General features: G+C 46.3%; 1 long non-coding RNA gene across 1 annotated transcript; it reads right to left on the bottom strand.

Moving 5' to 3' along the window:
- Positions 1-15611: 15611 nt before the first annotated feature.
- Positions 15612-33313, bottom strand: LOC309674533. Its single transcript, XR_014269403.1, has 3 exons — positions 33295-33313; positions 16059-16160; positions 15612-15695 (listed from the first exon to the last, which is right to left on the bottom strand). It is a non-coding gene; the product is annotated as an uncharacterized lncRNA (long non-coding RNA).
- Positions 33314-72089: the final 38776 nt, after the last annotated feature.

Raw genomic sequence — 72089 nt, forward strand, 5'->3', positions numbered from 1 at the left:
TTTGTCTTTGTTTCTCCTGCAATTGGGCCGGGTGCGGGGAGGAGCAGAGGAGGGTACTCGCCGCACGGCGGTGTGGGTGCCACCAGGCTGAGCTGGCGGGGCAGGAGCAGCCGCAGCACCTTGTCCATCACGCCAGGAAGCTCCAGCTGCAGGAGCCTTCAACTGCTCAGGGTCCTCAGCTCCAGTTTCATTTCCTGGGAACGCATTTTCTAGATGAACAAAAATACTGGCATTTGCTCCTTTCCCGCCTTAGGGAGACACCAAAGCCGAACGTGGATCTGCATGGGGAATTATAGCAGGGAGGGAATAGTATAAATGCACATTTTGCCACCCAAATCCTAAAGAGAACCTCCTTTTCATTTCAGTTTTCTCGCTGCACAAACACGTTCCCCCTCAATCCCTTATTCCCAGTCACTGGAGCTGTGTCCCAGTTTTCACTCAAATCCCTGCAGTGGGGGCTCCAGACCCAGCTTCAAGCACAACCCGGATTCCTGGTAAAAATGACCAAAAAAATCCCCGGCAGCTGATAAAACAGCACAGCAGTCCCTCTTGGGGAAGCCATAGGAATATAGAAAATTTGTTTTATACTTAAGAGGTCTGAACACCTGGGATGGATTTCTGTAGCAGAACAGGGGGTCAAGAGAAAGCAGCAAAAGATCTTGTACGGTTATTTTGTAAATGTATTTGGACGGTTGGATGGCACTTTCCGCTTTCACTGCTTAATTGCTGTGGTGACCTCTTGAATAAATATGAGCTATATATGAGAGCAGTGCATTTTTCCTGGAACGGTTTCTGAAATCAAACCGAACTCTTTGAATACGAGCAGCCCACCTACAAACGAACAAGCAGCTCCCGAGACTTTACCCTGGCTCGTGGCATCGCAGGTTATGAACCGGCATTTTATAGAGACACAGCCACAAACCTGGTGTGAACTCCTTAAACTCTTTGGCTAAAACTCCTGTAATCCAGAGGAGAGGAATAAATTGCAATTCTTTTCTGGTTCAAAGGGTCCTGCTCAAAGCTCAGGATGCCCAAAGAAAGCCATTCCCCAGAGAGCCGAGATTACCTAAATACTACCCTGACATCTTCCCTATTTACTTCACAAGGTTTTACACTATATATGAATATGTATATGAAGTATTAAATTGCTCTCTCTGGACAGAAAAGAAAGTTCAAATAATTATTGTGATCACTCTCCGATTAATTTAAAGGGTTTATAGATAACCCTCAGCGACCTATTGACTAGGATTAGTAGAAAGTACAGTGCAAAACGGGAGTGAACACCTGCATGAGAATGATCTAGTTGAGTTTTGGAAAGGGAAAAAATCTCCTTTACAAACCTGTAGCTGTCCACAGGCACGTGGGAAGGGCTGATCCAGGTAACGGACTCTGCCTACACGACCAGGAGAACTTTTCCTGAAGGTCCTTCAAAGGGGGGGGGTTCAAGAAACCAAGCAGGGGTGGTTCGACACAGTGACAGCAGGAACAACCTGCCCATGCCGGCACTCGAAGCTCACCATGGAAGGGATCTGCACATCCACGGCCACCTGAAAGAGGGATAAAGTCATGTCTTGCTGTCATGCCAAAGTCATTCCAGATGTACAACAACATGTACAGCAGCTTCTCTGCCAGGATGAACGGTGCAAACAAGGGGTGTTCAGCCGGGAAATGAGGCGACGGATGAAGAACATGACAGAGGTCTACAGTGTCACAGGTGCCTTACCTCCATGGAGGCACCAAACCCAAGGGAGACCTTCGCGGCGCTTTTGGACTTAGCAGGTAGCGCCCAGCTCCAGTCCTGTCTCCAGGCACAGAAACTCAGCTCCATCGTGGCCATCGGGTGCCACCGGAGAGCTGTGGTGCTCTGTGCTCAGCATTCCTAACGAATCGTGGAAAACTAAGACAAAACTGCTGCAAAGTTGTGGATCCTACCACTTCTACTGCTGGGAAGCAGATGTTATGCTTTTATTCTTCTCTCTTTTTATCACCAGTTTTTATTACTGATGGGGCGTCAGTGGCAGCTCTGATCACAAATTAATAAGCATTAACCAAAATAAGCAATTTTTAGAAAGTTTTTTTTAACATGGACATCCCCTTTCGTCTTACCTTCATTCATCCTTCGTGTAAGGAGAAAAAAAATAGCGACTCAGTATAGCATGTACATACCCGTTTCTAAGTGCGTGTTGCTTGCAAGACCAATCGTGTAATCTTCATGCAAAATCCTTCCTTGACAAGTTTCTAATTTACCCCACACCGCACCGTTTAGCTTGTGCTGGCGTGACAGGAGGTTGGTTGTTTTGCAGACGGGACTGTTTTTCACAGGAAAGTTGTTGAACTCATTTATTTTTTTTAGTTTCTTTCCCTTTTCCTTTTCTGAATTTTATTCTCCCAAGATAACGTTACCGGCGACCTGGAAAGCTCTGTCTGAATTATGACAGTCACAAAACACACCCTCTCCGCCACTCTGCAGAGTTGGTAATAAATTAGGTGGTCAGTGTACAGCTTAAGCGTAGAGTTTGGAAACCATGCAGAAATACCCGCAAACGAAGTGACTTCTTATCAAATACCACCAAGTCTGGGTCTGTTGATAGCACTGTAGAAATATTACTCTCTGCATTCTCTTACTGTATATACATTTCTTACTCGTATCACTCCAAACATAGATGGTATTATCTCAGAAAATGTAAGCATCTGCCTAATTTGATTTGGCTCCAGCTCTGCTACAACACTGACGTGACCTGTTTCTAGGGAAAACATTGGATTATTCTGCTCAGGAGTGAGTCAGGCAAAGTACAAGGCTGCGATCGCAGCAGCCTGAGGAGACCCTGTCTAGCAGAAAGCCCTCCGTGAAGTGAACGACACTAAATGACATTACACACTAAATCCCCCTTAGCAGACAGCAGGCCTGGTGGTGGCTTCTTTTTAAATGTTTCGGGTTGGTGGATTTAGGCAGTCTATTGTAATTCCTGTGTGTCTTATAGATGTGTCACCGACTCCGTCTGTGCTGCATCGGCTGTTGTTATCATTATCTCTCTCTTCTCCAATTCACCTTCTCTAAACAAACCAAATTCTTTCCTCACCGCCCAAAAGGAAGGCTAGCTCGAAGGTTTCTCGAACCCAACATTGTGTCTCAAGATGGGCAATGACTGGTGAGTCAGGAAACCACCGTCCAGCGCAGGAAACCTTCCCTCAGACCACCCTGCTGTCTCGCTGCAACTTGCAGGTTCAGAGTTTGATGGAGATTATGATACCAGCATCCTCGTGTGCTTTAATAGCCATTGATGAGCTTATTTTCCACAGCTTTTACTAATTACCTCTTTACTCCTTTCCGCTTCGGGATCCTTCAGCAGTTTCGCAATTTAGTTAAGCTCTCTAATTGCTTTTCTTCTTGCGAGGTGGTGGGTTGGGTTTTTCCTTCTTTTTTTCTCAGGAATGTCACTGTGCAAAACGTAGCAATCCTGTAAGATTTCTGCTATGAGACACAGCCAATTGTCATCCCCAATCCACCTTCTTACAGCCGTCAATGACGTTATTTATCTGCATTACCACCCTCCTTGAGCCCTCTCTTTCCCAGCCTGGGCCCAAGCCCCTTCCTTCCTTGAGTCGGTGATGCACGGAGCTGTTGTATCCAACCCCAAGATCTCTCTCCTGAGCAGTAGTTTGGAGTTTACCTGACATAGGCAGATCTAGAAAGATATAATCCCCTTTGCGTTATCCCAGAGTTTCCCCTTTTTATGTCATGATGCATCCATCACCTCGTCACTGAGGTCCTTTTGCAATAACTCTTTCTCCACTAATAACTTCTCTCCTTTGTGAAATCTGTTTTAAATAGATGGGTGGAAATGTAGTAAACAACCCCTAATCTCAGTTCATAGCGATCAATAATAACATTTTTGATGGATTGTGGTAGCAGAAGAATAGACAGTCCTGCACTCCATTGTCCCAACCTGCAGAGAGCTGAGATACAAAATACGGTACACAAAACGCAGGTTAATAGAAAAATAAATGGAACAGTTTAATAGAACAATGAAGAGACATGTGCTAAATACTCTTAAGTGTCATTACACAATTATTCGGCTATATTACCGTAAGTATATAAACAATATATCAACAGAGACCCGACGTTTATTGCCTTCTTCTTAGGCTCACCTAACAACTTTTCCAAGAAAAATGAGTCCGTTCCAAAAGCAACTGCACACCGCTAATGCAAAACCACAACCGTACACTGCGTTTACCTTCACAAGGCTGAGAACGGGCTCTGAGCTGCAGGGCAGCGATGTGCAGCTCAGGTCTGGATTCAGAGTCTTCGTACTGGATCACAGAGATTTATTCAAAGCCCCAAGCAAGGCTACGGACGAACGGTTTAAGATCTCCCTCATTACGACTTCCTGGGAGCACCAAGCTGGGTTATCCCCTATCATCATGCTATTTTCCCTGACTTTGAAACCTTTAGCGATTTTATGGGATCTAACAGGCATTACGGGAGGAGGCAGGCTGCACAAGTTACGTCCACATGCAGATAATTCCCATTTTAGTACGCAGCCCAGGTAAAGCGACACCTGTAACCGCGGAGAAATTTGAGTAATATCTCTAACTCCAAGCTGAACCATTCTAACTCAAAAAGCTTAATTTTAGCAAGAATTTGCAGTTCATCCTTGTTTGTAGGTTGAGAGCTTAAGTAGATAGCAAATAACTTAATTCATTTAAGAATTTAGTTGAATATGGGATTGAATAAATTGCTTAGAGATAACCAGGATCCATGGGTAGAAGCATCAAGGAAGATCTTAACAGGCAGAATTCCCTAAACCCATACTTGTGTGTATAGATCAAGTGCAGTTAGGAGAATTTCTCCTCCAGAATTGAATTCTTTCTCTTATAGAACAATATCTGGATATTGCAAAGACACATCTCAGTAAAAAACAAAACAAAACCAAACCACACATTGGAATTCAGTTTTTATTAGGCAGGGAAGAAATGTGCTAAGACTCCTAAATAAAACTACTGCAGTTTCTGAAAAGGGAGATTTAAAAAAAAAAAAAAAAGTCTTTTTTTTTTTTTTTTTAAGTTAAAAATAGCTTAGCCAATATGGATGCCAAAGATGTATATTTCAAATACCTATTTAAAGACAAAAACATTCTCAGCTGAGCAGGCTATGTACAGTGCTTAGTTTATGGTCTAAAATACAAAAAGATAAGAATCATCCAAGGTCAGTTGAGCTCGCGAATCCCCTACCCCACCAGTGAGCGGCCAGCAATCCCTCCCAGGCTAACAAATACAAATCTGATCGAGTGGGAGGAAATCCCGGGGGCAAAGCACAGCACCTCGGCCGCAGAAACACCCTCTCTTTCCCACAAAAAAAAAAAAACCAGAAGCTCCCAGAACCCCTCCCGAGACCAGAGATGCTTCCCATAACTGCACCCCAGAGTGGACCAAGACCCCTCCGGGCAAAGTTCTGAAACTTCCATCCATATTTCCAAAAGAAAAGGTTCAGCTGAATCAGCTGTTTACCGCAGTCAGCGCCATCCCATACACGTCTTCTAACCTGATAGCTTCAGAAAGGCAGTGGAAGCAGAAGGCCACCATAATCCTTCAGCGATGGCAACCGTGGCGCAGCCTCCCCCCATGGCTCCCCATGCGGAGTCCTCAGGCGTACACCAGAAAAGCTGAACCTCTTTGATTTCGGTGCGCTGATGGACCTCCAATCTTACCTCTGGGTTATGGAACTGTATCTTAACACTTTCCTGATTTGTTTTGGGGGTAATTTTTTTTTCTCTTTTACTGTCTAGCTCTAGACATAAACACCTGGACTTCATTTTCCTCTTTATACAGCTTCCCACCGTTGACCTTTTGTTTCTTCTAACTAGAGAAAACTCCAGTTGCAGTTATCTATGGGAACAAACCAGGTTATTTCAGAGCTGCTTCTGGATACTATAAGACAGAGTTCAGAAGAGTTAAGAATCTGCCACTTCCACAACTCAAACCCAATACCAGAAAAATAGAAAACAGGAGTGACAAACGCTCTCTCCAAAAGCTACTGCAGTTTTCAGAGGGTTTCCAAGACCCCGTGTAGCCCTATGAGCATTCAGAGCATTCCTGGTATTTACCATAACATCTCAGACTGGTAATTGATCTCACCCAATTTTGTGCCTGCAACTTGGCAGAAAGGGGCACGAAAGCCCTCACTAAACTGCCTTAGAGAATATGGGCTCAGAAACGTCAATCAGAAGAGTTCATACCTATTTGCGACAGATGTTTTGAATCACCTCGTGTAAAAAAACTGTTTTAGCTTGACTGACCTTACATGTCTTCAGCCGATGTCTCATGTAAATAGTTTCAACACAAACTGGAATATGCAAAATTCACGTTCTCTTCCATCAGTTCCTTCATCCAGCATCCGGTTCCCAGAATTCAAATCTCATTTGCTGCGGATATTTTATGCCAGCAAGGACGAGCAAAACAGTGCAATTAGGTCCGAGCCTCGGAGTGCAGCATGGAAAAGACAATGGCATCTGCTTTACAAACACAGCCTCATAAATGCTTTTCGCTGCAACCTTGGCAGACAAACCAAGAACTCAACCCAAGATCTCCAGCAGAGCTGTAGGAATAACTGGTTTTTCACTTCAGTAGCCAAATTGGAAAAGAAAATAGTTTGAAATTACCCCAAATGGTTTATGTTGTTTTTCCTCATTAAAGTGAAACATTAGGTGCGGCTATGTCGCTTCTCCTTCACCCCACAGTCTGGCCGGAAGGGTTTTTTCAGCCAGCACACAGGTGACCTGGATTGATCCCCCTCATTCCTCTGCCCCTCTGAAAGAAGGGCTCTTATCATCGCCTTACAACGTATTTGGAAGGAAGTTGCCCTTGTTCTCTCGCTCCTCTTGTTTCCATGGGTTATTTCACAACCCATTAGAAGAGAAAAACAGGTGTCCTCCCACCAACGCAAGAGATGGGTCCCAAAAACCAGATGATGGAATCACTCTTGGCACCCAAGTGCTTTGCATCAAGCGAAGCGTGACAGACAGGAGAGCTGTCTGCTGCAGAGGAGCACGTGCACAATGGTGGGGACGCTCCCCTGAGAGTGGAGGAACAGTTTCAAATCCCCTAACGCTGAACCTCTCTTTCCCAAAGGAAAATCCGGGCTTCTCTCGCCTGGGGCCGAGGCCAGCAACGGATGCCTACAGGAAAGAGAAAGAAGAGGGAAAGCACAGACTTGTATCTCTCTAGAACACCCTCCCACACTCCAGCAACTGCCAGTCGGGTTTATTGCTTATTCAGTAGCCTCTGACGGGTACTTTTTCCAGTGTTTTGACTCTTTCGGAATACCTTACCCATTTGCCAATTTGCTATTAGCCATCAGCTAGGAGGGCATCCTCCCCGCCTGAACTTTGAGTCTCGCCATGGGGAAAAAAAAAAGCAACAAAAAAACCCCAACAAAATAAAATAAAATAAAAACAAACCCAAATCAAAACATTTTAAAATTTGCCCAAGATTTCTGATTAGTTCCAGGTCACCAACACCCCCGTTATTCAGGTTTTGGAAACCCAGCCAACATACTAGAGCTTAAATTGTACCTCTGCAGCTGGAGCTGCAACGAACCCAAATCTTTGGGGGTTTGGTCCAGAAGGGAACTCTGTTTCCACAGCCGCCAGCCCGTCCCTGGCAGGGGGGCGGGCATCAGCCTCCCAGGAACGGCGGCACCGGCGCAGAGCGCGTGCGCCCGGTGGGCAGCAGAGTGGTAAAAAGCAGCGTGAAGGCACCGTTAAAAGGCGGATGGCTTTTCCTTGCTGAAGTGAGATCGAGAGGCAGCTGACGTGACTGCTTGTAGCCGGAAGCGAGTCACGCTGTTTAACTGTAAATAGTAAAAGATTACTGAAACTGAAAAAAAAAAAAAAAAAAAGAAAAAAAAAAATCGCTCTTTTGAATTAGAAATGCAAGGGATGTAAATTCTTCTCTATAATATATTTAATTAGAAAGATAATTATCTAATAAATAGCAAGGCTTTAGAAAATGCTTGAATATGTTCACTTGAGTATTTTCTTAAAAGCAATCGAGTTAGAAATCCCTAGTTTTCTTTTACAAACAAGGTCATAAAATGCCTTAAAAATCTCGCAGGAAATTCATGAAAATTTATTCAGTATGGTATGAAAGAGCAAATCTCTGTTATGCTTATGGATACATCCCAAATACATGTACATTTTAATTAATCCCATTAATTTTACAGGATCGCTTGCTTGTTTAACCTCTAAAGAAAGCAGCTTTCTTGAAGGAAATTAAATTTCGAGCTTCAAAGTATGGTTTTGTTTTTTTTTTTTTTACAATAACCAACACTGAAAAACACAAAACATTTCTTGCTGCATGGAAAGCTTGATTTGTTTTCCTCATATATATTTTCACAGTGGTGACAGCAACCGATAGCGTAGTCCTTGCCTGCTGTATATAATGCTATGCAGGACATGAAATAATTACTCATTTTATTATAGGTCTACTGAGGGAGCTACATTTGAGTTTGAGGTTAGTATGACAATCAGATGAACACTATTTTCAGCTTCTTATAACTTCAGAATAATAGTTCATTCCAGCTGGCATTTGTATCTCTAGTCTAAGCTCACAGGCTCCAAAAAGTCAAAAAATAGTCACTTCGGGCACCGTGTTATACTCAGGAGGAAAAAAAAAAACAATACGGATTCCTTAATTTTTCTTATAAATGGCTTTATTTACTTTAAAAGCTGAGCTTAAGCATAAGATTTATTAGTCCTTTAACATTAATCACTTTTGCTATCTGAAAACATCCACCATCCTCTCGGTGGCTGTTATCTTACGTGGACACATTCAGCTCAAAAACAAAAATATTGTCTCCAACGTGGCCAATCACTAAATCAGAGTCCTCCTCTGAAAATCTGTGTGCTTCCTCAAGCTCAATGTCATTCCAAAGGCACATCAACTTTTAGAAAGTAACATCTGAAGTGTACCCATAGGCAATCCATGTGTTACTGTACCTTGCGGGTCAAGTTTTCTAAACCTCTTATCCTGACCTGGTTTGATATTTTGCAGCAACTACTTTAACTTGGACATCATATTTTATCTCAATCTTTATCAGCACTCAAGAATTCAAGACCAATTAAAACATCCCAAAGGAAAAACGGGTATTTAGTTTCATGATTTCTCCTCATTTTTCATTGCCTGACAGATTTCCTAGGCTCAGTGCACTCATTAGTGCCCATTTCAACTTGATAAGCAAATAATCCAGAATTTTTTGCTCAATTAAATAATCACTTGTAATTCATAAATATGTTTCAACACATGCAGAAGTCACAGCGAGTGGTACTATGGTATAAGCAGAAAGGTGCGAGGGCCTTATCTAATTCCATGCAAGGTATTTGTGCGCTTGAAAAATATTTCTTTCCGTTCATCAGACACCGTAAAAACACTCAGGACTAAAACTGAACGCATAGCTTTTCCTTGGATAGCTTTTTAACTATTTTCACAAAAATCCATGCAAAAAAAAAAAAATAAAAAAAAAAAATCACCCGATACACTTTAGTTAGCCAGATGTTAAAATCTTAGTATTTTGTGCATACTGTAATATGTGTGCTATATTACTGACAGCCAAAAAAAAAGAAAAAACAACAAAACCTTACTTCAGTGTGGAGATTTAAACTGCCAAAAGAATTCCTTCTGTCTTTGTAAAGACGGCATAAATCATGGCAAAAAAAAAACCATTATGTGCCCACCAGAACAAACCCGTTCCCCAGGCTGTCTTTTTCCAGGCTGCCTCCAGAACCTCTCTACGAGCAGCTGAAGAAAATCACAATACACAATACGCTGTGAAACCAAATTTCCTTTACAACAACTGTTAGTTGATTGTATATATTTGCAAAAAGAGAAAAAAAAAAAAAAAGCTAACAAGAAAAAAAATGCAAATGCGCTGCGTTTGTTTTTTCCTGCTAAATATGCTGGAAGCGTATGACAAATACCGATAATAAAGTGACATCTCCAGGTGTAATGAAAGGGAAACTTGTTCAAGGCTGCGGGAAAGTGGCAGCATCATGTATCAGGAAAAACACCTAATAGCACAGGCACCAGCAACACCACCACGGCCTGTCAGCTGTAATTAGGTGCTATGAATCATCATGGGATGTGTTTTTCTTTGAACCGATGTGTATACGCTGATTTTTGTTGTTGTTGTTGTACAGGAAAAAAAAAAAAATAAAAAAAGATTATAGGGAACTGTTAATTCTCATGGCTTGTGAAGTTTATGCCTTTAAAGTTTACTTTGTAAACTTTAGTTTTAGTAAACTTAGTAAACTTTAGTAAACTTAGTAAACTAAGTAAACTTTAGTAAACTAAGTAAACTAAGTAAACTTTAGTAAACTTAGTTTACTTAGTAAAAAACTTTAGTAAACTTAGTTTACTTAGTAAAAAACTTTAGTAAACTTAGTTTACTTTGTAAACTTTAAACCTTAGCAATCTCTGTGGACTGTTGAGATCCTGTAGGATTATTTAATGATCCTTCAGTGTTTTTTTTACTTCCGTAACCTCAGCATCGCGAGGAGGTGGGTAGGAAGGATGGGAGGACTCAGCGAGACCCGAGCGTGCCCGCAGGCAGCCCGCGCACATCCACGCAGAGGCTCCAGCACTGAAGTCCACTGGGAGTCCACCACTGAACTCCCAGCGGTGCAAAAATACGTATCAGAAACGTACCGGAGAAGCCACGTACGTCTTCACATACAGGCTGACTGACAGACATCAGCTCTCGGAAGGACCCGAACCCCCCCAGCGCCCGCGGCCGCCCCCGCAGCTCCAACCCAGCAGGTACCACCCAGCCGGGAGCGTCTCCATCCTCCGCCTTGCTCAGCTGCGCACGGGGCGCGAGCGTCACCCTAGGGGGGAAGAAGGACACTTCTGCAAATAGTAAAGTAAAAAAAACCAAAAAACAAACAAAAAAAAAACACCAACAAAACCCACTCCTATAGCTTGTAAGGGAATCTGCATTTCCAATACACAATGTACATTTTTTCTTAAAGTTGAAATTATTTGATAGCGGGTGGATCCTGCAGCCTTCCAGTGCCTAAAGGGGCTCCAGGAGAGCTGGGGAGGGACTCTGGATCAGGGATGCAACAGGATGAGGGGGAATGGCTTCAAACTGGAAGAGGGGAGATTTAGATCAGATATCAGGAAGAAATTGTTGACTGTGGGGGCGGTGAGCCCCTGGCACAGGGTGACCCGAGGAGCTGTGGCTGCCCCATCCCTGGAGGGGTTCAAGGCCGGGTTGGACGGGGCTGGGAGCAACCTGGGCTGGGGGGAGGTGGCCCTGCCCAGGGCAGGGGGTGGGAACTCGATCATCTTCAAGGTCCCTTCCAACCCAAACCATTCCATGGTTCTGTGGTGGCTGTGTTACAGTGGCAAAGAGAGAGACGAATTTTGGGGCAGCTCAAGAAAACAGAAGCACATTTTAATGAAGAAACCTGTCTCTTTCCCTTCGGTGCACGACTTGGCACAGACCAACAACCCATGGGTAACAGATGGTCAGCAATTCCGTAACAACCTGGCAGGAATGACGCGCGACCGACCGGGAGAGGATCTGTGGCAAAAAGATAAAAATGGCACTGCACAACGGATAGGAGAGGTCTGAGCATTCAAACAGATTTGCAGAGCAGCTAATTAGATCTTAAATTATCAAAATCCTTGAAAGTGAAGCCTTTTTGGACCCTAGGCACGCAGGCAAAATTTCACAAGCAAATAATGTGATTTAAGCATGTACCAGGAACCGCTCAGACCTCAGAGTTTTGACAGCAGTGGGGCAACGCGAACAAAGGCAGCACACGTAATATTCACATAAAGCTCGTTACAAAGCCAAGCGTTCCCAGTAACCCAGTTTTTAACGGAACGCATCCAGGTTCGTGGCCATTTAAGTGAAGCAGTCAGAAATAACCACCCTGGACAGAAATGGTTAAAGGGCGGAAAGATGGAAGGGCAAAAGGAGCACAGCAGAAAGCACACGGAGTAGGAGGAAATCGGACAAAGCGGCTACTCTGGAGATAAAATAATGTCAACAGTGGAACAGTAATAAGTGTCAGCAGCTTTACAGAAGACAAAATACATTCCCTTGCCTTTGCTGCTTAATTTTCTGTACAAGCCTAACGGAGAGCGGAGCGGAGAGCTGGCTGGGGAGAGACCCACCGCAGCGCGGCCACCGCTCTCGTCCCTGCCGGCACTCACACAACGGGTTATTATATTTTTTCCCCCTTAAACCTGAGACTTTCTCTTGCGTTCTGCATGGCGTCAACGCTTCTTATCTTTGATCCTGGGCAATCCTGGCCTTTGAGGTTTTTTTATTCTTTTGCTGTGTGGTATGGTGAGGTGAGACCGCCGGCGTTCTGGTTTCAGCCCGGGAATGCGGGAGCTGCGTGCGGGTATTACGTCTTCAGAAAGCAGCTCCAGCCTCACCCGGGCTCCGTGCCCGGGCACACGTGGAGTTTTTAGCTGAGTAGCAGTTAACGAGACGTTTCAAGACTACAAATCAATAGCTTTTGCCTAATCCGCCTTCCCGGGCTGCTGCGGGTGCCAAACCCTGCGGCAGATGTTGGCAGCAGCCGTGCGCCGCGCCAGACCCTCAGCTTTACCGCCCCCGGCGGACGGGATGGCACACCAGCGAGCGATGCTCGGGGAGATGCTGAGGAGCTACTCCCACCCCTCTGTGCCCCCGGTGAGCCAACGCACCAGGGCTTCATCTCTGGTCCCTCCAGAGGAGCACTGCTGAAGAACCACACCATCCTGGATAAACTCATGCCGTAATACCAGTGCAACCATTCAGCACCTGTAACACACGGTGGGGGGCAGGGTTAGGGACCCCGACATCTCCGCCAGGAGAGGAGTTACGCCTTTCGCTGAGTCTTGGGGAACACAGGATTCATGCCATGAAGGGCTGAGGGCCGTGGGGCTGTTCAGTCTGGAGAAGAGAAGGCTGAGGGGGGGTCTCATCAACGCTTATCAATACTGACAGGGCGGGTGCCGGGGGGGGAACAGTCTGTGTGCAGTGGTGCCCCGTGACAGGACAAGAGGGAACGGGCACAAACGTGACCGTGGGCAGTTCCATCTCACCCCGAGGAGGGACTTCTCTCCTGTGCGGGCGGCAGAGCACTGGCACAGCTGCCCAGAGAGGGGGGGAGTCTCCCCCTCTGGAGCCATTCCAAACCTGCCTGGAGGTGTCCTGTGCCACTGCTGGAGGTGCCCCTGCTCTGGCGGGGGGTGGCACTGGGGGGGCTCCAGAGGGCCCTTCCAGCCCTCACCAGTCTGGGGTTCTGTGGGTGACCTGGAGCAAGTGAGAGAGATCTGGGAAAAAGACGTTATTGGCAGACGTGGATTAAACACCTGTTCGATACAGCCGGAGAGTCTGAAACCACTCTGTGCAAAGAGGTGCTTAAATCACAGCCCCGCGTGCCAGCGGCGCGGCTCTCCTCTCCGGGGGGAGACACCTCTTCTGCCGCGCAGCGTGACGGGCTGAGGGGGAGAGCAGCTGCCGGGGAAGAGAGACCATAAAAAAAAGAAGCTGAGACAATGCTGAAGGAGAAATGTAATATTTATGGGGCTGAAGAGGCGGAAGAAGGCAGCCTGGCTCCGCAGCCATGGCCTCGGGGATGGGGACGCGGCTGGAGCGCTCCCCTCGAGGTGGGGGAAAGGCTGATACCACCGTCCGGGGACGGCACTGAGCCCACATCTCCTGTTTCCATGGTAGGTGCTCTCACCCTTAGGCTGTTGAAGAATAACTGCCCGTGAACATATATTTTTATATATTATACATGTACCTAAATTATATATGAGTATAATTCTAAACAAATTAATATATTCATATAGAAATTAAACTTTGCTTGGAATGAAGACTCGTGCAGTCCTCAAAGCTGCTGGGGCACAGCCGATTCACCGCACCGGCACCTCAGGGCTCAACCTCAGGGACAAAAACTTCCACAAGTCCTACACCCCGATGCAGGTGCGATATTTGCTCAAGCACACAGCAGGAGCCGGACACTAAACCCTCGAGAGCTGAGAAACGGCGCAGCCCCTCGGAGTCTCCATCCTCCCCCGGGCGCCGAGGGAGAGCAACCCCGTGTAGGTCCAGGCTGGATCTGCGGAGCAATACTCCCCCCTACCCCAGACGGTGTCAGCTCTCACCGCTTACACACCACTCACGTGGCTGTTGACTGCTCCATCCCACTTCCAAAGAGCATTTTTCATAGAATCATAGCGTGGTTTGGGTTGGAAGGGACCTTGAAGATCATCTAGCTCAACCCCCCGCCCTGGGCAGGGCCACCTCCCCCCAGCCCAGGGTGCTCCCAGCCCCGTCCAACCCGGCCTTGAGCACCTCAGGGATGAGGATTTTTGTAGCACTGAGGTGTCCAAGGTCCCTTTTCTTGGCTCTCGCCTTTCCTTCACCATGAAACCGTTGTTTCTCCCAATCTGCCTCAGAACAAAGAAAACACCACGGCTAAACTGAAACTTGGGGACATTTTGCTCCACCCCAGTGAATTAATGTAATGTTTGGAAAACAAATTCTCAGTCCTACTCAATTTCAGTATTTGAGGGTTAGTCTGCCCCGCTGCAAGGCCAGGCCTCGGGAATTGGGCTGAAACTCTCAATTCCTACTTTCAGCCTCACTCTAAACCCTAAAAACAATCGCTCCTCTCCATTTTCGGTTCTTTGCCCAAAGGCTCCTAAAACATCATATGGGGATTTGGGAGCCCCATTTGAAACAAATTGTTTTAATTAAAATAGTAATTTTCAGCCCCAAGAGATGTAAACTATTAAAGAGTTGCCAGGAGGGAGATCCGCTAATGGAGAGCAATGAGCAATTATAGCCAATCTGCTGCAGGTTCTCCGAGAAAAAACACACTGGAAAAGCCGAGCAGCCACTTGCCAACGGACTATTTATCACTACAGACAGCATTTAACGGTATACGGGTTTTTCCTCCCATAAAGGCTCAGCAAGCCTACTTCATTTTCTCATGTGTCATCAAGTCATTTTGATGTAAGAGGAGAGATCAGCAAAGGGAAATGGAGGAAACAAATCTCCTCGCCGTTAAATAGCTCTTCAGCACCCGAAACAACGGGCGCGCAGGGAACAAGGCAGGCAGATGAAAACGTTTTGCCTCATGGAAGTGAACCCTCTGTCTCAGACGGTCCTGCTCTTTTTCTCCCAGCCGCCCAGTGCTTAAGGAATGTTCGTTTGAGGTGTACCAGATTTAAGGAATATTTACAAACCCCACCCAAGTTCGCGTTCCCATTTCCTCACACAAACTCAAAAGCGGACGTTACCCAACCTGAACTGAACGCTCAGGCGTTTCCCTGGAAAGGCAAATGTGAGCAAAAGGAGAAGGTGTTTTGTGGTTAATTACTTTCTTTTTGTTGTGGTTTTTTTTTTTCCCAAATCGTGACATGGAAGAAAAAACACCAAGAACAATAACAGCTTAAGCGAGTCATCCCAGAGCCACCTGCCTTCCCTTCTACACTAACCTTCACTGGTTTCAATTCGGGACTATACACAGATTCACTGGGAGGACAAACCTCAGCAGACAAAAATCTCTCGCCGTTCCAAAGGTCCACATTTCTGATCAACACCCGTTTCGTGTCTCAGGACTGACGGTCCGCCATAAACGTAGCTTGAAGGAATCTAACTTCTGTTCCGCCTCATGGAACGCTTCCTACGACAAAGAAATGTTGGCTCGGTTTTACAGATTCAAGTACACTGCTGTTCACAGACCCAATAGCCTAAAAAGAATATGGTCGGCCGGAAATCAACTGAAGAGAAGACATGTAAAAATAGAAACATTTCCACATTTCTGGTCTGAGCTGGAAAGGTATCTGCTAAAGTAGACTTCAGCATTCAGCAGCAGCATCACCACGGTCCCCTTTGCGATGCGAGGGGACAAGTGTGGGGTGTCAGCACACACGGACAGACGTCTGCTGCACACATATACAGATGTCTGTGTAGGTACTTCCACATATAGATACAGGTGTGTATATATACACTGATCCAGTCCCTCTCCAACACTTCATAGACTTACCATATTCAACTAATTTGAAGAAAAGCACCCTACTTCAGAAGCCAGGAGATCAAGTTTTTGCTTTTAGGTGGCACCATCTCTACTGAAATAATCCAGGACAACCTATATTTGGAAGCAAAAAAAAAAAAAAAATTAAAAGTAATTTTTGACACACGGATTGCTCATGTAGAAACCAACTCAATTTAATACTGAAAAAGAAAGCACGGTAGCGAGCTTCCTGGGGAAAATAAAAACAAACCCCAGACTTTTTTGAAAGAAGAACTCCATCTTTTTTCTGTAAATAACATTCAGTTATTCCTTCTTTTTCTATTCAGGAACTGTAGAGCATCTGCCTCTGCCACCCCCAGACACAACAGAGAAACACGTTACTCCAAGGAATATCTATTCACGTCAGCACGGTGACCTACTAGAGATAGCATCGAGATGAAAAGTATTATTCTTTTTTATAATTCCCCTCTCGCTTGAGTCTAACCTCATTAAATCAAGAGGAATGTTAACCACACATTTAAGCGTGTGTTGCGTGAAGCCCTTTTTTACAGAAACGCCGGCATTGTTTATTAGTAACGGTGTCATCTGACTCTCGTAGGTAATGAACACCAGCAGATGACACCGTATTTCACCCGTGGCTATACTGTAATAATTAAATAAAGTAGCAGTACTCGGGATGGAATTACTGGAGAAATCAAGACTCTTAAAAGAATTCCACTGAAGGATGTTTAAACAGACATTCCACAAGGGCAAATAGATAAATTAAATTTTCCCTTAGCAATCTCTGTGACAACAGGAGAATACTAAATAGAGAGCGTAAGGGACGTGTTGTAGCAAAATGTTTTGCCTTATTTTTAATTTAAATGTAGTTATATAGATGAAGAGCCTGGAGGCATCAACCATTGCCAATCAAGGCTTACATAATGAGTAACTCTTATAAGCATACCGAAATCACCGCTGCCCAGAATTGCTCAAGTCATCTGAGGATGAAGTTTTTCAGTACAGACATGTACAAAGTCTTCGGGGGTTTTTTTTAAAGTATTTTCAAAAAACATGATTTCTCTTTGGCAAAGGAACCCTTTGAAGCAGCCCAAATAGCCTTTGAAGTGAAAATAGCGAAGTCATTTCGTATTCATTCACCCATTTTACCTCCCCCTTCCTAAAAAAGAAGGCACATAGCTTAGTGAAAAATTTATATAATGAAATAGGCGGACTCATCTCATGACATCAGAAGCATTCAAGCAAACAAAATGCCATTAAAATGGAAGCGTATGTATCTTTGGGTGTAAATCAAAGGCACTGTGAACCGAAATATTAGGAAAAAAAATCAAGCTTAATTATTACAGATTAAAAGCTACAATCTATAAGTCAGAAAACTGCAACGTATACAGCAAAGTGTATGAAGCATTAACGGATTAGTGAATATTTACTCGTTTTGAGGAGTTGTCCTCGCTTAGCAACCTCACGTAGATTTATTAAATTAGATTTCTTTGCTCGGACACAAAGGCTATTAAAAACTCGAGGAAGTGGTAGATGCCTTACAGTGCATTAGTAGCAAGATTTTAACACGGTTCTTTTCCTCCTTCCATTCCTATAAATGCATTTCTCTCCTTTACAATATTTCCTAAGAGTCTCCTATGTCAGAGATTTTCCCATGTCCATCTTTCCAGAGCCTCAGAAAAAATGAGAATGGCTGATCTTACTTGAAAACTAAAAGCTTTGAGATAGTTCCCTGTGGAATGATGAAAAATCCCACAGGTTCAAGAAAACAATCGGTCAATAGAGGTTTCTACTCCCGTAAAATACAATTTGTTAAGCACAAATGTTGGCTAGCGGAAAGCGTTTTACTGCTGCAAATGGAAGGCTGCTTGAAAGACAACACGACTCAACAGCCACCCAGTGAGAGCAGCAGCACACACATACGTGGGGCAGGGTACATAAAAGGCATGTTTTGCCGGTTTTGTATGCCTCCTTGAAGGCCGCAGAAATTTTGTTTATCCATCTACGGTGCAGAAAGTCACCTCTGTATTCCAACTCTACTTGACTCGTCTTATTCCACCATCCAACATTTTCTTCTACACAAAAATCCCACCAAATGATCAGCTTAAACTTTTTATGTGACCTATCCAGTGGAATAAACAGTGACATGATTTTTTTTTTTTTTTTTTTTTTTAATTCCTCACTACTTTAATCCCAATTTATATATACTGGATGTTTAGGAGGAGGGAGACAGTCTTCTTGAAAAAAAAAAAAAAACAAGGCAAATAAATCATATAACAGGAATGCTCATAAATCTGTATTTACATTGGAAGTAAAAGTAAACTCACGGACAATGATTTACTGCCTCTTACAATGAATGTGACTATTAGGTCTTTAGATTTTATTAGCACTGTGAAAGAACATATTTTATGTTCAAATATTTAAATACTTGTAGAAAGCAAATGCAAAAATATTGTACATATTAAGCATTCAATTACTTTAAGCTACGTAAAAAATCATTGAAAAATAATTTCCTGTCTGCAGAACAATATATTGCCAAAATCTGAAAATTCCAGTTTACCAGTGGATCCAATGAATTTGACAGCTTTGTTCGGAGTCTAAATGAAGAAACGTATGCATTTCTCACAGAAACGGGCAGGACAACAGATGACATTTGAAGCGCTGACCACAGCACAGCTTTGAGGATTAATAATGAATCACTTCAACAGAGGAGCAGAATATAAAAGTACCGAACCCAGCAACGGGTTTCTCAAAGACAGTTTTTGGCTATTTTCATGCTAACCAACTCTCCAGCAAAGCCTGTCACCCACCATGGAAGTTTTTCCTGAAAATTAATTTCCCACACCTGACAGCAGCCCATCTGGCTTTGAAACAGCCACAGAATTTTGAAATAAAACCGTAATTTCTGCCTGGCCCACCTAGCAGGCATCCAGAGCGCCGGGGTTAGAACAGACTCGTTCTGCGAAGAGGAGGAGGAAGATGGAGAACAGCAAACCATGACCAATGTCTTCCCCAAAATGAGTCGGAAGGGCAGCTTAGGCTGGCTGGGGCCTGGCAGAAACCCTGCGGAGAGGAGAAGTAAAGATTTCCTGCGCTGTGTCACAGTGATCACAGTTTTGTTCTTCCCTAATGGGTGCCAGGAGGATGGTGGAAGGAGAAGGTAAACTACAGACCACGCGAGCCGCTTCAGTGATTGCGTTAAAAAGAAAATGAACAAAAATAGTCTTAAGAAAGGCTGAGAGAGTTGGGGGGGTTCAGCCTGGAGAAGAGAAGGCCCCGGGGAGACCTCAGAGCCCCTTCCAGTATCTGAAGGGCGCCTACAAGAAGGTTAGAGAGGGACTGTTTACAAGGGCATGGAGTGATAGGGTGAGGGGGAATGGTTTCAAACTGGAAGAGGGGAAATTTAGATGAGATATGAGGAAAAAATTCTTGTCTGTGTGGGCGGTGAGCCCCTGGCACAGGGTGCCCCGAGAAGCTGTGGCTGCCCCATCCCTGGAGGGGTTCAAGGCCGGGTTGGACGGGGCTGGGAGCACCCTGGGCTAGGGGGAGGTGGCCCTGCCCAGGGCAGGGGGGGGACTGGCTGGTCTTCAAGGTCCCTTCCAACCCAAACCACTCTGTGACTCTATGGTAAGGGTACTGAAGCAAGAAGACGCAAGTTGAGACAGTACTCTGCAAAGTAAAGCAGGAAACCCTACAAGTGTTCCATCTCCCATGTTCAGACCACCACAACTATCAGGACACAAAAGGCGTTTTCTTCTTCTAGATGCAGATGTCTGGTGGTTTTGAACTGAGTTTAGCTCAATCCAAAAATACTGTTACTGACAATAAAACTTCAGCTCTTCAAACCGCATTGATCTGCGGCGTTACACAGGAGGATGGGAGAGTATTCTTGTTGATTTTATGTTATTTGAATTGATCGCTATCTGCCTACTTACCTTAAATAGCCAGCCGCAATGCTACTTCATTTTTCAGAGCTTCAATAAAGAAAATGCTTCCATTTTGTAAATTATAGCCCTGCAATTGAGAGCGCTATTTTGAATGTGGTTATCTCCTGCTTAAATCAAATCAAATACATACCTTAATGGCAAACCAACATTTTTCATGCGACCCTCCAAATCTGAAAGGACAAAATTCAGCGAGAAACATTACGTATGATCTAACTTTATTGCAAAGACGCGCATGCCAGAGCATGATACGAGGACACAGGTGTGTTTGGGGGTTTTTGCAGCCCCCCCCCCAAGGAGACAGTAACGAACCCCCTCAGTGAGGCAATAGGTGGGCAGATTTCTACACTCAGAACTACCGAAAGCTCTTATCATTTCCCCATTCCCAAAGTATCTTCTTTTACATCGTGAAAACCAACAATTACATTTCATTAGTTCTGTTCCTCATAACCCTTCTAATTAGCCATGGGCTCAAGAGTAAAACATTTTTAATTGTGCAAGTTTAACCCCATGGCGAGCTAAAATGGTATAGAACACAAAAGAGTGAGGAACCAGCAAGTGTGACAAAATCAGAAAGGTACTTAGCATGAGTTCGGTGCTTACCGCTGCCACAGATGAACAAACATTGCCCCTTGCAAAGTTTTTCCAGTTTATTATTTAACTGAGAAATTACTTGCAGGAAATATTGATTTGAGGAATAGAGTATTTTTTTTTTTTTGTAGATTCCCTACCAATATTCAGGTAAAATGAATACCAAAAGCAGAACTTGCAGAAGTGTAACTGCATCCATATTAAGCTGGTGAAGGAAAGAGAAACTCTTTCTATTTTTTTTCTCTCTCTGGCTGGTCCTCCTCGTCCCTGTCCTGCAGGGCCCGGCCAGAAGGGCATTTTCTAGACTGCAAAGCAGCGCAGCGTTGCTGGCTGCTCCCCTTGGCCACAGTGACAGAAGAGCACTTACATTCTCATGAGTAAAAAGGTTTTTCCACTAGGAAAAAAAAAAAAAAGGAGGGAAAAAAAAAAAAAGGAGGAAAAAAAAAAGGAGGAAAAAAAAAAAGGAGGAAAAAAAAAAAAAAAGGAGGAAAAAAAAAAGGAGGAAAAAAAAAAGGAGGAAAAAAAAAAGGAGGAAAAAAAAAAGGAGGAAAAAAAAAAGGAGGAAAAAAAAAAGGAGGAAAAAAAAGGAGAAAAAAAAAAGTGTATTTCATTATATATATCTGCTAAGGGGAATTTCAAACTTTGTTGTGTGCGGCTATGAAAGACTCTTCCCATCGCATCCCCGCTTCCCCGGGGGCTCTGAGATTTCCATATGCCTTTTTTTTTTTTTTCCACCCCGTGAGGAATTTGCCTAACACCCCTTCCACCGGGAAGGCGTTGCCTTCTGCAGGACGGTGTAACCGGACTGCCTTTAACTCGTCAGATACCTGCCCCTCATCAGGCTAATCAAACAAAAAACCCCGCCGCCCCCGTCCTCTCCTTCCCACCACAAAAACCGGAGGGCTCTCCGCTGGAACCACCAGGAGGTCTTTGCGGCCCTGCAGCCGCTGAAGAGCCCCCCAGCCCAAGCACCAGCCTCCACCCAGCCTCCACTAAGCAGGGCTGCTTTTCGAGGCGGCTCCTCCGGGGCAGAAGCGCACCCTCCGGCCAATGACCGGGGACTTCCCATCATTTTACACCTGCGTTTTTTAAATGCCGCCACAAAACAAACTTCTACATCCACAAAACAAACTTTTACATAAGCCTTTATGCAGCCTGAAATTATCGTTGCTTGATAACAAACGCAGCTGTGGAAAATTCCCTCACAGTATCACAGTATGCTAGGGATGGGAAGGGACCTCAAAAGATCATCTAGTCCAATCCCCCTGTCGGAGCAGGAACACCTAGATGAGGTTGCACAGGAAGGCGTCCAGGCGAGTTTTGAATGTCTCCAGAGAAGGAGACTCCACAACCTCCCTGGGCAGCCTGTGCCAGTGCTCTGTCACCCTCACTGAGAAGAAGTTTCTTCTCAGATTTAAGTGGAACCTCTTGTGTTCCAGCTTGAATCCATTACCCCTTGTCCTATCATTGGTTGCCCTTACATTCCCTCTTACATTTAAGTTTCAAAACGTGACTTTAGAAGCCTAAAACTAACTCCCACCCAATTTCCTAACGATTAGGGCAGGCAGCAGGCTGAGCGCGCTGCGCTCCGGCAGCTCACCGGGGTGTCACTCTACTTAAAACGCCGCCCGAGTATGGACTCGTGGCTCGGAGTACCTGAAAGGAGCCGTAGATGTTATGCTCACCTTCCCATTAAAAGACATGGGAAACTTAACTCAGATTAATGCATGCTTATACATTTTAATTGTATATTAAAGTGTGTTTTGCAGATACATAAGAAACATCGGTGGCATATTAACTTATATTAGCTTTAACAAAAAAAAAAAAAAACACAACATCGACACATTTGCAATTATTCTGCAATTATATGGAAATTCCATTAGACACTAATTGCTCTGACAGGTGCCTAATAGCTTCTCTAAATAGGGGGTAAGAATTTACCCACGGGTATTCTCAATTATTTTGCTTGACCACCTTTTGCCTCTCCTTACAGCAATGAGAATACGCAGCAGCACTAACAAGTTTCTGTTCTGCCATTTTTTTTGTTGTTTTTTCTTCTTTTACTCGGATCGCTGTGCTGCTGCCTCCGTGCCGCTCGCCAGGGGAAGCCTCGCTGCCTCTGGCTGCGCTCCCGCCCCTCTCCAAGTTCTCCCAGGGTTGTTCCTGGAGCCCCAACGCTCAGAACTTCAGCGGCTGTTTTGGCAAACGGGCCCTGGGGAGGGGACCCAGCCCTGTCCTCGGTGGGACGGCACGAGCACAGCTAACGCTCAATGAAACCTCCCGCACGTACTCTGGATACAAATCATCTCAGGACAAGTGCAGATAAACTAAGAACCACCTTTGTGTGTGTGTGTTATTTATCTCCATTAATTTGAAGACACTCCTTACTAGAGCACCCCACCGTGAGGGAAAGGAATGGGCTGGTATTCCTGAGGGCTCCTGGCTGCTGGTCAGTAAGAGGGTTGAATCATAGACTGGTTTGGGTTGGAAGGGACCTTGAAGACCATCCAGTGCCACCCCTGCCCTGGGCAGGGCCACCTCCCCCCAGCCCAGGTTGCTCCCAGCCCCGTCCAACCCGGCCTTGAACACCTCCAGGGATGGGGCAGCCACAGCTCCTCGGGGCACCCTGCGCCAGGGGCTCACCGCCCCCACAGGGAAACATTTCTTTTTAATATCTCATCTAAATCTCTCCCCTTCCAGTTTGAAGCCATTCCCCCTCATCCTATCACTCCATGGCCTTGTAAAAGTCCCTCCTCAGCGCTCCTGGAGCCCCTTTAGGCACTGGAAGGGGCTCTGAGGTCTCTCCGGAGCCTTCTCCTCTCCAGGCTGACCCCCCCCACCTCTCCCAGCCTGTCCTCCCAGCAGAGGGGCTCCAGCCCCCTGAAAGAGGGATGAAGCTCTAACGATGATGGCATCAATGGAAAATGTTGACAATACAGCTGGCAAACGTGCACAAAACATAATTTTACCTTACTGATAGCTTTACCGTGGGCTGCTCTTGGACAGGACAATCTGGTTTCACATCCCTCCTGCCAGTGCCACAGCCGTCCCGTGCCGCAGCCCGGAGCCCGGGGCGGGCGTTGGGACACGCAGTAGGGTTTACTCTTCAGGCTGCAGCAAAACCATTTCTTCTGCCTGAAGGCAGAGTGCAATCAAACGGGACACAATGCACGAGGTTTCCGTGCCGTCGGAGAAGGAGTCTAAGAAAAAGCGGTTGCAAACCAGCGCCAAACCATGCAAGAGAAGCACCCACTGCTGCGGATCCAGAGCTCCTCACTGCTGTTGTTCAGTCAAAACTTTTACATATTTTCAATTAGTTTTTCAACGTTAGACCTACGCTGTAGTGTCATTACAGGTGCAAACCCAGAAGCCACAGCCTTTACTCTAAGTCAAACCCCAACAAATGCCACTTCAGCTCCCACCCAGCGCTCTGCCCTCCTTCCCGCAGACCCAGTCTCCCGGGTACTTCACCACCACAGCCCTCCACAAATTGAAATTTTATGTACATACTGTAATATAACCCCCATATGTTTAATATAGTCTCATTGTGAAAATGCTTTCCAGACTTGTTTGCAAACACTATAATACTGAAAAACAAATGCCAACTCTTGCATTCAAATGAGAGCATTGCCGGTAAAATTGTGACTTTTTTTTTTTAATATATAGACATTCACAGCTGTTAACCAGGATTATCTATACATCCCAAGGTGTATTTCATCTGAAATGCAAAGCATTTCTTTATTGCACGTATGGTTGACTGGGAATAAAATGAGTTTGTTTCCCTGTGACGGAGAGCTATTTGCATGACTTTCAGATATTTAGAGGTGATTTACAACTTCTGCATTCACATCATGGATAGATAAACAGGAAAACTGTACTGTGTATGACAATTACTATCCTCGACATCTGTTTGATCCTAAAAATAATTTTATGTACAAGAAATTCTACTTAAATTATTAGAGCTGACCTAATTTTATTTTCCTTTAATGCTTGCTTTTAATGGCACAAGACTGATCTTCTGTAGTAAGCGTAGATAGATTCTGTAGATATGTCAGTTGGTCAATTAGGAAGAGATGCACAGAATCGTTTTACAGTGTACGTTACACATTATATTTCTCCTAAAGAGAAGTTAGATGCTGACCCCTATTCTAGTGGGAGGTGTCCCTGCCCAGGGCAGGGGGTTGGAACTGGATGATCTTTGAGGTCCCTTCCAACCCAAACCATTCTGTGATCCTGTGATCCTCTGACAGCAAATACGAATTTTACGGATAATTTGACCTGTGAAATTCAACTCAATGCATGTCTCCACTGCAATTAGGCAGGGCAACAGCAGCTCAGTGGCACACTGACGTTAATTTTGACGTAGCCGGCTAGAGCAGAAAGAGCAGGGGAGGTACAGCTGCAGACTTCAGTGCCTGTTGCGCACTCGAGCCTGTGCCACCAAGACCTCCCCCCCCGAGCCAGCTCGCCCTAAGCAAGCCGGGTGAGGCAGGGTTAGGCTTCATCAGGGGGAGCTCCGGGGCTCAGACCCAGCAGGGCGCAGCGAGAGCAGCTCTGCCGGGGCGGCGCTGGGGCAGCTCGCTCGCCCGCTACTCGGGTTCCCTAAACAGAAGCACTGTTCACCGTCGGTGTGTAAAAAGAGAGCGATTTCTTCAGTGCAAAATGGCCAACGTACAGCAAGAATGCCTGTAATAAAAGTCCTTGACTTCTCTCTATTAACTTCTTAACCTCAGGGGGGTGTTGGGTTAAGAGGATGGGGAAAGTAACAGAAAAAAGCCACAGAATGGGTGGCCCTCCCCGACTGCCTTGAAGCACTTCTTGTGTTTGACAACAATTCAGCCTTGCTTCAACACTCCTATAATTATATCTATCCGCGATTAATTACAGTACTTTTAAAATGCACTTGAGTGACACTTGTGACGACACAAAACCTTTTTCTTTACAGAAAATACCTACAGCGGGCAAAGACTGGGACAAGTGTTCCACTAATTTATGCAACTGAGGCGTCTGAAAACAAAAATACACCACTTTCTTTATTTTAAACACATCCAACATAAGGAACTTTGACCACTCCTCATCCTTTACTGTTTGGAGGATGTTCCTGCTCTGCCGTTCTGCCTGGAGCATTCGCACCAGAGCAGTCTCCATCCTACACGAACGTAACTGCAACACGCGGCGACTGCACTGAGTTCTGAACATTTGGCTTCCAATTTCCTCCTTACGGCCTCGTTTATGCTCTGGGTATCAATATTCAGACGCCGAGCGCTCTTGCCAAGCTTACTCCAGGGACTCCCAACGGCTCGGAAGCCGTCTCTGTTCCTCCCAGAGTACCGGCCAGGCTCTGCCAAGCGGTCGTTCACAGCCAGGCTTTGCCTCAACGCTAACGAAAGACGGAACTCCGCACTTCGCTTCTGGCTCAGCTCTCCTACACACCCCAGGAGGGTGAGGTTAGTTAAAAAACACCTAACGTGAACACTCTCGACAACACCGCGGCAACGCTGCCCCAAACATCGTCCCACCTTCCCTCGGGGGTTGTGCAGCCAATGCTGATGTTCAGGACACTGCCACCCACCTGCCGGAATTAAATGTGTGTCTAAATAGTAAAGCGGTGGTGATGCACCAGACAGGAGCCCCCATCACCCCGAGCTACTGGTCACTGCTGGGGAGGGCCGTCGCAGGACAGGGCTGACTCCTCTCTTGCTGGACAAGCTTGGAAAGCACTTTATGGCAATGGCAAGCCTGGGTTGGACAATAACCGAAGTCTCCTTCCTTAGAGCTCACTAAAGTTGTCTTCATTCAGATGTTTAGGTTGGACTCTGATATCTTCCATTCCAGAATGCTCAAGAAAGTTAGAAAATCCAGGGAACTACCAACCACTATGTGGTTTCAGAGGAACCACATCTCCCTCCTCCCTCCATCCTTTCCTTCCTCTTTTACTTCATAATGAAATTATTCCCCATGTCTTAAGTCAGCCTCAGTGACTTCAGAAGACTTATTTTACTACTTCATCTGTAATTTTGCACTTTTATCAGCAGTTCCACCACCCACATTCAAGCCGGTCTTATGTTCTCTTTCAAATGGTTTCTTTCAACAGGTGTAGCATTTCTAGCACTGCCTGCTGAGCAATTTGGTGCAAACATAGAATCACAGAATGGTTTGGGTTGGAAGGGACCTTGAAGACCATCCAGTGCCACCCCCTGCCCTGGGCAGGGACACCCCCCCCCAGCCCAAGTTGCTCCCAGCCCCGTCCAACCCGGCCTTGAACACCTCCAGGGATGGGGCAGCCACCGCTTCTCAGGGCAAAATCACATCCTGTGATTCACAAAACCATATTGGGAAGACCAAGAGCGCAAAAGTTGTGAGAAGTGGAGAGGGAGGGGGGAAAAGGGACTTGTTAATATAATTTTCCCAGATTTTACCACTCTCCAATTCAAAGTAAGCAGCAGTTGGAAATTCAGCCTCTCATACACACCAAGCCACCCATTCAGCATTTTGAAATGGAGCTGTATGTGTCAAAAAAAAAAAAAAAAAAAAAAAAAAAAAAAAAGGGGAGAAGCATGGAAATGAGATCTGCTGGAAATTTTCATTCATTCTGAAGAGTTTTGAAATTTTTCCATATGCCTCTCATATACAATACCATGTGATTAATTAAAGCAAACAGAGTGCATTAAAAGTAAAAAGCGCCATATGCACACTTACATTTCAATACACATGAGAAATCACTTCTATATGAGAAAAAGCCCTGAAAGCTCCCATTTCATTCAGGCTTTGAATCTGCAAACGCAGATGAAAACTCTTCAGGCATTGGCCAACACTCACATTGCTTTTTTAGTCTCCTTTACATGTATTTTAATATACAAAAATTAGGATTTGTAGCTTAAGACAGGGAAGAACCTCATGAAAATAGATTATGAAATTACTCTTTTTCTAGTTCAGCCACATTGCAATGAGCTATCAGAAAATTTAAACGTTGAAGTGCTACGGGTTTTCTCAGGTGGCAGACGTGGCTTCATTACCGTACCCGCAGTTCCTAATTCCCTGTGAAAACCAGAATGACTGCTGGAGGGGATGCTTTTGGAAGTGGATGAGGCTGGAGGTGCAGCGCTCGCCAGCTGTTTGTGACCCATAGATGTATATGGTCTGTCCAGCTTTGTCATCAGAGCATCTTAAGACCTGTGAAGCATTTACCAGCCCACAACTGACGTCTGTTGCTTTCGAGGAATCACACCGATTTATCAGGCAAGGATCTCCTTCTGATTGCAATATCTTCCTTCTCTCAGGAGATCAGGAAGCCTTTGTGAAGTCAGAAGCGTGGCATGTAACACGGAGATATTTAACTATCACTTGAACGGAAGCCACGGAGCACCTTCCCGTGCCAGACAAACCCAATACGGCGCTCTCCAGAATGCAGTATTCTCCTAACAGCACTCGTGCTTTCTAAAACCCATACTGATCAAGACCCACATAGTAAAATCCAGCACTTACGGCACGACGCTTTGGTATCACACAATGCAGAGAGCGTCACTCCAACAGGATTCCTACAATGGTTTGTTCATAAATAGGGGCTACATATCTATCAAATCATGCAAAGGGACCGTATTACATCCCGAGGGTTAGGGCTGATAACCGACTTAGAAATATCTCGCCCGTGGGAGAAGTACAGGAGCACTAATATATACAGTAAGTATGGTCATTAGAAGGCATTGAAAAATAACTGCCGACTCCTGCGCTTACAAAGGAATAAAAGCCAGAAAGATGACTTGGAAGTAGGAAAATCAGCTGTAACTCGAAGATCAATAGAAAGGCGAAGACTTAAATTAGAAAGACTGTGACACTAATGAAGGATAACACTGTCTTCAGCTCTCAACAGCGAGAACGGAAACTCCAGGATGCTGGTAATCAGCTTCACAAAATGAAAATCTACACTTTCCATGTGAATGTAACGGCAACCAGAATTACTCTGAAAAATAAATTCATGTCAGAGGCAAAATAAATCAAAAGCATTAATGAGAAAATTAGAGGATTTGAAGGAACTAGCTGTAAGGCATTCAGATTTCTCTCTTTTTGTTAAGAAGAGCAGTCTTGTAGGAATGTCAAAGAGTAAATAACATAGCGAAGTATCATTACAGTAAAGCTAATTTAATGCTACATTACAGTATATCTAGTTCGACTATTGTAAATCTCCTTCTAGGAGTCACGTAATGAAAAGCAAGCGAGAAGATGTGTATTGCTGTCATACGTGTTCCTGTAGCACCCAGAAACCGGAGTGCCGCTGCAGCGGCTTTTATTGAAACATGACAAAAAGGTTCTGCACTGAAGCAAGAACAGTCTTCATCAATCCCACTGCAGCCACTACAAACACAGTATTTTTGCTTCTTATGATAAATAAATCTTAAAACATTCATGGTCTAGTAACGTAGTTACTTATGTGCTTAAGTCCACCCTCAGTTATTCAGACACAATTGCCATTTTCAGGGAAGGGAAGCAGTGATTGAGGCCAAACAAATAAAAGCATACATGTAAATAGAGGCTTAATTTCATGGAAAAAGGTGACTAGAAACAGTTTCTGATAAACCTAAGGTTTTTCTAGAACACTATCCTTTCTTTGGAAGTGGCCATTAGCTGATACCTCATAACTGTTAGAACAAAAAACACGTGTAATGTTATTTTGCCTTGGGAGAACTTCCTTATTTTTGCATTTTACCGGTTACCCCTTTTTCCGAACCCATTCGTAGTTTTTGCACTGTGCAACGGTTACAATCCCCCAATTTAACTATGAACTGCATGAAAAAGTACCGCCTTTTGTTGTTAAACCTCACCCTCTTCTATCCTACTACATTGTTAAATTACTCCATTTTACACACAAAATATCTGGCGTGTTCCGTGTCAAATCAAGCATTAGCACGGCATATAACGCCTCTGCACCCAACAGCAGGAGCAAGAGAAGTGTTTATGCCTTACCGAGCTAGCAAGCAATCCATTACTTGAGTTTTTTGCTGTGCAGTTTGTCAAGGCTCTCAAATTAAGTTCCACAATAAGATGTTCAATTTTTGCACGGCAGACCAAACAACTTGTCTGAAACATGGCTTTAATTAAACTCCAGCATCTCATCTCTCTGCATGCAGGGATCTTCTAACAACAACAAAAACCAGAAAATGAAAAAAATAGGAGAGACTGGATGCTCGATCTGAGCCAATGGGGACCTGCTGAAGGAAGAAAGAGTCAAAAAAAAGAGAGTCACACAACCACCAGCAAGGAATAAAGAAGCGTAGAGCCAAGCTACAGACATCCAAACTGGAATCCTTTTTCCAATGGGATCATCCTTCATCCCCCAAACGAATAAGAAAACTCTGCTATGAGCATTGCACTTGGCATACGGTAGGTGCCTTCTGCTCTGTGCAAGGCAGAAAGCTCCTCATAGGAACAATTTGGATCATGACAGCAAAATGCCTAAGGAGGAGACAGGAGTGGCCTAATGCTACTTTAAGCGAGCCGCTGGACTTCTGCATCCGGCTCTGAAAGGCCCAGATGTCACACACCAACATCCTTTAATGTCAACAGACTGCACACAGACGTGTCTCGCTATAAAATAGCTGCGTACAGAATTGCTTGGATGCACTCTTTGTATAGGCTACTTAAAATACATCTCAGACATTAATAAGTTTGAGTCCTGGTGGCCAACAGGATGACCATGAGCCAGCAATGTGCTCTGGTGGCCCAGAAGGCCAGTGGCATCCTGGGGGACATCAAGCAGAGTGTGGCCAGCAGGTGGAGGGAGGTCATCCTCCCCCTCTGCTCTGCCCCAGTGAGGCCACATCTGGAGCACTGTGTCCAGTTCGGGGCTCCCCGGGTCAAGAAGGACAGGGAACTGCTGGAGAGGGTCCAGCAAAGGGCTACGGAGATGAGGAGGGGACTGGAGCATCTCTCTGCTGAGGACAGGCTGAGGGCCGTGGGGCTGTTCAGTCTGGAGAGGAGAAGGCTGAGGGGGGTCTCACCAACGCTTATCAATACTGACAGGGCGGGTGCCGGGGGGGGAACAGTCTGTGTGCAGTGGTGCCCCGTGACAGGACAAGAGGGAACGGGCACAAACGTGACCGTGGGCAGTTCCATCTCACCCCGAGGAGGGACTTCTCTCCTGTGGGGGCGGCAGAGCACTGGCACAGCTGCCCAGAGAGGGGGGGAGTCTCCCCCTCTGGAGCCATTCCAAACCCGCCTGGAGGTGTCCTGTGCCACTGCTGGAGGTGCCCCTGCTCTGGCGGGGGGTGGCACTGGGGGGGCTCCAGAGGGCCCTGCCAGCCCTCACCACTCTGGGGTCCGGTAAAGCTCCACAGCAGCCTCAGAGGAGATGCGAGGGCCACGCCGATCTCCCAGCGGCTGGGATGTGCTCTGGAAGCATCCGGCTCCGGCTGGAATAGGCCTTTGCAGAAGCCAGTCAGTCTGCGTTTAAAGCAGTTTATATACGTGACAACTAGCCACAACATCCAGGTCAAAATGTCCTACTGATTTCATCTAAGAAAGAGATGAAGTGTCTAATCTAAAGATTAGAGTTTTTAAATACTTTTAAAAATACTTTTTAAATATCCAAACTTAAATTAACTGCAAGTTGAACGACATACACCTGAGGCACAGGGAAGTGGCTGTTCTCAGTAGAAGTACAAACTAAACAGTTTTGGTGAAGAGAAAATCCTTCGGTAAATGAATGACAGGTCCAGAACAGAAAAACAGAACAGCCGATTCTTCACCTTCCATCGCTGAAAACAGCGAAGGGTCTGGACATTTCTCATGTCTTAAAAAACAACCATTTAAAAGATTTGCCTGAGCAGTACTCCGCAATTCAAAACTGGAGAGTGTTAAGGGAAAAGCTACAAAAACATATTAAGGGATTAGAAAGGAACCGCAGAGAAAGATCTGCAGAGGTCAAACTACTTAGTTTATCAAAGAGGAGGTGAAAGGGGAACTCTGATCACAGTTCAAGAACCTAAAAGGATAATGAAAACCTGCTATAGCAAGCACTTCAGTCCGGAGACGAGCGTATATCAATTTCCAGGGGTTACAGGTAGAAAAGCACCGGAATCGCACAGGAAAAAAGAAACTCTTCAAATAATGGTGCGGATAATTAATGACTGAAGAAAATTACCAAAGGTTCCCACGGACGCTCTATTGCCAGAGGTCTTCAACACAAGACCGAGTGTTTCTCTACAATAAATGTTCCGGTTCAACCTGAGTTATTGGACCCGAATTAGCTCAGAGAAGTCCCCCAGTCTGTGCTGTGCACTGCTTGCACTAGACGGACCCCAACTCTGACGAAGACCAACACAAAACGAAAGCCACATTTGCACGAATGTTTTTTTCGTATACTATCAGAAAGTCCACAAAAACACTGCAGGGATAGACCATTTCCATTAAAACACTAGTTCTCCACCTCCCCAAACCACCTCTACTGCACGAAGGACAGCCTGGCTGACATCTGATGGGCTTTGCTCAGCAACTCTCCCGGTGGCGGATGCACAATTGGCCATCGCCGGCGCCATCCAACTCAAATTGCACCGCACTTAATTGATTCATTAAGGTAATCACTACTGTCATATCGTGTGCTCATTAGAAACGACAACAAATTATTCAAAGTGTTTTTCCCTTCTGAGCAACTGCATCAAACATATTAATCAAAAGTTGGTTGGCTGTTTCAGCCGCTCGTTATCTGTGTGCCATTTATATGATAAAAAGCAAATGAACGAGCAACTTGCCATCAGTTGGCTATTTCATTTTTCCCTGATGAATTCTAAAATTTGTAAATTAAACAAGCGGTGGTGCTCCTGATTTATATGAGGAAGGTGTCGACCAAGAATATATTTCATCCACGGGCAAATCTGCTTTAGATCCAACAATTTGTCAGTTTTCAAAACCTCTGCCAAAGGCTATTATTGATGGTAGAAGGCAAAACCGGTACAGAGAAGCCAAAATTTTCACATTACACACAAGAAAAACCACACCAGCCATAACAAAATGGTTATCTAAGAGTGAAAATTCTTACACATGAGCATGATCTAAACTCAGAAAGCACCCTTTGCCCAAAGGAGCCCTTCAGACACCGCGTCTTATCGGGTAGGTGCAAAATTAGCACATACATGATTTATATAAGTTTCTTTACACTATACCCTGAATTTGGTATCCTCTGTTGGCACAGCAGGCAATTAAGGTCTGCAGACTGCCTAACAAAGCAGCGAAGCGGTGCCACAGGAGTTTAAATGAGAGCAGCTGTGAATGGTTCCCATTATGTCAGCTGTGTGCTCCCGGCAGCCCGTGTACCATCAGCCAGGTCTCCAACTGCGGGTCAGCCTTCTCGTGTCAAACCCCCACAAGAGATTCAGCCAGGTACCCACAGAAAAGTCTTCACTGACAGCGATTCCCTCTATTCTGGAGATTAGCAAATTAAAAGAATTGTGTGAGTGACTATTCCCTCTGACGGGGAAACATTAATTCTTTACTGAATTAAGGCAATGCATTATTTATTTCTTGCCATGGTACTGTTCGTGTTTTCTCAACATGGGATTCGGGGCAGGGGATGCTCCTAAAAGCCCATCAGGATACCATAATTCGCTGCATAACAGCTCATTTTACACCATCCTTCGATTAGTCATCACAGGTGACCTTTGGTGCAAAAGGTGACCTCCTTTGGTTCCTCGGGAAGCTCCAGAATACAAATTTCCCATTACCTTTGGCCTCGCAGACGCCAGACCCAGCTGCAGCAGGAAGCAGAGTGCGTTGCATCGCCCGGGGCAGACCGGTGTACGTGGTCCTCCGGGATGCTGAGGCTCTCCCGGTGGTGTCAAGGAGCATGGTGGAGCCTGTCCAGCAGCCTCCTGCCATTCGCATCCCCGATGTCCCGCGAGGGCCATACCTGCCGGCCAGAAAAAAGGTCTGCACTCCATAGCAGGAGAGCCGCGGGCTTGAACGCTCTGCTCGGCTGTGGGCTGGCAGAGGGGCGCGCGGCCCATCGACACCGAGCACCATCCGCATGCCTGCCCGGGCAGGCAGAGTTGCACTTTTGTGCTTTAAATGATGTTGTGTTTCCATTATCCCGATTTTTGAGGCACTATCTGTGGAGCGGCAGAGTTCGAGCGAGGGAGAGAAGAGTCAAGAGGGTGAGCGTGAAAGTATTGCAATACAGAGGGATGAAATGAAGGATAAAGGAGACGGCCCCATGTGATAGATCGGCTGTCCTAGCAGTGATGATAGTTTTTCTACAAATCATCAGAGCTCCTGCCTTGAAGACGGATTGTCCAATTCATCTTCGCGGGAACAGCACCGAGACTCCGGGGGAAGAGGCGAGGCGGCCGGGAGCAGCGGGCCGCGGGGCCAGGAGCCAGCGCGGGAATCCAGAGCTCTGCCCTGTTGGCACCCGTCACGTTTGCGCAACACTACTGGCAAATCGCTATTTTCTACTGCCACACCATCATCTTCTCACATCTAATAAGCAAATATAAGGAATAAAGGAATAATAAGATAATAAGGGGAATTAATGACAGCAGGAACCAGGGCAACGCCGACAGATAATGACATTAGTAACACCGCTAAACACACCGCGGTGTCGCTGTTCCTGCGGGATGGGAGCAGCAGCCAAAAGCATTGAGAAAAGCCCGGCTTGTCACTCAGCTAGTCCTATCTGCAGCAATATTTCTTTGCCTTTTAAGACAATTTCTTGTTTTTCAGGGTTATCTGTGAAGCAACGGATCTGAACTCTATTAACTCTCCACCTGACACAGTGTTTATAAAAGATCCCGAAAGCTTCATCCGTTCATACCGAGTGCTTCCTCGGAGAAAGAAATACCCAAAGAGCTGTAAGTCACGTAATTATTATAAATGAAAATATCGAGCCATAAAGAATACTCTAACACTGTTCGCATTGTTTAAAGGAAGAGAATAAAAAAGTAGCAAAGCTTTGTTTAAACTCTCTTTTTTCCAATATAATCTGAAGAAATTGGATTTATGATTGGAAATATCACCAGAGCTGTGATGTTACCAGACAATGGTAAACAAAGTACCAGACAGGTTAAATTGGACTGTGAAGTATCTAGACAAAGGGTATTTTCACAAATAAAGGTGTAAATAATACTCTTTATGGACAGAGACAATGTACGTAGGGGGTGAAGGGATTTTTACTTAGTACCATGATATCACGTATCATAGCGTGACACCATAGGGGCTGTCTTCATTGTCACAATATCTAAATATTTTACTGTGCTTTCAACTCATTAAATCATCACTACACACACAGATACGCACATACACAGGAGCATCAACACCACGTAGCGCAAAGGTAGATTCAGCCCCTCACCCTGGTTTCAGCAGTAGCGAACCAGGGCAGTAGGTACGACCAGGGCAAGCGCGTACGGAGACTTCCCCAGCAAACTTCTCACTTTTGTAGCATAGGATTAAGAAGTAGTACTTTAAAAATCACATACCTCTGTGTTCTTCACCCTTTAAAAAAAAAAAAAAAAACAAAAACGCGGTCCTTTGGTGTAAGTCATCTTGGGCAGCAACGGATTAATGAAGAAGAGCATCTGAGGTTACTATGACACATCTGCAGTTTCCCCTTCTTACACAGGACTGGGAATTAAGCAGCGGGTTCACAGGCACCACAGCCCTTTCTTGGGGAAAGAAGGAAAAAAAAAAATAAAGTCTAATGCCACTTTAGGAATTAGAGGTTAACAAATGTTACTTTAGCAAAACAGCTGCAACCTTGATTTAAATAGTGGAATTTATGCAGGTTCTGAAAAGAAGAGATTTGCTAGGAGTCTTTGAGATAAGAAGGGACAATCAGACAGTATAATTTGTTTAGACTTTCAATCCTCTTTTACAGAGCGTTATGAGAAAACACCACGAAAATGAACTTTCAGAGGGCAAAATGAAGTTACACTGTGGTTAGAACCCAGTTAGGAGAAAAAAAAACGAGCAGGAGTGAACAGCTGATACTCAACATGGCAAACAGAGATGTCTTCCAGAACAAGCGCCTGCATTGACTATGCAACTGGTTGGGAAAAACGCTTTAAATGCATGTCTGAGCAGAAGTAATACATCTACTTTCCTTGTCAAATTGACGCATCATACATGAACTTTCTCTGCTCATGTACGATGACGAAAAGCCTTCCGCTTTTCTGACCACTGAAAGACAAAAGAAAGCATCCGTTTACAACGTTTTCCTTATTTATATCAGTGTGTAAGACAAACAAACAAACAAACAACAAACTAGACCAGTCGCCTACGTGCCTGCAGGCAGCCGACGCTCCATGGCACGCTTTCATTTGTTAATTCCAAGCCCACGCAGAAAGGCCCCATCGGAACAGTCCGGCTGTTCAGAGGAAACCAGCGCAGAGGTGTTATGGGAAAACGCGCTGTGACTAGTCCGGTTCCCGGAAGAAAAACATGCACTATTACTTGAGGCTACAATCTACGACCAAGTCATTAAAAAAGGACCTAACAAATGCCATTACTGTTGCAATTATTTATCATGATGATTATTGCTTATCTCTCCCTTGAGAACTGAGGTCAAGGGAGGGAATTCTTCCCCTCTACTCTGCTCTGGTGGGACCCCACCTGGAGTACTGCCTCCAGCTCTCAAGCCCTCAACATAAGAAGGATATGGACCTCTTTGAGCGGGGCCAGAGGAGGCCATGAAGGTGATCAGAGGGCTGGAGCCCCTCTGCTGGGAGGACAGGCTGGGAGAGGTGGGGGGGATCAGCCTGGAGAAGAGAAGGCTCCGGGGAGGCCTGAGAGCCCCTTCCAGTGCCTAAAGGGGCTCCAGGAGAGCTGGGGAGGGACTCTGGGTCAGGGAGGGGAGCCATGGGATGAGGGGGAATGGTTTTGAACTGAAAGTAGGGAGATTTAGATGAGATATTAAAAAGAAATGTTTCCCTGTGGGGGCGGTGAGCCCCCGGCGCAGGGTGCCCCGAGGAGCTGTGGCTGCCCCATCCCTGGAGGGGTTCAAGGCCGGGTTGGACGGGGCTGGGAGCGACCTGGGCTGGGGGGAGGTGGCCCTGCCCGGGGCAGGGGGTGGGACTGGATGGTCTTCGAAGTCCCTTTCAACCCAAACCAGTCTATGATTCTATGATTATTTCCAAGGTAAGCAGTGAGAACAAGTCACACGCACAGGCTGCCTTTCTACTTGTTTCAAAGTTAAGATAAACTTAGATGACCACCACCTCTTGATCTTCAAGCATGAGGGCTGAAAAAAAACCAACGGTTTATAAGAAATTGCTGTCAACTGATTCATGAAATAGCTGAAACTACAGGATCTACTGTCCCACACAGGCAGAGCGCTGTGTCCTTCAAACTGAGGGCACACACGTGCCGGGTAGTACGGCAAAGGAGGGAGGAATCGCACCTAGCTAACTGGCAGTACACAGGCAAGAGTTTGAAAACAGGGACACCGGCATTTTACCTCCAAGCAGCAGTTAGAACCTAGACATAAAAAGGGCAACAGACAACAACAGACCTGGAAGTCTTCAGAAAAGGAAGAATTTTACGGGTTCTGCTTAGTTGGAGACAACTCACTGAAACACATCGGATGGTGTTAAAACAAACCACATTCTCATCTACTGCCTAATTGCTTAGGTCGAAAGAGGTGATCTTCTCAAAGTGATCTTCTCCTTATTGCGCTGCACCAAGATGACCGCAGGTGACTACATCCTGCTTCCACCTGACTTATCTCAGCCCATTCCGCTGCTCTTTCGCCAAGTTCTGGACCACCTTTAGCCTAATACTTCAGCACAAAAGCCATCGACAGTGGGACAGCTCATTCCATTGTGCGGCAATGATCAACCCTCAGGGTGAAGAAACCTCCAACAGAATGACCCTTCAGTGGCCAGAGCAAAACACAACCTTAACCAGACCGTGTCCTTTTCAGACAGAAATATCATATCCCCCTCAAAGTACTTTTTAATCTAAAAAGCTTCTCCTTCGTCCCCGTCCCGCCCTGCTGCAGGCGCCTCCGTGCCTGCATGCCTTGAAGCGGGCAGGGCTGCTGGAGTCCCCACGGGGACCGTCCCAGCCTTTCAGCTTTAAAGTGTCCTCTGAATTCCAGTTCTTAACATTTTTAGAGAACAAACCATCTTGCGGATAAGCAAGCAGAAGCCATCATCACCTTTTCTGCTAGCGACCACCTTATTATTATAAAACCATTTGCACAAATCAAACCTCCTCCCCTGCGGGACTCTCCCGACACCATTGCCTCCTGTCATCTGACATCCATTTCACTCGGCTTCATCTTTTTTTTTTTTTTTTTCCCCTAGCTGCGATATGATCTGCTTAGGTTATTTTTCGCCTCTTTCATTTTTAGTCTGTTTATTTAAGATTAATTCTAGATAGACATATGTACATACACACACACATATGTTATTCACATCCTTTCCCTATGGGCACATACGGCTGTATTTCTTGTTCGCTTTGCTGATCTTCTCATTTCCACTTTCCCTGCTCTCACTTTTCCTTATCTTTGCTTTCTCGCACTGCACTTTCATCCCCTCCCTATTCTCTCCCAGTTCTCTCAAAAATATTCTCTTCTCACAGCTACAGGCGAAAAAAGCAAGGAGGCACGCGCACAAAGAGACTGCTCGTTGCAAGAGCACCATGGGGGTGTTCCTATTGCAGCAAAATACACTGTTTGCTACGGCTCTCTCCCTGTGCTACTTCCCATGCTGGGGAATAGGAGGGCATTTAAAAAAAAAAAAAAATCATCCAAGTATTCTTGTGGTTTAGTAAAAATTATCACAGATGTTTCTCAGTAGTCACCAAGACATCAGTCCTGCTAAGAGCCGGCGTCGCAGGATCAGCACACGAGACTAATTTGCTGTAACAATGCCTTTAGGTTGTGATAAATAAGCCAGATTCAGGACTATTTAAAGTAAACGTTCAACCTCCAGAAAACCACCGAAGGTGGGGGAGGGAAACAACATCAGGGACACAGCAGGAGGCAATCTGCCCTTTGAGGTAGCACTGGGCAAAGGGCCACCGCGCCTTTTTGTTTTCCCATGTATTAGTCTCATGGGAGAGAACTTTGTGGCCATCAGTGTTTATGAAGACATTATATTAACAACAGCTTTTAGCAGGAGAGTTCTTGACTGACTTTTGAGCCAGTTCCAGCTAAAAACTCGTCTCAGCTGGAGAAACCATTCTTTTCTCTGTTACTCTCAAAATATCATGCTTTATTATCAAGGTAAACCTCACAACACGTTATTGAGAAAAAATGCTTTTTAATGAAGAGAGCAAGTCTAATAATTAATTTCTGAGCACCACCAGCTCGGGCAGATTCATGGCACTCTGCATCACTTGTACCTCCTTCTACCTCTCTCCTCAAACCTTTGGGCAGGCAAGCAGGGAAAATTGAGCTCTTAGAACTTTTTTAGGTATCATTTGATAGAAGCAACTTGGGAGACATCTGACATCGGTTAGTTTTTTCAAGTTTCCAAGAGAAGCAGCACCGCATTACCAGTCCTGTCTAGTGAATCAATGACACGTTCAATCCTGAGAAAGGAGCTTGTCCTGTAAGTCATAACTCATCAGATAAAATACTCCTTTAGGATCAAAATGAAATTGAGACCTGGAAGGCACATTTGAAACCTCTCTATTCAATAGGGCAAAGATTACCCGTGCAGAACTATTATCTGAAACAAGAAATTAGTGTACTATCTCGCTCTACCGTGGGGCAATATTTCAAGTAATAGCAAGCTCCTGAATGGGTTATTTTTTTCTGTGCGAACATTGGAATTTTCGCCTGTTACAGACTCACCACCACGACCCAGCTTCACTCCACCGGGCGTAGATTTACTCAGCCGCATGGAAATCTGTTAAGTGCCACAGGATTGACTTTCGGGAGTACCATACTCCCACACACATCCTCACTTTTTTAATTCTGGGAAAATGAAATAAAACAAAACACGTGTCATACCTCATACCGACCTCATATTGCAACATGCCGCTTCTGCCTGGTTTTGCAGCTGCTGCATTTTCTGCTTTACTTGTGTCTTTTTGAGACCTACCCTTTACAGCAGGCACTGTACAAAGAAACCCTTACCAGCACTTAGCGGGGTGTGTGCATACGCGTATGTGGGCATGAGTAGATCTTTGAGCCCCAGGTTTCACCTAGGACAGGTTTTTCTGTGTACACATCTTTTGCAAAGTCCTGATGTCCTAGGACTTACCAGGAATAGTCCTGAAAACTCTTTTGCCTGCTTCCTGAGCTTTTCTTCTCACATACCTCAGAGATTCTGTTTTGAGCATGCTCAAGGTTTGGTACGTAAGCAACAGCTACATGGAAAACCGCTTCCAGCAAGCTGACACTTCCGCGGGACGTGTTGTCATCCTCTTTCTCCCCCTCCTCTCCATTAGAGCTTCCAGCTGATCGAGGTTCAGCTCGCGGACCCCCCCAGGCCAGCCATGCCTCGCGGGGTCTGCACGAACCAACACACTCATCTAACCCTAACTTCTCAAAATTCCCATGGATGACTTCTGACTTCAAACGACTGAAAAGAAAATAGAAGAGAAATAGTGCTGCTCTGAGAACTGGGAGACCTGTACTGAGTTTTCTCGCTCTGCCGCATCTCCCTTCCGCAGTCCTTCAACAAACCTCTTCAGCTGTTTGCTTCTCCCTCCACTGCCACCTTTGGTGGAAGGAGACGGTGCTCGCTGGTCAGCCCTGGTGCAGGACCCCGCGGCCTGGGCAGGAAGACATCCACCCATGCTCACGCCTGAAAACATATTACCGACCCCAAAGAAAAATGGCAAATCCAATGACGGACTGCTACCGAGCAAACAGCGTGCCGAAAGCGTTAGGAAAACAGAATCTCACAGCACCGCCCCCAAGCGTTTTCCCAAGGATGAGAGGAACCCGGACCACCGTGAGAATCGCTGTGCAAAGCGATGACAAGAGCTCTTCCGAAGAGCCTCATTAATGCCCATCTACGGCACGGCGGCAGTGCCGGGCTCCGCAGAGGGGGGGTGGACAGCGCGGAGACATCACCCGCACCTTCGGCGACCCGCACAGCCTGCCCTGTGGCCCGTCAATACCGAGGCACACAGTTACCGCCCGACTTTGTGCTACTTAAGTTAACAATTATCACTGAAGTAATTTTCTAAGGTGTAGAGGTCAGCAAAGCGCTGGGAAGAATCCCGGCTAACGAGCAAGCCATTGCCACTGCAAAACGAGAACGGCCGTGAGGCAGCGGAGAGTATCACATTAAAATTGGCCATAAATCTGCAACTGCCAAACGGAGCCTCTTGTTTCGTGAAGGGTAAGAGGTTTTTTGGTTTAGAATTTTTTAAAGGACTAAAGGCACACAGCTTCTGAACTTTGTCCAATCACCCGCAAACACATTCTGAACTCGCTGCGTTCGCAAAGAGAACAAAAGCCAAAAGAAGGGCTTACAGTTTCCCTTTTTAACTTTCCATGTACTTCTAGCTCTTAAACAACTTTGATAACGAGTTTCAGCGACTTATGTACATGTCTTAACTCTCAAGCAATGGTTTCTCGGGGAGAAATGTGTCGTGCAAGTAAGGGTTCGAGACGGGCAGTTTTGCAGTGCACATTCATCATCTCCCTTAAAAGCAAATTGTTACAGCCACAGCTGCTGTAACCCAAGAGCGGAGCTGGACAAGGGAAAAAAGGAGAAGCGGTTTTGACCGCCAGGAGAGCTCTGTCTGTTGGGCACTCACATCACCCCTGCGGCACTCCTGCTATTGCCCGGCGAGTCCCCGGGCAGCCGCGGTCCCCCCAGCCCAGCCCAGCCCAGCCCGGCGGCTGTGGGCTCAGCGGAATGGGGCAACATCACCGCAGACGTGGCAAAAGGAAAAAAACCAAACACCCTTTCTCCAAATATAGTAACTGGTGGTGTCAAGCAGGCGGTCCCAGTCCTTGCTCTGCTCCTACTGAGTAAATACCCACAGCAGTTGACAGCCAACCCTTGAGCGCCAAGAGTTGAAAGGATTTCCCCGAGGTTTTCACCCCAGACCAGCTAGAGTCAATGCACTTTATTCCCAAAATGCAGAACTTTTCCCACCAATCTCCCCAAAACACAACCAGCCTGTTTTATGGGAGAAAAAAAAAAAAAAAAAAACAAACCCGCAAAACAACAAAGCAAGTATCTCATGATGCTGCGTGACACTTCCATTGGCAATGCAAGTTCAGGTCGCAGCATCTAAAATGGTAAAAATAATAATAATAATAATACAAGAAGCACCGCAACTGACATTTAAAAGAATTGGATTGATGCTGAAGCCTGCAGGGGAAAAAACGCGGAGCTTCAGAAGGAGTAGGAATGCTGCTCACTGAAATAAAGACTTTAAGACTTAAAGGTCTTAATCCTGGAGAGAGAAAAAAAAAAAAAAAAAAAAAAAGAAAAAAAAAAGGATGAAAATACTTCCTCGGACTTTTGTTCCTACAGAACAATAGGAAAAAAATAATAATAATAAAAAAATGTAATGCTATTGAGGATGCAGTTTCAAAATGGTGAGAAGTCCTAAAAGCCATAATACATTCTGGCTAGAAAACAAATTGTCCCCACAGTATTATAGGATTTAAAACAAGCAGATTTTGACAGTGGATTTGGCATGATGAATCAGGTAAATTGGAGGCTGAATCATCACTATATCCCCCGGCAGCTGCAGCAAAATAGAAAGGAAAGGAAAATCAAAAAATTAGAGAAGCACCTAGAGGATGTTCAGGAAACCACAGGCACACACAATATTGAGTGAAAAATCCCACTGATGTGGAAGGTTTGCGTCAGGTTTTTCAATGCGAGGTAGTCCTGGGGAGCTATGAAGAGACACAGCAGAGGGGCTTCTGACCCTCCCAGAGGGGAGGCTAAACCCGACGAGAATCGGCCCTCCACAAAGCCGACCCAAGAAAAACAGGAAGACCAGAAAGGAGCTCAGCATAAGCGATTAGATGGAGGTAACACACTCAAATCTCCAGTAATTATGAAGAAGGAACCTGAACTAACTCCACCAGGAGGTGGGCTGCACTTCATCACCTGCTGCCCCGGGCTTAAGGAGGGGTGAAGCCGTTCTTGCCCTCAGCCCAGGAAAGCTTCCCAGCCCGCTCAGCAGATGCTTTCGTGGGGCTGGGGGGAGGTGCCCCTGCTCAGGGCAGGGGGTGGCGCTGGATGGTCTTCAAGGTCCCTTCCAACCCAACCCATTCCATGGTTCTACCATGTTTGGGAACAGCCCGGTGGCAACGCCTTCCCCCGGCAGCGTCCCTCTGCCTGCAGAGCCCAACTCTGCCGCCCGGTTTCAGGAGGAGCGGTACCAAAGCGGCCCCACCGAGGCGGGGGCGGCCGCGCGCTCCAGGAACTGCTGAGCGGGTGCCGCGGGGATGCGACGGCCAAGGAGGTGCTGGCCACGCGCGGTGTCTCCAGGAAGGCTTCTGCATCGGCAACGTGGACACCAAATGCCCTTACCACGCTAACTACAGCTGTGGAATTACATGACTAAAGAGTTTACCAGTGTTTTTCATGAGCTTTCTTAAATCACTTTTAAATTGCTTGCAACAAGGCAAAAAAATTAATAATAAAATGCCTTTTTTTCTTTTTTTCTTTACTTTTTTCTTTACTGTTTTTCTTGTTTCTTTACTGTTTTCTTTTTCCTTTATTTTTTTCTTTTTTATTTACCAATTTTCTTTTTCCTTTTTTCTTTTCTTTTTTTTTTTTTTCTTTTTTTTCCAGAACATGTATGCCTGACCCATATCAATCTAACAGGAAAAAATGATATTTTTTTTTCCTGATTGTTTATTTATTCCCTTTCCCCCCCCCCACTACAGACTAGTACCATAAAGATATGCATTACCTTGAAGGTAGAGACAAAAGCCACCGCAGCAATGCAAACCAAGAGCGCTCCGTGTTGTGCCGCACACCGATCCCCGGAGGCTTCAGGCTGCGAGGGAAGGTGTGGGACAGAGCCTTCCCGTCACACACGCCAAGAACGCGCTCAGATCTCACTTCAGCGCTTGCAAGAAAGGCACAACGGGACTTCTTCTTTCCCTCTGCGTGAAAAAAATAACCTGTTAGCTGAGGAATGGATAACATCTATTGTAGAGGCTGGCTAATTTCCTCCAGGAAGCTACAAAAATCACTTTTAAGCGATGTGCATGGCTTATCCTGCACATTTTACACATGGCCCAGTGGAAGCGTTAGATGGCAGTGGGGTCCCAGGTCCCGGTTTAGCCCTGACTCACATAGGAATTGCCTCGATATCTGCTCGACAGTCATTTCAAATACCTGCCATCGGAATACGTCTTCTGCATTTCAGATCTGGATGTCCTCAATTCATCAAAACTGCTGTGCCGAGAACAGCAGATACGGGGCTTCCCGTGGCCCTCGGCGGGAGGGCTACCGTTCTTCTCGCCATTGGCACGCAGCGGCTTTACCTGTGCCCGGCCCCGGTGAGAACACACAGCACCACCTTCAAAAGCGCCGGTCCGTAATTCCACAGCTCCAACAGCCGAAGCACAACTACCGCGGAGCTTCAAACAAACAAAGCGGAGGTTTGCGCCATTTACATAACAGAGAGAAAGTGGAAAGAAAACTTGCTCAGATCTCGGGCGTTTGAACACGGACTTCAGGTGCGGCACTGAAAACGCGACGTGAGGTTACGGCGGCGCTGAAGACAGCAAAAGCAGTTGGAAGCCCCCGGCAGAGCCCTCCTTCGGCTTCGGCACTAAGCCGGGGTGACTGGTGGGAGAGGGGACGCGTCCCCAGCCCACAGCCACGGCCCACGGGAACTGCACACGTCCACGGCGAAGCAGCAAAAAGACATCATCACTTTGGTTTCAAACTTCTCCTGAGAAGCACTTCAACCTTCAACCAAACATCAGCTCATTAGCAATAGGTCAAAGCCACATGGTATTTAACTTTGGATTAAATATCAGCCTCATTCTCAACGGGAAGCCAGGGCATTAACATATGTCTCGTCGTGTATTTTCCCTTCCTGTTGCATCTGATTAATTACGCCTCTTTGCGAAATCTTTTCTTAGATTTGATGCGAAATGAAAACCTGTGTCAAGAGGGAGAGGACAAACCTCGGGAGAGAGACGGCAGCAGGGGGAAAATAATTCTCCTTTCTCCCCGAAGCTCTGCCCTCTATTCAGCCTGCAGCGAAGCCAAGGGAAGGGTTTTCTCTCGGTTGAACGGACCTTTCCTTTTCCTAAAGGCTTCACCGATTGCAGGACTTCGTTAACACCAATCCAGGCTAAACACCACCGCTCGTTTCCATACGGATTGGTACTGGTCTCGATCACAGACTGACAAAACATGCCGCAGTGATGATGCGTGTAGGTCATGACAGTGGAAATGTGATGCCTATAGGCACTTCCATCTCTAACTGGCAAAAACACTTCCCTAAATTTCCCGGTTTCTCAGCTTTGCCACTTCTTTTCGCATTCTGCAATAAATACCGTTCGGCTTAGTGACAGGATACTCCAAAGCTTTTAAAGCAAAACAAACCGATCATTCTTCTAGCACAGAAACATTAAAGCTCTTTCGCATTATGTTGAAAGCATTTGGACTAATATTTTGAGGTTAAAAACATCAATTTTTCTTCTAGAAAGTTAGTGATGTTATGGATGCAGCAGCCAACGTTCACACACGGCACATCAGTGAGCAGCTTGCTCAGAAGTTAGCACCTCAGATTTTAAGGTGCAATAGCCTCTTATGGAAAACTGGTTGAATTATACTAATTTATTATTTAATTATTTTCATTATAGCTACAGAAAGAGATTTGGACGGTCAGCAATAGCAGAGCGGAGCTTTGCAGAGCAGGTCGAAACACTCCATAGCTCATCCCAGAGGCACTTGGAGCTGGAGACGTTCGTTATCATACCATAAATACAAATTTAAAACTAGAAAAGAACACATGAAATAGAATATATAATATATATTGCTATTCATATATTACTACAATAATTAATGGATTACTATATTATTATATTAGTTTTATAATATTATTATTGAGAGTGTGTTTTCATATATATACAGTAATACCTCTAATACACCTATTATTGCGTAACCAAGGAGACAGAATCGGCAGCTGGCACAGAATCGGAAAAGCCCACCCGCCCAAAACATTTCTGGCGACTCTCACTCAGCATAAAAACTGCGCGGCAGATTCTGCACCGTCGCAGCCTCTTTCTTCCCCATCGAATTTTCATCGTGGGCCGCCGCGGCCGTCCCCAGTGCTCTACGCACGCCGCGTCCCTGCCCCCGCCCGCCCGCCAGGTCTCAGGCGAAGGCGGAATTTAAGAACATCCCGTGCCCACGAGCATCCAGGATTTCACAGAGGAAAGGGTTTTACGGAAAGGAAGGATTTGTGCATTTTGTAATGGGGCTTTTTCCTCCAGGAAGCTGCCAAACACAGGGCGCCGGGGAGAGAAATGCGATTTTTAGGTAGTCGGGAAGGTATGTCGGGTTTTTTCAACTAGCCGCTGGAGGAGCAGAGAGGTGTTCACGGCGGAATAGAGGAGGTAAGACCCCACTAATACACTGGAAAAGATAATACTGAAATTCATAAATGTGAGAGGCATCATTTTCCGCTGAGCCTCCCACAGCACTGCACGACTCTCCGGGCTTCAAAAATGTCCGATGCTGTTAAAGTTTCCCTTTTAATTTTGACTACGAACAATCCTGGAAGATCTCTGATTATATTAATGGCTCTCATCTATCATTTAAACACAGAGCCGCTCTCTATCATCTCTGTGATCAGGGAGTAAATGATCCTAACAAAACAATTTTATTTTTTATGTCTTTCTAATCATTTTGTTATTATTGAGTTCTGGTTTCAGCGATAACTCTGTGATTTACAAGTTATTGTTCTGGTTAGAGTATATTGCGTTAAGCAGCAGCCAACGTAATTTAATATCTATGGTGCCGTGTACATACACGCGTGTATAATTTTAGGCAGATGTCTGCGTTTTATGAATGAAAGCTACCTGCTAAAAATGAACCTGTGCCTTCAGAAATGAATTCCTCTGGGAAAACCAGCTTTCCTCACCCGCTGGAGGCCCGTACCCCCCGGGGGGATATGCCCGCGGATCGGGGATGCACAAAGAGCACACGGGATGCTTTACAAACAAACGTGCCTCCCGCACATTTCAGGCCACTAATGCACTCAAATAAAGTCATTACTAATAATGCAAAAGTCTAAAGAGCAGAGGAGAAACTTTAATGACTGAGGCAGAACAGTCAATTGGGTTACAAAGCACCATAGTCGCTATTTCATGGAATCACAGACTGGGTTGGGTTGGAGGAAACAGCAAACAGGACCAAAAAAAGCACTGAGGGAATCTTTTTTCCCCTAGCTATTAAATGTTTCATGCACAGAAAGCCAAAAAACCAGCCCCCTTGGGCTAAAACTGGGGGTTGAGGGCCCCCAGGCAATCCGGGCTGCAGCACTTCATGGTACAACTGGAGAGAGGTCTCACCTTCCCATAATACTTCCCCCCCCCCTTTTCACTCACGTTTCTTGAATTCACAAGAAAATCTCCGAATTGCAAACCTGCTGGGGAATTTGATCGCCACCCAATTTGCTCACTACTCTCAGGAGGGCCACAGAAATCCCAAAGTCTCGTGGAGCACAGAAGGAGGGAGCGGGTGGTTCCCACACTACATCGCTCCTCCAAGACGCTCACCCAACCTGTGCCAGAAACCCCTCACAGAGGGACGCAAACAGGCAACAAAGCCTCTCTGCTTCAGTTACGGTTTTGTTATAAACACACCAAAATGGATAATTTTGCTCGCTGCTGAACAAGCCCCGCATTTCTCAACAGCTCCACCCAACTTGCACGGACCCGGCGTTACCTTTGGTGTATTTTCCGCTCGGCCGTACAGCCGGGCCGCCTCTGCCGCCGCCTTTCCACCGCCCGCGCGCCGGGGGAGCAGTGGTACCGCTCCCCTCAGCCCCAGCCGGGCCGCGCTCCCTGCGCACATCCATTTTTCACAGAATGGTTTAGGTTGGAAAGGACCTTGAAGATCATCGAGTTCCAACCCCCCTGCCATAGGCAGGGACACCTCCCACCAGCCCAGGTTGCCCAAGGCCACCTCCAGCCTGGCCTTGAACACCTCCAGGGATGGGGCCTCAACAGCCTCTCTGGGCAACCTGTCCCAGTGCCTCACCACCCTCACAGGGTCCCCCTTGTCCTATCACTACCTGCCCCAGTAAAAAGTCCTTCCCCAGCTCTCCTGTAGGCCCCCTTTGGGTACTGGAAGGCCGCAATAAGGTCTCCCCGGAGCCTTCTCCTCTCCAGGCTGAACAGCCCCAACTCTCTCAGCCTCTCCTCATAGGAGAGGTGCTCCAGCCCTTGGATCATCCTCGTGGCTCTCCTCTGGACACGCTCCAGCAGGTCCATGTCCTTCTTATGTTGGGGACTCCAGAGCTGGAGGCAGTACTCCAGGTAGGGTCTCACCAGAGTGGAGTAGAGGGGCAGAATCCCCTCCTTTGACCTGCTGGCCGCACTTCTGCTGATGCAGTCCATTTTTGAAGCGATAAAGGCAGCAGGAGAGCAGAACGGTGCCCAGCCTGCCCCGCAGCGGGGCTTCTGCATCCTACGTACAGACGGCACCAGTAGTAGCTGTATTATCTAAGACAGCTTTGAGTGTTACCACGACAAATAATCTCTACAAAAGATGAGGCGAAAGGTTTTCCAGAGGAGGGGGAAACATATTTTGGTTTGCGGCAGAACTAGTTTGGGAATCACCTACTCGATTTTGTAAGGCTGAGAACCCAGAGGCTTTCAACAAATAAATAGTCCTCCCCCTTCCCCAACCCATCAAACTCCGCACCCTTGAAAATATCATTATTAAATACTGGATGTTTCCCTGCATTTTATCGACTATATATATATATATATACACCATATGCAACATAAAGGCTGCTTTTTCACCTTCTTTCCTGGCAGTAAAAACTCTTCTGGACCAAAAAAATTTTCCGGACCAAAAAACTTTTCCAGACCAAAGGTGACCCCTGGGAAACGCTGCCCGCCCCACACAGACGGATCCACTGCTCTCACGTACCCTCCTCCTGGGGGGGATCGATCCGCTTCGTCCCAGTTTCGGTGGAAAGGGGAACAGCCTTCTCCTCTGGCAGTCCTGCCCCGAGTCCACTCCTGCTCGGGGTTCTTCGCTAGGAAGAAGATGAAGGATTTGCTGGAGAGCGGGAAGTTCTGCAGCTCTTCACAGGGGCTTCCACACCGCAGAGCTTCACATCTGATGCACTCAGACGTAGCGAGTCACTCGGCAGCCCAGAGATTTTGGGCCACGAGGCAGCTCTGGAGCGCAAGGACCATGAAAACAGCAGTTTCTCTAGTTTAAACCTTGGGGTCAAGTGAGCTCTCCCCCTCTTCATTGTTTTCCAAACTGAATTTCCTTCTTTTTTTCCTTCTCCGAGCCAGTTCCCACCCAAATGGCTTCTCCTGACCCGGGGAATCTTTCCCCTCAGCTCACACTCTACCTTGGCCAGAGAGCAATTTTATTTTTCACTTGCATCTCCCGTTTTACTCTGTATCCCCTTTAGGACCAGCTGTGTTTCACACAATGATCTCTGAATGTAAATGATCACTTATCTCACCTAACGCAAACCATAGCGATAACTCATTTTAAAAGCCTCCTATTTTCAGAGCACCCTCCAAACTGGAGTGGCTTAAGACAGAAGGAAAATTGTTGCCATCACTTTTTTTCAGTATCACTACTGAAGTTTGTACATCTTTTTTTTTTTTCAGTTCCAAAAAAACAATGCTGTTGTGACCCTACCGCGGATTTCTTCCATGATGCTTTTACTCGGGAGACGGAAGCAGATACTCATGCAGTTTTGCCGCTTGTCTAAAAGTCGAGATTAATTATTCTTCTCAAGCAACCGCATGCAAGAAGTCCATCAGCACTGAAACTCCAACGGCTGCAGCACTTCGGTGGGAAGACATTTTTCTGGATATTCTCTGTTTTACGGATTAAGTAGCAGCAAACACTAAGAATTATGTAGATTTATAACGTATTTTGCTACGGAGCACACCACACTGGGTAAGTCACCCCTCAGAAACCAGTGGCCTTCCCCAACTGTCTGCACAGCGGGAAGAGCCACTGCTGCGAATGTGCTGCGTGACAGTTTATTAAAAATAAATCTCACACCTGGAGGAGGAATATAAATGCTATTATCTCGTCACGCAAACAATTTTCAAAATTTTCTGTCAACAGTGTCAATTCTAATGACACCTCAGAAGCTGAGGGACAGCGAAGAGTAAAATGTTGGGCTCATTCTCGTTAAAAAAAAAAAAAAAAGACTAAAAAATGCAAAACCCTGTGGGGTAATGGAAGAACCGCATCCTGGGCCACATCTGCAGATCCGTGGCTGATCTTTATCGGTATCAATGACCCACAGCCACGAGAGGACCTTCCCCTGCAGGAAGCAGGGCGGCCGTCCTGGCGGCATCTGCACCAGGCGGAGGGTTTGGGCTGGAATCTGTCCTTCTGATGTCCCAGCATCATGCTGGGAGCGCTTTGTCACTGGTGTCAGCCCGGGGGACACAATTTTGAGCCCGGCCCGTGGAAGTAGCTGACGTACACCCCTCGCAACCTTCCCCGCTCCAGTTGCACCGCTGCCCTTGAGAGGACACCCAGTGTGAGCAGAAGGCACAACCAGGAAACTGAATTAGCACACTGGGTTGAAAAAATTAAAATTAATTACTAGTTACACGAGGAGGATAAAAATAGAAGAAAAAACAAACAATCCCCTCTGTTTTTCAAGAAATTTGAACGCTCACAGTCCACGGTGTCACCCAACAGCTCATCAACACATCCAAGGAGAAGGCTTCTTCGCGGGGATGGCGATTCCCCCACTGGGCACCCTTCAGCTCTCTCGGACCTTCCACCTACACGTGAGCTTTGAGAGAGAGCCCCGCGTCAGGCTGCGGGAGTCTCCGGTCCCACAGCAGAGCTCCCCAACGCTCGCTGAGCGGGGCCACCATGGGCACAGCCCAGCTGTGGGGCCACCGGGGGCCACCACCACAAGCTGGCCTGGCGGGGACTGAGCGAGACTGGACAGCAAAACCAGGCTTCAACTGGACTTCTGCCATTGGAAAAATAACCATTTCTTCCATAAACTTTCCTGAAATGAGGAACGCTCTGTCCTAGTCAACTGATGCCTTTCCAGAAAAAGCAAGCAAAAAAACCCAAACCCACAACTTTATCTTTTCATGGATAGGGAAGTGATCTTATTATCTCAGGCTATTATAACTTTGAGGTTTCTATCAAAAACTTCTCTAAGGGAGATAAATATCACATTAAACCAGCCATACAGTCCCACAACTCCCACGTTTTAAAATAACCCTGAAGGTCAGGAACTTACACGATTATCTCTACAGCTTACACTCGCTTATGAGCCTCTACATCAAACGGGAGCAGTCATTCTGTTCAGGGTTGGTACGGCTTCAGGACAGACACAAAGTTTTAGCAGGAAAGGTCTTGCAATAGAAATTTTGAGAGGGAGACGGGAGTGGGTTTGCGTTGCAGATAGCGGTATGAGGGTTGCATTCGATATTTTAAGGTGAATCCTACTATAGTTTCATATTCACCATAAAATGCATGTATTAGACATACTATTTCTATTTGTGCTAGTCGGATAGGTTTATACACGCCTTGGTTTCAGCCTCACTTGTAATAAGCCACGTTAGACTAAACCCATCCATCTTCACATCGCAGCGAACCTTCAGAGAGCAGAGAGGCTGCTCAAGACTAGTGGGGCTTCTGCTCCAAGAAGGACTTTAGTACAACAGGCACTTGAGTTACCTTTTCAAAGATCATCCAAAAATATCTAGTATTTAAAAGACTCAGGAGTTACCATCTTTTATTACCTATTATTTTAAGCAATGCAAAAGTTAACTTTTTTTTTTTTTTAAAAAAAAGGCAGAAAAACATTTTTCCAGTTGGCTTATTCTTAACCCAAAAGTAATTTTTCCAATTATAACAATCCCTTTCTGCTGATTTAACTTCCCTGGAATAGCTACAGAGCTAAGAACATTTCTGCTAAAAGTCCTATTTCTTTAAGATTCAACTTGTTTCGACTCACAGCGCTGGTTTTGTTGACGTAACGCGAATACACCACCGCTCTTCTTTCCTCCTGTAAGAGGAGCAGCAGAATTCCCCTTCTGATTGTGTAGTCTGCCATGCAAGTGCGCCTAGCTTCCATTTCCCTTTCACGCACATAAACAGCTTTGTGATTTGTAAGGAGCAACTGGAAAGATGATCATTCCTGTTGTTATCTGATAATTATCACACGCGCCTGGTTGTAAAGGTTCCTGATGAAGCACCAGGGCACCGTCGGCTGCAAAAGCACTGCATTTAGATGCAGTGAATGGGAGAGCAACGAGGGTTCCTTAGAAGTAGAGGAGCATCCTTTTGTCGCCAAAGATGTGCAGTTTAGTCATTTATTTAGCCGATATTTAATTTTCCAACATAGTAAGAGTATCTGCGTGGATCCTTTGAGAGAGGTCTCAATTCTGGACTGCATCATCCCAACGCAGGGAACAAAAGCCGGGTGGCCCCGTGCTGGCTGGCCGGGTTCGGGCAGCGCTGCAGGCAGGAACGCGGCAAGCTGGGCACAAATTCATTTATGCCTTCAGAAGAAGGAAAAAATTGCCCTCCGCGGGTCCGCTGCAGTTAGACTGCCTCGAACATCCAATTATTTCCATGTTTTGCTGAAGATTACAGGAGAGAGTCTCGAGCTCAGATTTCTAATTTCTGGTGGGTTTCTGGTTTAGGGTTTTTTTTGTTTTGTTTTGGTTTTTTTTTCTTCACTGAAACTATGTCCCATCTCTCAAGCCTGATGTCGGCACGTTCTGAAGACCCCCACGTGCCCCGGGGGCCAGAGGAGGGAGTGAGCAAGCAGTCCCTCTGACACGGGGCCCTTATTTATTTTACCTATAACTCAGATTCAAATATAAAATAAAGCACAAAAATAAAAGGATTCTTCATATTCTTCACTTAGCCACTGCGATCCTTATTTCGCTCAGCTGAATTTCTCTGAAAGATATTTCCCTGGAAGGGTTTTCCTCGCTTTTGCAGCCGACAGTAATTAGGACTACGTAGCTAAGGACTGGCGGTTGGGCAAGTTTTCCTCGTACTTCCAAGACTCCGCCCTACACCAGCTCATTAATTAGCGCAGCTTTAGTAATCGCTGCGAACGTGACACTGCAGACGAGAGACAAACCCTGACGCTGCTTCCCACAACTGACGGCAGCGGAGGTCAGGGGGCAACGCACGCGCAGAAGGAGGTCCTCTCTCGCCCCAGATGACCGCTGCCTTCCTCCCACGACGCGCCCGTTGCCAGAGCCAGGCAGGCGGTCCGGCAGCCCTGGGGATGGGGGCGCAGAAGCCCAGACTGGTCAGGGTCGGAAGGCACCTCTGGAGATCACCCAGTCCAACCCTCTGCCAGAGCAGGGGCACCTCCAGCAGGTCGACGTCCCAGGTTTCCGAGGCAGCAGGGACACCACCCAACACACCCGCGGTTCCCCAGGAATTAGGATTTCCCTCTACGTTTATCAACCCCTGCTGAGAGCCGCACAGCTAAGCCACCACCCCAGAAGCACATCTTGTTTATACCCACTTATTTTCTTCAGAGAGCTTCAGATTTTAATTCTGCTTTTCATTCAGAGCCGCACAGATGTGGTGCTGAGAGATCCGCGAGCAGCACCGAGGAAGCTTTTACGGACAGAAGACGGGTGGGGAATTTGCTTTTCAGTCCTGACCCCGGGTCCACGCTCACTGGAACATCTCACACAGACGCAGAGCTCCGCTGGTAAGGATTATATTCTGGGGATTTGCCTATAGTTTTGTTTGCTCTTGCTTTAGAAATTCAAAAAGCCATCTGATGTTTCAATGCAATTCACTATTCATTGCTATTACTTTTTTTTTTTCTGTCACCAGATAGAAAATTTTCTATCACCAGACAACACACATTTCTACTTTTTTTTTTTTTTTTTTTTCTTTCCATTGGTGTTTTCCAGGGTAAGTTTCTCATGGCATTTACAGTGGCGGTGTAACACCCATTTTGGGCTGCAGATGCCACCGGCGTGAGACCAGCCCATGGCTCTTGCCCCTTCCACCGCTGGGGCCACCACGACACAGCCAACCCATCTCTTGCTCTTCCCTTCTCCCCCCCCGAGCCACACCTGCCTTTCAGACCTCCTGTCAGCTAAGCGGAAATTCTCATCCCATGCAGGCTTTTCAGCAAATGAACTTTAATATAAAATAAGCTCGCCGGAATACCAGTTTTTCTTAAGCGCTCACAGTTTGGGGGTGCGGTGCATTACTACTCCACACAGCAGCAGCAAACGCGAGTGATGGAACATCTCAACCTCTGATTAACGCATTCACCACCAAATTTGCTAAAAAGCTGAAAACGTATCTAAACCGGAGACGAGCTGGTCAGAAGCCTGGACGTGCCCATCTCCCACCGCCCGTCCCCTGGGGGGGGTAAAGCCACCCGGCGGACAAAGCGCTGCCCGGGAGAGATGTCCCCTCCTGCCAGCTCCGGACCCTGACACAGGGAGGCAGGAGGGGCACGAGGCTGTTTGGCTAATTAACCCCCCCACACACCCAACCACACACGCAGCATTTTTGCCGGGGGACAGGGGGACCCATCCCGTAGACTTCACATGCCTGAAAGCAGACGGCACGGCAGCGCCCGAAGACATTACAATTTAAATATTCTTCCATTATTGATTTCTACTTCCGTGCCAACAGCACCCCATGCCACCTCAGCAAAGAGTATTTTTGATGACAGAAAGTTCAGCTTTTACTCAACAGATTTGCCGCAATTAAATTTCTGAACAATGGCACTTGTTTTACATTTCTGACCTCGGGTAGTGTCTTTTTTGACCAATACAGCACCTGCTGTCTTATCAGATGGCTCTGTAATGAAAGTGAAAAAACATCGTTCAAACGATAAAATAATAAACTATAGTCTATGTCGATTATTTACTGAGAGACTGTATTCTTCAAATTATGTAAATATTTTTTCAGTATTACTAAAGAACTATAGAAACAGCAAACAATCACAATTTAAAAAAAAAAAAAACAACAACTTACAAAACGGTCAGCGATGCTGTGCTGACTGTAGTATTTCAGTGATTTATCTCATTTATCTGCTCCTGGAGGCACGAAGACGTGAATCCCTCGGAGGTTTAGCAAAACCCTGGCAGAAAGCACAGGGCCCCGTGGGGCCGGGGCTGGCAGGAGCTGGGGGGTCCCTGTCCCACCCTGTTCCCGACAGGTCCCCACTGCTCAGGGACCTCTCCAGGAGGGTTTGAGCATCTCCAAGGACGGAGACCCCGCAGCCTCTCAAAACCCATCCCTGTGCCAAGAGCTGAAGAGCCTCAGGGAAATCACAGGTGATTCCAAGAACTAAACAGCAGACAGTGGGATTAGCGCCCCACCATGTCCCACTCCCACATCAGGGGTGCGTTAAGCTCCATTCCTAATAAATTGAAAATCTCCATTTTTTTTTTTTTTTAAATAGTGGTAAAATCCCGACATTTTTGTGCCTACATCCAGACTTTGTCCTGTCCCTGCAACCAGGCTCTGCATTTTCAACCCCAACTACAATAAATATTTCAACCCCAACTAAATAAATAACCCCAACCAACTAACTAACTATTTCAAGCCCAACTAAATAGAGATTTGACAAGCAGTCAGCTCCCCGCGCGCAGCTCCCTCGCTTCGGCAGCTGCTTACCCCAACCCGCCCGTCCTCCGTCTGCGCTCCTCTTTCCAGTGACGGAGACTGAACATTCCGTCAGCGCACGGGTGCTGGTGTTCCCTTTTCCTATTTTTTTTTTTCCCTTTTAAATCTAAATCATTCCCTCTGTACTTCCACAACTCAGAAATAATAGGAATCATATGCTGGTTTGGGGTTTTCCCTTCAATTTTAAAATTACTTCTAAATTGTGACCTTGAGTACCAAGATTTTGCCGAAAGCAAGGTTTTATTGCCATGTTATCAACTCCAGAAAATAAAACCTTCACATTATAAAAAGAAACAGGCCTTTAATTAACCGTAATGATAGTTCTGGGTACCATTATCACACATTTTAGCTACAATAAAAAGCTTTTAGGAGAGTTGACAGCAAGTTCAGCCCGTATTTCTCCCTCCTTCCCAGCGCCCAGACTGGAGGAAGGAGGCAAACTCGCAGCTCCCTCGGCAAAAAGCAGAATTCAGAAACATCTCAGACGCTCGAGCGGTTGCGCTGCGAGTCCTCTGTTGGACCCACGCGAGCCCACGGGCTGGGGCGTGGGGACGGGCAGCTCCGTGGCGAAGCTGCTAGAAGACATGGAAGAGTTTGTCCAAAGGATCAAAAAAAATAAGAAAAAATAATAATAATAATAAAAAAAAATTATAAAGATTTCCCTCCGTATGCTGAAGAGAAAAAGGCCCCAAGCAAGCTCCGCCCCAGTCCACATCTCTCTTCTCTTTTCTCTTCAAGATTTTGCAAGAATTCCGCTTTTTTTCTCCCGCCCCTTTGGAAGAGAAGGCCGGGTCAGAGGCCCATCTGACACCATTCCAGTTGCAACCCGAGGCGGGACAGGCAAACCTCTTGAAAAACCCTTTTCCTGAAAAGCATTCTGACAGCCCGATTTTGGATTTTCACATAACGTGGGCGGGGGGAGTTGCTTGCCGCTAGCTTGCAGCTTTTTCAACCCCAAGGTCTGCAAGCCAACCCCCGAGCAGCCGGTTTCTCTCCTCCCTCTACAAGTCTTACCGGAACGAGCGAGAGACCATCGCCCCCGAGGCCAAGTGACCACCTGGGAAGGCGGCAGCCGGTGCCAGCAATGGGGGACCACCGGAGGTCACAGGCTGGAAGGGAAGGCACCACCGGAGGTCATCTGGTCCAACCCAATTCCTTGGTTGTACAAAAAAGAAACTTCCTCAAAACACCTCCTGCAGAGAATAACCCCTTTTATCCACTTCAAATAACGACTCGATACCCTTTAACGTTGCTGTGATCACAGCCAACTGCTACACCAGCAGGGCGCTGGGTACCATCCCACCTCTCCCCACCCCAGTTGCGCTTCCAGGCCCGCTATGCGGTGCGGTACTATCGTAGGCCACTGGCCTTCGATATAGGAAAACCAAATTTTTTGCGCCCGATGGCAAAGCATTTTCTCATTTTTTCCATGCTCTCATCAGGATGGTTAGTATGCAAATTATAATTTGTGTCAACATTTTTGCAGGCTACAATTACATGGCGCGAAATGCATTTACATGCTGTATGGAAGCAAAGCGGTGGGACTAAAATCGCCGATCAGTCTCAGCATTTAATTGGACACAGGAAATTTAATGAATAAAAAGGACTAAGACAGCGTCGCAACGGCAACATTTAACACATAAAAATTAGTATGCCATGGGAAGAGAGACTGCTCGGAAGGGCTCTGTTAACGAAAAAAATATTTGTTCACAAGTGAGCCACTGGACCAGCACAGGCCAGCGGAAACGTCAAGTAACACAAAATAACTATGTAGCTTTGTGTCTCATTATCTGCACTTAGGCTATACCAGGAATCTTTGTGGACACAAGGGAACCGCAGCTCATCTGGAGACCACATCATCTGCAGAATTACCTGAGGCAGATTGGGGTTGTTCAGCCTGGAGAAGAGAAGGCTCTGGGAAGACATTACAGCAGCCTTCCAGTATCGAAGGGGGCCTACAAGAAAGCTGGAGATGGACTTTTTACAAGGGCATGGAGTGACTGGACAAGGGGTAAGAGCTTCAAACTGGAAGAGGGGAGATTTAGATTAGATATTAGGAATTCTGTCCTGTGGGGGCGGTGAGCTCCTGGCGCAGGGTGCCCCGAGGAGCTGTGGCTGCCCCATCCCTGGAGGTGCTCAAGGCCGGGTTGGACGGGGCTGGGAGCACCCTGGGCTGAGGGGAGGTGGCCCTGCCCGGGGCAGGGGGGGACTGGATGAGCTCAAGGTCCCTTCCAACCCAACCCATTCTATGATAAGGACCCTCCAGCTTTGGGGTTCCTGCCTCACGGGACCCACCTGTCCTGCAGCATGTCTCCGAGGAACACATTGTGTTAAGGCCATTTTTCCATACGTTGATACTAGTGCATAGTTCAAAACACAAATATTCAATGGCCAAACCCACTATATCTAATTTTGGTTCAAACTAATTTCTTCAGCTACTTTGGCCCACAGGTGAGCAGACTTCACTAAGAAATAATACTGAGAGACCAAGGGAAAGGGAAGAGAGCAAAACGGTCCAGTCTTTCCTGTCCCACATTGCCCTGAATCCTCCACCACAGGAGGAGGTCCATGAGATTCTTCCGTCTCACACAGATTTCTCCGAGATTCCTATATTTCTAAGATACAGTCAATTCTTTCAGTAAGTGAATTCTGGCTGAGACTGCTTCAACTTTTCATGAAAGTTGCTACAGAAGCCATGATGACTTTAAAAAGCATATCTTGTCCTTACATCCCCATTTTTTGTGACTTTGCTGCCTTGGATAGAAGGAAACTCGCCCTCGCAGCTGGTAATTAAAGCCACAAAGCAAGAAACCAATGCTTGTTCTTACCGACGCCAGAGATTTCCTACACTCTAGTAATTCGTTTTCAAATTAAAAGAAATATAGTTTAGAATATTGATGTATTTCTCAAATTTGCTTGGGTTTTCCCAAGTTTCTCTGTACCAAGTAACAATTATTACTTACGTACTTTTCTAGTCAACTGGTCAAACAGTCTACACAATAACTCCAGGTAGAGAGTGACTGGAGGGATTTTACCCTGTATTGCTTTGGGGCTCCCCAGATGTCACAGCCCCTTCTCTGCCGTGGAACAGAGGTTACTTTACCCTGCGCCGCAGCTCCTTCGGTGCTAATCTCTCAGATATTGCTGCCATCAGACTAAGAAATAATTTATTTTCTTAATCTACATCAAAGCCTTCCAAAACAGAAAGAATGACATTAGATTTTTAGCACTCCGAGATTGCTCCAGCATCAACACGGAGAAAACCCCTGCTACTCTTGAAATTAAATGTTTTCATTCTCTAGCAACCCCAGCACCTCAGTCGGGGAAAATAACAGAGGCGTTAATATAAAATACACTACTTGACCAGAAGGAAAGCATTTCGATATTATGTAGAAAAGTGACTCAAAGGGCACACTGTGATAAAATATATATATGGTTAAAAATGAATCGTACTTTAATATGTTAACCAGAAACAGAAAAATCAATAACGGCAATTTAAGTTTGCAACCGAGAGAAAAAGACACGGTTGAGTGAGTGTTCAGAACGCTCCACTTGATGCTCAGAGTGCTTCATTAGGTATTTTTATATGCTGGGTTGGAGTAGATACAAGATGCAGAATTTCAAATGGACAGCAAGAACCCAGAGCTGTGCCGACCCTTTGATCGACTTCGCTTAGCCCACAGCTACTCAACAGCACTTTCTAAAGGTAAACACTATACCAGACCAGAAGCTTTTTTTGGTCATTCTTTAATTTGATGTGACCTCACTTTAGCACTTTTCAGAACTGGACCTGGACACGTTAGGATATTGTGTTTCTCATCTTCTCCCCCCCCCACCCCCCCCCTTTTTTTTTTTTAACCAGGGAGAGTTTATAAATATTTTTGTTTTAAATTCAGAACGGCAATAGAGGCCCTGCACTCTTCTTTCCCGCAGTAAGGTACCACACGTAAGGTATTTCATTGCAACACAGAGAAACTAGCAATTGTCTTCCACTTTTTTGAGCCCTGTCTCGTAAGGCAAAGAGACGCCTTCTTCATGGGAACCACAGTCCGTTCTCCTGCTCTCCCCAACCCTCAGCTCACTGGGTCTGTGATAGAGGTGCACTGCCATAGTCACCTTCTCGCTGTATTCCGCTGCCTCCCCCTGGATTGGTTTTCGCCTTCCTGTTTAACAGCGCTGCTTGAGATGAATCATAGAATCACAGAACGGTTTGGGTTGGAAGGGACCTTGAAGACCACCCAGTTCCACCCCCCCTGCCCCGGGCAGGGCCACCTCCCCCCAGCCCAGGGTGCTCCCAGCCCCGTCCAACCCGGCCTTGAACCCCTCCAGGGATGGGGCAGCCACAGCTCCTCGGGGCACCCTGCGCCAGGGGCTCACCGCCCCCACAGGGGAAAGTTTCTCAGATCTTATCTAAATCCCCCCTCTTCCAGTTTGAAACCATTCCCCCTCATCCTATCACTCCATGCCCTTGTAAACAGTCCCTCTCTAACCTTCTTGTAGGCGCCTTTCAGATACTGGAAGGGGCACTGAGGTCTCCCCGGAGCCTTCTCTTCTCCAGGCTGACCCCCCCACCTCTCCCAGCCTGTCCTCCCAGCAGAGGGGCTCCAGCCCTCCCAGCATCTCTGGGGCCTCCTCTGGCCCCTCTCCAACAGGTCCATGTCTTTCCTAAGCACAACGTGATCCAAATTTGCCTTCAGCTTCTGAACCCAGACTCCAGTTGGCATGTTCCATCAGCAAACAGCCACGGCTTTCCCTCGGCAGCCAACGCATCATTATTTTTTAAAGACACCGAGAGAACATTGCATGAAGTTGATTCTCCAAAGAGGCCAACAGGAACATAAAGGCGGTGTTACTTTTTCATGGCCTAGGCTGGGAAGAACTAATTCCTTTGTGATGGAAAGTTTCCAAACCTTGCAGAATATAAAGAAAGAAGCAGCTATTTCCATAATTAGGCAGCACAACCGCCAGCTGATACAGAGACTATCCCTCAGCAGTCTGAAATAAATTCCCGCTAACCAAAGTAATCACCCCTGACTACAGAGAAAGCCAAACAGTTGGAGAAAGAGCATGAAAGGTGGGGCTGATTTTCTTGTAAATGTTAACAAAACCAGACCTCGAAGGGGAAGTTACTCGCTGGGAACAATTATGTTGTGGTGTTTGACTCCACAAAAAAGGCACAGCAGTGCTCGCAAGCTGAAAAGGCCACATTAACATCATGGAACAACCAAGACTACATCATGTGCTGAATATCTTAGAAGGGCGCGAGAGAGAAGTGACAAATTCCGATACTTGCATTTCAAGGCATGAGTGACAAAGCCGTTGCCTCCTTAGTGCCACAGCATCTTCTGTTATTTTATAGCTTTCCTCAGTTGAAGGAAATGCTCTTCTCCAAAAGCACTAAGAGATGATTAAGGGAGCGGAGCATCTCCCTTATGAGGAAAGACTGAGGGAGCTGGGTCTCTTTAGTTTGGAGAAGAGGAGACTGAGGGGTGATCTTATTAGCGTTTATAAATATATAGAGGGGGAATGTCATGAGGATGGAGCCAGGCTCTTCTCAGTAGCGACCAATGATAGGACAAGGGGTAATGGATTCAAGCTGGAACACAAGAGGTTCCACTTAAATTTGAGAAGAAACTTCTTCTCAGTGAGGGTGACAGAGCGCTGGAACAGGCTGCCCAGGGAGGTTGTGGAGTCTCCTTCTCTGGAGACATTCAAAACTCGCCTGGACGCCTTCCTGTGCAACCTCATCTAGGTGTTCCTGCTCCGACAGGGGGATTGGACTAGATGATCTTTTGAGGTCCCTTCCCATCCCTAGCATACTGTGATACTGTGAAGACTGAAAGCAAGTTTCTTAATACTACTGTCTCCCGAGCCACTTTCCAAAGGTTTGTTAAAACTACGCAAAGATGCTTGAGGAATGCTTAAGGGCAAAGTGAGCCACTATTGATAGTATCTTTAATAACTTTAAACTATCTGGAAGCCCAAAAGTCGATGTAGGAGCTGCACAAAGTTAGCGAGGCACCGTTAGCTGCAGTGAAGAAAGCTGCCGTGAGTTAAAGGAGGACGGCAGGACAAGCCTTCTGGGAATACTTTGGCTGGCCTCGAGTTAAAAACTTACTCCATGGTTTTTTTGGATTGGTGCCCGTGTCACTGGCAGCCTGCAATGCCCCTCGGACTTACTATGTGTTACCATCCTAAAGCGCTGGGTCTAGGGTAGAGCAGAGATCTACCCTTGCACGCCTCCGTTACCGAACACTAACGAAATAGCTTCAAAGATGCTATCTTTGTGCACTACAGGAACACTTACTTTCCCTTCTACTACTGCTGGAGCCTACCAGGACGCAGCCGGGTCAACACGGGATCCACTCGTCTCCGGCTGAAGTAGGTCTTTTCATGCAGCACCTTCCCAGCCCCACACTGCTCACCATGCAACCCACTTCCACACAACCCCGTGCCGGAGGCCGACATCAGAAAAAGCAAAATGTCAGAAGGTCATCAGTGAGATCTGTGAAAAATCAACCGCGTATTGCAAACCCCGGTTTTGCAGGGAGCCAGGCAAACAGACATCCCCCGAGCAGCTGAAGTGCCACAGAAAATAAAAGGCCAAGACACAAGAAACAGTGTCGTTTCAATACCTTTAGGAACTGATGCTATGTTTTGAAGTGGTATGCAGAAACATGTTTATAGAGACTAGCTATAAAGCATTTAAGGAAGAAAGAGCATCACACGAAACGGACTGGACAGGGAAGAAACACATTTAGTTACTGCTGCAATAATGGAATGCGCAATGATCCAAAGCACCTTCAAGGTCTGTTCATTCAGTGGGGCGTTTCCATCTTCCTACCTGGTTTTTTTTTTTTCTTTCTTTTTTCTTTCTTTTCATCATACCACCTGTGTTATCGCAGCTCCCTGGGATGCACATCTTGGTCTTAAAAACGTCTGAGTTAAAGAATGAAGTACTGCAGTATTCAAATCTCCCTTCGGTAAACCTTCTTGGCAATTATGAAACAATGATCACAAGCTGAACACGTGCCTAAGTACCACTCGTCGTAGGAAGAACTGCAGAATCAGCTACTAAGATTAGATTTAAAAAAAATACCCTCGCTTGGCTTTTAAAGGAGAAAACTCTCCAGAAGAAAACTCTAATTGAAATTCCCCAAAGTCACCTCACCTTCTTTTAGGAGAGGACCAATTTCCAAACTTCTGTTGTTCGGTCAACAAGCGACAGTTCGGGGATATCGATACGGGCAATCACTGCCCACAGCCTGACACGTTCCTCCTCTGCGCAGTGCGAACGTCTCACAGAAGGGATCATATGTACCTCTTTCTTGCACAAACTCCTCATTAAAATCCTTAATTCTCTCTGTGACTTACTCATGTTACTGACAATCGCTCCTGACAATTAGCCATGTCCTGTTGACCTCACGTGCACTGAGCAACAAGGTATATTCGGCACATAAATAGCCTTTCAGTTCTCCGAGGTAAACCCAAGTCATCACAAAGACTCTAGATAACCCAATCATGAACCACAGACACCTCAAAGTGCCTGATCAACCCTACCAAGGTCAACCTCAAGCATTTGCCAGCGTGGCAGGAGTCTGATGGCTGAAGGTGTCCCCCAGCGGTACAGCACCAGCAACGACAATTCAGTCCCTCGCTCGTATCTACTGGGGAAGAGTCCCTCAGCCACAGTCCTCTGCCTTTTAGCAAACTCCTTTCATTGCTGCTTTCTCTACAGAAATTTTTTTCCCCCCAGAGATTCAAGTGAAGCTGCTGGTCAGAAGCACTGTCAATTCAAACCAAATTCCCGATTCAAACTGTCCTTCTTGAGTAAATCTGTCCAGCTGAGTGATGCACCTTTCCCAACTGTCTTTACGGTAGGAACAATAACAATGATCAGGTGTCAGCAGACACGTACTCCGTAGTACTGCACCCGCATTTCTACAGTTCTACCCAGGTCGATAGGAACGAACAGCATCCAAAGATGACTCAACAGTCCTTGGTGGTACTCCGGGACCTACAAAGTCTAAAGCAAATTAAAAGTGATTTTACATACTTGGGCACAACATGTTCCGAGGACGGTTTTGTCTTACACTTGCCTGTACAGGTAATCATCAAAGGAACCGAGATACTCTGCTCGTGCAGAATTCAGTGACGTACAGAAGGCGGTTTGGGGTGGAACGGCGCAAGAGGCGGAGATTGGCCTCGCCGAGGAGACGTCCTGCTGGGTAGTGCCAGCACCTCTTTTCTGCAAAGAGGCTCAGCGGCAGCAAGACCCGCACGTGTGCTTCATGCTAATGTTATCGGTGCCTTAGAAGGATGGCACGCGGAAAAGTGCCCCATCCCACCCGCAGCAGCCCCACCGTTGCCCCTACGCTCCGAGGCCACTGACCTGGGCCAGCTGGCCCGTACCGCACTCCTCTCTATCAGCTTCACTGTGGGCACCTTTTGGGTGTTTTGTGGGTTTTGTTTTTTGTTTTTGTTTTTAAATAACCCTTTGAAATGTTTTGAAGAAATACATAAACCCCGTTTATAAAGTAGCACGGCCCCCAAATCTCGTCTCCTTTCACAGCAGTACTACTTACCAAAGCTTTTAGCGGCACACATCTTGACGCTGTCCGTAGACCTATGAATCACGTACAATTAGCTTTTATTCTAAAACGAAGCAGGTGCTTTTCAGTTTATTACTTCACAGCCTCCCATGCTACAGAACCTGACGTAGGAGAAGTTAGATTTATTATGTGCTCAGGAATTATTCCCCTATATTAACTGCCAATATAAAGTGATCTCATTGGAGACTGTATTATTGTACAAGCACTGCAACATCTGCATGATGCAATGTATTCCAGGCCCTTAGAGAGGTAAATAATTGATAGAAAATGACTCATTTTTCATCTTCGCAGCTTTTTTTAATCCTTTTTTAATGTACATCAGAGTATTCCTAGGACACCACAGTGCTAAAGGAGGCAAGGTTTGTTCAGGCAACTCACTAATCAGTGCTAGGGCAAAAAAACTTATCACACACTGGATATTTTGACGGGTGCTTAGCAACATGGTCAAAGCTAGCTTTATTCTTATTATTATGGCATTTTCCAGAATGACTATGTACGTTAGCAAAGCAGGAAATTGAATTTTAGGTACACATGCCAAATCAGGAAGTTACTTGCAAAGCTCCTCGATGAGAGTAAGTCTACTGTCAACTAGGACACAGCAGGAGTACCGCGGTACAACATACAGCAAAAGCAGGTCCTCTGCTTTGGGGCGATATTGAGGTTCTGGAACACATTGAAAAACTTGCAGATAAAGGTAAGAAAAAAAAAAAAAAAAAATCAGAAAATTGTAAAATTTTCTTCTCCTGCTTCCCCATTGCCTTTCTCCTTTGATGGTCTAATCTCTGGTTAGTATGTAGTAAGTATTTGAAAGGGAGAAAAAAAGAAAGAAAAAAACCAAACACAAAAAGCACAAAATAACAAACAATAAACCACCAAAACCCCCCACCAACAGAAAAAGTAAGGAAAAATAAGTTAGACAGGTAAAAGAAGAGGTGAGAGAAGAGTGAAGACCACATGAGAGAGAAACAGAAGGAAGAGCCTGATCAGATTTCCTTTATGGTAGTTTTAGGGAGAAAAAAAAAAAATAAAAAAAAATAGTGTTGTCCAAAGGATCAACCAGACTATCTGCACTTCTGATCAACCTGCTCTTCAGAGAGACTACAGAAAAAAATCACGCCATTAGCAATTCACTCTGTGCTCCGTAGGAAACCTAATTACACAGGCTGCTCCAAAGCAAGCTCTCCCTCCACCCATCACAGCCCACGAGCACCGAATCTCCTCCTCGCGCGCAGCACTTTTTCTAGAAATTGGTGCATGTGGCATGATTTACTCTCCATCCACAGTGACTCCCTGCGGCCCTTTGAAACGCACATAAATCAGCTCAGCTCTTGCCTGTTTTCTTGCTTCAAGAGTAATAATTTAACTCCCATGAAGTTCATAAAATCTAATTGTGGGGGGGGGGAAAAAGGGCACCCGCATCACCAAAATGTTGGCTTCTTGAATTATAATTATCGACCGCGCATTAAAGTCCCATCTTATTTGCATCCTAACACCCATCTTTGCCAATTAACTCGATACAGCTTTTTCATTACAGTTTCACAGGACCCTCCTTCTGGTTCTGTTTCCTTTTCTCTCCCATTTCCTTTTTTTTTTTTTTTTTTTTTTTGTGCTGAGTCTTCCCTGCTGCTGTGCAGCACATCCCGGGCCACCGAAGAGCCCCACATCTCCCGCTGACAGGAGGAATATCGCCTCTGCAGCGCCGCTGCCATCCCGGGGCTTTGAATTGCTGAGGGTCTGATGCACCACTCTTGCCCAAGAGCTGCTCCGCTCTCATCCCGTTCACAGTCCCGCAGGAATTTCCCTGCACACACGCTTCCCTCCGCCCTTTGTTGGCTGTTCCCGAGCAGAACGGACGCAGAAGAGTCAACCCCCCCGACACGTCCCCATCCCCTCCGGGCTGGTCCTACGGTGCCACAGCCCTCCCTGAGCCCCTGCTGCGAGGGATGAGGCGTACAGGTGAGGACAACTATGGTTCTGGTTACTCTGCCCTTCTCCATCCCGGGAAGTAAAACGCCTTATCCCTAAAGCCCCCGGGGATCTTCAGAAGTCCCCCACGGGCAGAGGCAGAGCAGTAATGAGTGAGCATTGAATACCAAAGAGCTCTGAACTCACTGCTACGTGATTTTTTCATCATTTGTACCTGACACTCAGCTCCTTCACCGATCTACTCCCAGTCCTATATCAGGAATTGAGGGCATTTGCATGGAACTGAAGTAGCTGCCTATGCCACCTTTCCTCCCCACAGAAGCTATGTAATTCTTCACTAGAAATTAAAATCAACTGAGGGACAGCAGAGCGTGAGGTATTTGCGTGTTTTCTTGAAGTCAGAGGGCTTAGTCCTTCTGAGCGGAAACGAAGTATAAATACAACCGGAATTAAATCCCTCCGACTATCAGACAAACGAAGTGCCTTTCTCTGCTGTCAGCTCCCCTGGCCGCTCACCGAGCGCTGCCAAACGCGGCAGCACCCCCTGCACGCCTGATGCCAAGTGCCCGCTGCTCACGACGGACCTGAAGCAGCGGAGAGGGGAAGCTGGGCGGTGAGCCTGCTTAGGTCCAGCTCGCCACATTCCTGGGACTTCGGTACTCTCCCACGAGGGCTAATCGCCTGTTTTCAACCCAAATGAGAAATTATACATTTGTCAGCTTTACGAATCAGAGCTACCATAGGTAATCTATTTTGCTCCCACAATACATCTTTCTTCTAAATAAGAAACTGTTCATCAGTCCACCTCTAAAATCAGATCTGCTTCTCTCTGTATTGGAGAAAGAAGACAGATTACTCATAATGGTGTCTTGTATCCTATTACAAAAGCCCCGGGAGATGTGAAATGAACAGAGCTATATGTAACCAAAGAACGCGCGGAGTAGGTTCACTAAGTTGAAAAGAATTATAGAGAGACTTCATGATTTATAAAGTGATATGAGTGTAAGGCAAGAGAAGAAAGTTAAGCCGTGAAATGAGGACACATCTAGTTAAGATAAATTTAATTTTCCTGTCTTGTGATGATTGGGAATACCTAAAGAGTCTTTGATACAGATGACAAGTCCCTCCATCTAAGAAAAAAGGATGGGAAGGAAATGCAAAACAGAAGGAGAGCGCTGAAATCCAAACACACTGGGCTCCAGCACCCAGGGATAAGACATCACCTGCCCCATAGGGAACTCCCAGTTCAACCAGTAGTACCAGGTTGGCACTCGTACCTCTGGCTGCCTTTATTCCCTCGCCTATACAGCATGAATACAATCAAAGGTGAACTCACGGCCCTTCAAAAGCCCGCGGTAAAACAACTTGGTTTAGTAAATATTACAACCTATGACACCATCACCCTACATTTGTACCATGTTCAGACATGATGAGATTTCGATACTTTTTTTTTTTATTTGCTTTTGCTATAGCTTATCCTTTGTTCCACTTTTTTTTTTTTTTTTTTTGCTCGCAGATGAAAAAAAAACTATTGCCCATGTTCATTCCTGAAAGGTAAAAAACACGTTTGAATTCCACCTGGGCATGAAGCTGCAAATAGCAGCAGGGGTCTGCGCCGAGGGAAGGGTCCCTCTGCAGAGGGGACGGCCCGAGCAGGACGTTACTGGCCAAAGTACAGCTGCATGTCAAGAGAGCAACAATTAAGAGCAAAAATAAAAGGAAACGGAATCAAAGCCAGCCCTTAAGAATCTGGCCTGAACAGGTTATATATATAGCGTGGAATGGAAAAAAAATACGTGGCTTTCAAGCTCGACTAAAAATAGTTTGCTCAAATTTCTTTCTAATGCCTTTAAAGATAGGAAGGGACAGCGGAAATGAGAAATCAGGCTGTCCGTGCCCAAACCACAGAGAGGACGAGGTTGGAAGGGACCCGCAGAGATCACCTCGTCCAAATCACAGCATCACAGTGATATTTTCTTCTACATCTCAGGTGAACATGTATTTTCTCCTTCCCTTATAACAACACTTCCAGTTTTGGCTGGTAACTGCAAACTGATTATTTCCCTCCCTTTATCCCCAATCCAGGCACAAGCTGACTCTTCTTTACTTGTTCCCCACAGGTGAACCGATCGATGCTTGCTATGGCAATTTAACATTTTAAGTTCTATTTAAAGTTTAAAAACATCTATTTTAACTGTCTTCTTCCTTTCATTGACTATCCTTTGTTGTTCATTTATTATTGCAGGTTAAGCCGTCTCAGATACATCTTATATTCACCTATTTAATAAAGTTTTGATTGTGCCATTGTATCTAATAACTCCCCCCCCACCATGTTTGAGAAAACTGCATTTTGGAGCGCTTCCTCCAATGTCCTTAATCACAAACGGATAGTAGACGGGCAGTCCTCCGATATCACAGTCCAGAATTTGGGATAACTCCCACAGCACCTCCGGCTCCATTCGCAGAATGGCATCACACGAGACGACAGATCCTTCTTAGCGCCGCGCAGGTGTGCCGGGGAGTCCCGGAGGTAAGTGGATTACAGCGGATGCCATAATCCCTATCGTGTATTAACGCAGTGTTTTATCACTGGAAAGACGAGAGAGAACTCCGTCTGTTTATGCGTTGCTTATCTCTAGAGCACTGCCTCGCAATATGTCAATTTTCGTGCCAGTACAACAAATCATTGAACCACGGAAGAAAATTCTGCGTCCGGGAACACCACAAATCCTCTTTGGTAGTCCACCTTCAGTCCTCGCGCAATGACAGTTAATTCTCGCCAACTGTACCCCCCCGCGAATAAAACGGCTCTTTCTCAAGAAGATGATCTACATAGTCTACATCTAAAGGTTTGACAGCAGTTGTCAAAAAAAGTACAACCACCTCAGAAATGCTCTCCACAGCCCCAAGTGTCATCCCCGACTCCAGCTGCCTCTACATTTTGGAGGGGGCGAAAAAAAAAAAACAAAAACCAAAACTGCTTACATGTACCTCTGTTTTTCCAAAAGTACTGCGTCCAGTTCCCTGTGGCCCGATCCCACCAACGAAACGACCAGACGCAGAGCCCCGCAGCTACGCTCGCCGTGACCCCCACCGCTCCGTGCCCAAAGGAGAAGGGAATGACGCGTTTCCGCAAACCACACAGCAAGCTTCCGCGGGGGACCTTCTCTCTCCTACCTCATTTTTCGGGAGATTTTCTGTCTTGCTTTTTCACCTGGTAGGCGACTGGCTTGGTTTCTTGGAACGAGAGGAGTTTCTCAAAATATGGAAGCCAAATCTTGGAGGTGGGTCTTCCCAGCTGCAAAAATAAAAAGCTTTCTGTTGCACCGATCGCTGTCAACGAAGGATTATTTCTTCACTGATTTCAACAGAACATCTACAAGTAACTGAAAACATAGCAAAGACTTGAACGTTACCTGAAACTGGAGACCATCACCTCTTCTAGGATCCCAGCGCATCTGCGAGGCACCCAGCCCTGCAGACGGGAGGGGGGTCAAGGCCGGCCCTCGGAAAGGCTCGCACCTCCTCCCTGCTCACCTTGCCCACCACAAGCGAAGCAAAGCGCTCGCGGCTTTTAAAGGCTTCTGTTGGATTTTGCTTTACGGTAGGACTTTTACCTAGGCAAGCACTAAGAACAAGGTATCCGCTCCGTTCAGTTTCCTCCTGCAGATAAAAACCCCTTAACAGCCAATATAATTTCAGTACAGTATCTTCTGTTTACTTCCACTACGAACATGAGCTCAACGCAACTACAAATCCGCAGTACCACAAATATGCTGAGACTCATTTAACCTTCCAGGCTAGTTTCAGCGAGTCGCCTACATTGTTTCTCCTTTAAACATCTTTATATGTTGGTCCGCTGATAAAACTCCCCTTCGCTTATTCAGTCATGTCGCATACATTCTGCTTTGTGCACTTCTGCATATTTGCAACTGCGCTAATCATCTCAGTCTATTCTCCTTTAGGCTTGAACGAGATGTACTACATTAATCAGTTGATTGTTATTAACCCGGTTACATTGTATCTTTGCATAATGCTGCTCCATCTCTAAATCCATAGTCTAATCAGGTATTACGACATACATTTAATTATACTACTTGTGTACTTCATAATAATCCTCTTATTAAGTGATCGGGGTTTTATGGTTTAAGCCCTGTGGAATGTCAGCAAACCAAAGATGGGAGGGCTGGTTTGCGGGTCGGGATCAGGTCCTAACAGATAAGGCCTCTCTGTGTTGCAAAAAACCCTCTTGTAGCGTATTCCCAGAGGGCAGAAAAACACCACTGCCTCCGTCGCTTCTATAGCCAGGCCAGAACAGGCAAAGGACCACTTTGATTCTGCTGAAAACAAACATTTGGGGCGACTCGCCTGACCAGCAGCCCAACCGACACTGCCCATGGCCAAAGACAAAAGCAAAACCCACAGGTTCACCTCCTCAGTCTACCCCTGAAGCAAAAGGGACCGCGTGGCAGCACGTCTGCGCTGCTCCCGGGAAAACACCGCGGCTTTGGAGACAGAGAGAAATCCACGGGGCAGAAAGTGGGCGAGAGCCCAGAGCGGAGGTGTGCAAACCAGCAGGCTGTGACCTGGAGAGAATGCAACAAAAGATCGTCCTCTGAAAGTAGAATAAGTGTATATTCGTTTATCAACGGGCACACTTGCTGTTGTCCAGAGGGGACTTATCACCGCTGGGGGATCAGAGGACAGGAGGTCTCCCAGGATGCTGAAGGAGCCAGGAGACACCATCGTGAGGCTGCTCTGGGCAGTCCCCCCAAGCACACAGGCACCAAGGGAGAGACCCAGGGCTGGAGAAAAATGGACATTGCTCCATCCCCAAACAGGGCAAAGCCCAGCTCAGCCTCGGGGAAGACCGCAGATCTTCAAAGCTTCGTGTGCCTGGAAACGGCATCTGTGAAAGGTGAGAAGGGAACCGGCATCATAGAATGGTTTGGTTTAGGACCTTAAAGATCATCTCGTTCCACCCCCCTGCCCCGGGCAGGGACACCTCCCACCAGCCCCGGTTGCTCCAAGCCCGGTCCAGCCTGGCCTCGGATCACCTTACCACGCACGCACTGCGCCCGATGCCCATCAGCTGCCGGGATGAGGTGACTGGATCTGTGCACGAGGGAAAAGCGAGGAGGTCATTCACTTCGATTCCATCGGCACTTTCAAAACAGTCTGGAGGAAAGGAGGCGAAGGAAGGCTCGAACAGCCGCCTGTGAAAGAGGGCGATGGAGAGGACTCGTGCAAAGGCGCCCAGCACGAGAGCGGGCAGTAGCAATGCCAGCGCACCGCGAGGAAACCTCCGCTGAGACAGGAGGGGAGAAAGAATTTCAATGAGGTTGGAAAAGTGCCGGACCAGCTTCTCCCCTTGAAACACTCTGAAATCCCCAAGCTCGAACATGTCCACGGCTCAACGAAGCAAGACCCCGAGGATCGGGTGACTCCGGCCACCTCCCGGGCTACGAACAGCCTGTAGATCGCATCGCTGTGGGTGCTGCTGCCCCTACCCCTTTCGGTGCCAAAGGAAACAAATCCGGGTTAATTTTGCTCAGGCAGTAGAACATCGGGTTCGTCTCTTCCAGGGGAAACCACTTAACGAGAGATGTATCCGGTACCAGCAGCGTTCGCACTCAGGCGAAGCGGAACATAAATAACCAGTGCTAAACCAAATCCACGGCAAACTGGGAAGATAAGCCAGGCTGTTCACCAGCACGCAACGCCCTCCAGAAAGCGGTGAGCACTGGAAATTAATAAAGAAGAAGAAGAAAAAAAAAAATAATAATATAAACTGCAACTAAATCCTAAAGGAAGGATAAAAAGGTTCAGCCACAGATGAAAGCCCCGTGTTCCCACCGCTGAACTCTGGCCGTGACCTCCCCGTAAACACAGGGTCCTGTGTGACGCAGGGGACGGCGCGCATACTGGAAGACACGCGGTTGCCAAACCGCAGCCAAGAGTGGGTTGTAGGTGTGTTACTCCCTCCCTTCTTTCATCTGCATTTTGATCTAATTAGGGCAATTTTGAAGCACGTGTGCAACTTCAGACAGACAAACGCCTCTGTTGATTTGGATGGTTATCCCTCAGCACGCAGTCACCCATCGGACTACGAGTTTCTGAGGTCACAGTCTTAAATAATTGATTATTTGAACCAAATAAACCTCTTCCTGTGCATCTTTCGGCAGTATTCAGGCAGACGCGTGA

Source organism: Vanellus vanellus, assembly GCF_965231255.1.
Source record: "Vanellus vanellus genome assembly, chromosome: 7".
Taxonomy (NCBI): domain Eukaryota; kingdom Metazoa; phylum Chordata; class Aves; order Charadriiformes; family Charadriidae; genus Vanellus; species Vanellus vanellus.